Source organism: Battus philenor, unplaced genomic scaffold, assembly GCF_028537555.1.
Source record: "Battus philenor isolate CCGP_79_NKW_IND1 unplaced genomic scaffold, ilBatPhil1.0.hap1 SCAF_50, whole genome shotgun sequence".
In the NCBI taxonomy this organism is placed as follows: domain Eukaryota; kingdom Metazoa; phylum Arthropoda; class Insecta; order Lepidoptera; family Papilionidae; genus Battus; species Battus philenor.
Window position 1 is genome coordinate 13,064 of NW_027181716.1, and position 63,743 is coordinate 76,806.

The 63,743-nt window shown below is 32.3% G+C and overlaps 1 protein-coding gene across 1 annotated transcript; it reads right to left on the minus strand.

Annotated features, from left to right (window-relative positions):
* Nucleotides 1-31,392: 31,392 nt before the first annotated feature.
* Nucleotides 31,393-58,354, minus strand: LOC137930008 (irregular chiasm C-roughest protein-like). The gene is made up of 11 exons (XM_068773147.1): nucleotides 58,291-58,354; nucleotides 48,817-48,938; nucleotides 41,674-41,823; nucleotides 41,032-41,215; nucleotides 39,377-39,571; nucleotides 35,771-35,965; nucleotides 35,632-35,703; nucleotides 35,441-35,561; nucleotides 34,553-34,693; nucleotides 31,938-32,101; nucleotides 31,393-31,616 (listed from the first exon to the last, which is right to left on the minus strand). The coding sequence occupies exons 1-11, from the start codon at nucleotides 58,352-58,354 to the stop codon at nucleotides 31,393-31,395; spliced, it is 1,632 nt and encodes a 543-aa protein (XP_068629248.1).
* Between the last annotated feature and the right edge of the window lie 5,389 nt (nucleotides 58,355-63,743).

A 63,743-nucleotide genomic window follows, 5' to 3' on the forward strand; every position in this document is an offset into this window, starting at 1 on the left:
CGTATGCAGGTGCGTACTAAATATAATATTCCGTGTATTGTACTATACTATACTAAGTTATATTGATCTTTCGGCAATATAATAATCATAGGAAAACAATAATAAGAATGTATGAACTTAAATCCGTTCATATTTAAATTAACATTCGTATTAATTAAATACGATATATTGTAAAAGTTTAAGTTTATTTTTATTTAGTCCTTGTTTTAAAGATAGTGAGAACGTTGGAATAAGGAAATAAAATCGTTTCTCCGTAGATGTTTAAAGTTGAATTGGTAATTATTTACAACACGTTACTAATCGGACTTTATTGTAACCTAAAACTAAATCTTTACTCGGCTGTAAATACACACTACATCGTTTTACACATTTTAGCAAACGATTACAATTATGAATAAAGTATTTTTTATGGCATCTCAGTTAAGTTGTAGTTGTTGTAAGTTTAGTTGTCACGCTGACAATCTGTCGTCACTAGGGGACAATCAGCGGTTGAGTGTAACGTTATATAAATCTATGATTAGAAGCGCGATCACTGTCCCATTCCGATTTTAAATTTAGACGCTTTTTTTAGTCACGTACAATCTTTCCTCTATCGTGTACGGTAGTAATTAACCTATAGGTAGTAATTTTTTTAAAGTTATTTATATATCTAGTTTTATCCTCATTTCTGAATATTTGGATGGTAATATCATTTAATGGTGGTAATTTAATAAATTTTCGTATAACCGGCCGTTGGGGCCGAAAGGTTCTCGAGCGGCTAGATGCGACTTAGTCATGCCACCCACTATCCCACTGATGGGGAAGTCGCTGTATGATGGCAATGCACGATCGGTCATTGCGTCGATTTTTGGAAGAAGTCTTTGCTTTGCAGTGACCGTTTATTAGTTGTTATGTTGTACTCAGCTATTTACAAGAGCTTTACGCTTTTTATAAGTAGAACAAAAATAGAGATAAAAAGAAGTGCTCGAGACAATAAATTTCAGATATCAAAGCTTCGAAAGTTTGACGAGTCGTACACCGAATCCAGATATTTCATTAGGGTCCGGTAGGGTTCCCCTATCGAATACCCCGAGGCCTGTCTGCCGTCGGCTCACTGAGGGCTATGAGTTTGAGATAAGTATAAATACATACAAGTTAATAGGGGATGATATTTTATTTAATGTCAATCGTTTCTTTTACTTCATATCATTTCGTTGTTGTTGATTCTTTTTACACAGTGTGATTTGTTATGGGTGTAAAAGTTTTAAAGAGGTGAATGTAAAGCTTATTAGTCAGCAAGAACTCTGGAATGTGACTTTAATTTTTTTTTATTTAAACGCTATAAACTAATAACTTCTAGAAGTACAAAGTCTGCAGAGGCTGCTGTAAATTAGATATAAATAAATATATTATAAATAATCTTAATATGTAGAAATAATCGTACTCAATAATCCATTTTTGATTTTTGAATAGAGCGTACTAGACAATAATCGGAACGTGAATGAGGTTTACACTCACCAAAGTTTTTTAATCTATAAATAATCAACCTGTAACAGTTGTATAAAACAATAAAAGTTATACCTTTTTTCACACACGTGCAAGTTATACCTTTTGTCACACATTGCAGCCTTATGGTTGTATTGAATTATCTGTCATTTGTTTTGTTATTAAACTACCTGATACTACCATGAACAATTTAATATGAACAAAGAAGAGCATTGTCTCATAAGAATTGCTGTACTTTAAACGAGACAACAAAACCTGTTGAAAATCATAATCTATTTAGTCAGCGCAATAAATAATTGTCTTATATTTTGTGTTTTTATTAAATTTTATTTTAATTGTTTAATTATATTAAGACCTACGATACATTTCTCAAGTATAAATACAATGTAAACGTTAACTTTATAGGAGCCTATTGTCATGATAATAATTGTAGTAATAATTAGCAATTTGTTGTTCTTACTGACAGTGCGAAGGCGTGCAAGGAATTATTTGACATACAACAAAATTATTGCTTTGGTTACAAATGCAAACCAGAATATGAGTTATTTATTTATTTTAATTTGTTTATTTAGAAGTAAGGACTAATGGCGGACTTGAAAATAACGAAAAGAAATAGATATTAAAAGAAATAAACGAAGAATGATTCTGTAGCCAATTCTCATTATTCTTTTAAAAACATATAATTCCAATGAAAACAAAGCCTTCAGTAATGTTTATTTGCTTAAGTAGTCTTTATTGGTAATCATTAATTAATTATTTTAGCCTCCATTTGTTTGTTTAGACTACAAATACGTCTTTGAAAAATACTTATTGGAATCCATTAAGGTTATATCGTCCTTTTTTATCTTGTTTATTTGTCACTGATACTTCTTCGTATTTATTTATAAGGCTACCTAGTAAAAGGTATTTTATAGGAGGTTGTCGAGGTAGTATTACGGCATCTTTATCTACAGTCGAGTTTTCAAACATTGTGTATTATACTCTACAGTATTCAAATAATGGTTTAACATTTGGTTTACATTTCTCTACTTAAACTTATTCTTTAACTTGTTTGTTAGTTATTTTCTTATTACAATGGTTTCTAACTTAATTTTTTTATTATTTTCAACATATTCATTGTCATCATCACTTTAGTCGTATGATGTTCATTGCTGGATTGTCGTTTTATTGATTTCCATTAAGCACGGTACAGAGCGAGCTTTATCTACAATCTTTCGACAATCTTAACAAGTCGTCTATGCAACTTGTGAGTGGACCACTCGGGCTGCGCTACCTAGTAAATTTCGCTCTGGAACCTTATGACATTGTGATTACCATCCGTGTAGAGAAATATTCGCGCTATGTGGTCTACTTAATTTTACACTACCACTTTGTTTTACCAACTCGCCGGACTATCTCGCTTACTTTCGTTTCTCTACTGATCTCACTCCTGATTCGATATTTTACAATACAAACAAACATATCACTCTTTCTTGCTCGCTGAGCACCTACGAGTTATTTATGAGTTCCGAATTGAGAGACAATGTTTTACAGTTCATTATAATACTAAGGTTAAATTAATTGTGCGTGAAGTATTTTTATTAATATCGTACGCTTTTCCCTAGTAGGTTGAACGTCTGAACACAGGGCTCATTTTATTTAGAAATAATACAAAATATAATTATAATATAGAAAAAAGAGGAAACATACATATTAAAATGAATTATTGTATCCGTCTCTGTAGAGTTTGTACTACCAGAATTTATTGGCCTGTCATATTCCAATAGAAGTAAAATAATAAAACATGTTTTAGAGTGATTACTATACATGTTGTACATGTTCATTTATAAAGCTTTAACATTTATAACCAATCAGTAGTAAAACTATTTGACATATTATGTAAATTTAATTTATAATCTGTTATTGTTCGTTTTTGTTTTAACCCATAGATGCCCACTGCAAGGCAAAGGTCTCCCCCAAAGATATCTAAGGGGGGATAATCGCCCAGCTTGTCAGGTGGGTTGGCGATCACAGTGTCGTATTATGGTATGCAGAAGACGCTGCCGCCCATCCCGCTCGCCCTCTTGAAACTTGTTTGTGAGCAGTGATGATCCTATATAATTCAAGCGCAAAGTGCAAATTATATATGAGATTTGTCCCGGGAACAAAATCCGCGACCTACGATCGCAAGTCTCTGTTATACAACTCATATTTTTTTTTAAATCTACGAGCATATTCTTTTTGTCCAATTAATTGTCTTTTGCTTTATCCATCCCCATGCCATCAATATATATATATTAAATAACAAGCTTAGATTTATACAAAGCGTTCATTTACAATGAGTGGTAGAAAAAATATTACATTACTTATCGAGGTGAATCAAGAATACATTCGGAAAATATTTTCGATTTTTGCTCCTTAATCTAAATAAGTAGATAATTGGTTAAGCGTAAATATGCATCGAATACTAAAAGCAACAAAAGGAAACCAACTTACCAATAATATTAGTCAAATTACCATTATTCATACAAATAGATAAAATAGGACTGTTTGTTTTGAAAATATACGGCATATATACCAAAATTATATTTATTTTAAATTTTCGTTTGTCTGTCTGTTTGTTTCGGTTTATATCTGGAATAGTTGGACATATTTTGATGAAACATGTACTGGCAGGTAGCTCATGTAATAAGAAGTGACTAAGGATACTTTAATGTTTTGAAAAATTCTTATACAAAAAAAACTGTAATATTTTTGTTAAAGTCCACGCTCACAAAGTTGCATTCACAGCTAGTTTAACATATAATAAAAATAGTGTCATAATAAAGAGTAAAGATCTAGAATTGTTAATATTAAAATGTTTAATATATAGAACTACTAATCGCCTTCAATAATCCATTACACAGAGCGCACGCTGTTCATCGCTGAAATGCTCCTTGGAGATGAAACTTCTGAGAACTAGCTACTTATTCCACAACTTGCGGCGTGTTGTAGCTGACCTCACATTTATTTTATTTTAATATTATATTATAAACCTATTCATAGTACTATTTACTTAAGTATAAAGATATTTGCCAAGATTATATAAACTCTTGGATAAAACCTTTTTAAAATCTTATTTGTAAAACCTCTTTTTGGAAAGAAATTTAAAAATTTTATATTAAAATATTCATCATATCTATCATGAATTAAGCCGTAGAATGTCCACTATTGTACATAGATATACCCAACAGAACTGGGTGTCCGTCTATCCTAACGAGCTTGTTTGTTCACTCTGCGTGTGTGCACGTCCTGCGCTGTATTTGAGAGTCGGGTTTCTATACTCCAAAACCTTAAGATCCCGGAGTCAAATATTAAGTTTGTTATGTATTAAGTTTAAAAATATTAAGGTACTCTTTTGTATTAAGATAAGTCTAGCCTTTAGTCATTTGTACAATATCGGCACTCTTGGAATTACATCGAAAATAATATTTGGCGGATATATAAACATACATTGGATTTACATTTTTTACACTGTTACAACAGATGAGGTAAATCTTTATTATTATATTAAAAGATTATAATTATGTTTGTAGAGATGGTTTAAAAATACTAAATATTTTTATAAATACCAAGCCTACAGGTATCTCTAAAGATCTAACATAAAGATCTAACACCAACCATAATATATACAAATACATACATACATATATATATATATATTATGGGTGGTGTAATTGTAGATCTCTAATAACAAAACCAAATATAAAATATATGTGATTACTGCACATAATATGAGTAAGAAAGAAGCCTCTACTAAAATATTAATAAAAGTTTCTGTGTTAATGAATATTTAGATTTATGTGCATTTGACTGTACTTATATATAAAAAGTATGATATTTACTGTACACTAGCTAGCACCATGTTGTTCAGTGGTATGTACTTTATGAGTATTGATGATGTTAATACTACAGTATAACTTAGGCAGAGACTATATAACGCACTTTCAATAGCACTATGAGCGAGTGAAATAGATAGAAGAAGTTCATGGACGTTAATAGTTGTAAATGTAAGGATGCGTTTATTCAATCAGTTTTTTTTCCTGGTTTACCCATGTACATGCTGGACAAAGATATCACAGATTGAACACGATTTTATGCAAAGGATAAAAAAATACGGGTTAGATAAAAAATGGTTAAAAAAAAACTATTTACGTAAAAACATATGAAGCGTTCCCACCGTGCAAACGACAGACGAAGACTGCCATTTTCTCCCCATTTTGTAAACGCATCCTTACAGCGTTACTTGCTAATATGATAAATTGTGCAAAAATGTATAAAACATATATTTACATGAAATCTTATTTTAAAATATATACATAAATTTAAATATATGTTGGTAAGTGCGCATTTGTTGCGTGGAGTTGATTATCAAAAATTAATGATTGAGAGTATATGAATAAGGTAAGGTGTCTAGTTAGTGAATATATTCACATCGGCGTCATACAATTGTCGTTTGAAACGTAGCGTTGACCACTACCAAGACATTTTACGCCGTTGGTATAATCCAAGCAGTTTCACCGAAATTGGAAGTTTCCTATAATTACCAAAATGATATGATATATGATAACATATCATTTTGGTCCCACATAAGTATATAAATGTTAATGAATTTATCTAATATACTTTACTTTTCTAAATGTAAGTTACTAGAATATCATAAATATTTACAGTATATCTAAAAATTGACTTGTAGTATGGGAATTCATATTTCATTTATATTTACACAACCTTAATAATGTTTGCAGCAAAAATATAATTAGACGAAAGACTGAAATTATAGACGCTTTACAATAGGCTTTAAAACAGAAATCGCAGTGGGCGGAACATATAGCAATATATTGAAACAAAAGATGAATATTGGAGATGACTACATGGAAAGGACCAAAAGTAAAAATGCACTTTATTGCACGACTACTGCTACATAGCGGAAGTAGCTATATATTAGTACTTTTCTTATTAAATAAATACATTTGAACAAACTGAATATAATATAAAAATAAAGACACGAGTACTCATACAAACTTATATTTAAAATGTAATTGGTTTATGTTATATCATGTAATTGTAAAATTAAAATTGTAGATCGGGAATAAACAGGCTTTATTATTACTGCAAATATCATGCAACCACTTTGTGATATTTATAAAAAGTTTTCTGAAATATTATTACATGTAAAATTCTGTATATTAAACGAAAGACGAAGATTGAAGATTTAAATTTCCAATTTAAATAACAACGATCTAAATAATAATTAATCAATAATATTTCATTAAATATAGAAAGGTTTAAATAAAAAGGACATAATAAAATTACATAAAAAAGCATTAATCATAATATAACAGAATAAAATTATGTAAATTGTCTTTCTAATTCCACCTTATTTGAAGTATAAAATTTCTAATGTTAAGCGATTCTTTTCCCCAATTATTATCTATTGTTTTATTACCTTCTAATTATTTAAACTGTATTAGGTAATTAATTATAAGTTGAATTTAATTTGAACAGTAATGTCATGAATTTTCCCGACAGTTATGTCCAAGGTCCTTCAGGGCTAGAGTTAATAGGTATCTAGTGAGTCAGGGTGCTTCATAGTTGAACACACCGACGCTTTCCATCAGTCTAGCTAGTGAATAAACGCAGACAAGTAAGCGTTAAAAAATAAAGAGTTTTGTGAGGTGGAAAAACGTTTATTTAATTATTAAAACAATTTGTGCGCGGAAAATGAATAATTCGCCTACGCGCGGTTGCGCATCGAACCATGGCTCAAATCCGACTCTCGAGAACTCCAACGGCCGCGGGCGCACGTGCTGCGTCTTGGCTACCTGCCAAGAGCAAGCAAGAGCGCGTATCGTGCACGCCCTGCGAGTGAGCGAGACGAGTGGGCGAGACAAACAGAAGGTTAAGCGTTGTGACGACGTCCGCGGGAACTTTCACATATGGCGGCTTTTTATATAGCAATATTATTACAGTTTTCATAACACTAAACGTGAATATAATATACATAAATAAAGTTCTTGTTTTCAACATTTTCAAAGAGAACTTTTTATTAATATTTGCATTGAAATAGGTAAAAAAATTGTGGCATAGATATAAATTGAAAACTAGTGATAATATCCTAACATTTAAATAAATTTTTGATTAAATCTATCGGTTAATTATTTATTTACATTTTATTGTACACCAAAATAACACACTACATATTAAAATACATCTAAAAGGAAATTTAAAAAAAAGTTTATATCTCATAATTTAATTAATGCAGAGGTGGTACAACAGGCGGTCTTATCGATTGAGGCGGTCTCTACCAGAATAACTTTGAATGCGGATGGGAGACATGAAGGGCAGATTAGGGTGTATATAATAAAGAAAACATAAAAGTAGTATATACACTTCATAGTATAATAATCTTAGTATATATACATCCAAATACATTGTGCATTTACATTTAAATATAGTGTTTTATTATTAATTTTGCTTATTGCTAAGGCTACATTAATTATTATACAATTTAATTGTCAGACAGCATTAAATAAAAATACATACATACTCGTATATTAAGTTTAATTAACTAAGTAATTAGTTACGAATAATATTTTTACTTATGACTTATTTACGTAGTTTGTTCGTCTACTAGTTTCAAGCTGTGATACAGCCACCAGCGACTTTCTTCTTAAACTGCGAAGAATATTTTTTTTAGAAATCTCATACGCTGTGTGAAGTAACAGGGTAAATATAATGCTAAAAAAGTACCTTAGCACCAACAACCTTAATGAATGGTGAGAAATACTCGATGCTTGCGACCATGTATAACCTATACTATAACGTGCATAACATATACCACATATAATATATAAAACTATATTTCATACAACATAAAGTAAAACCCTTATATGTATATACTTTAAAATCAATTGAAACTTGTTTGATAAATCAACATACGTAAATTGAGTACCGCTCTTAGACGTCCACTATAAGTCATAGGCGTACCCCATTTGTCAATGGGGAGATGTACCATAAATGCCACGCTTGGCAGGCGGGACGGCGCTCGAAGTGTAGTATTGTGGCACACAAGACGCTGCTGCCTATACTCAACCATCCTCAACTCAGATGTAAATATTTATTATATATCGTCATACCGTGGTTGCTTAGATAATTCTTATAAGAACTTTTAAAAGTTGTTTTTAAAAAAGTCATGTTAAAAACCATATTGAAAATTATCACAGAAACGTTAAATAAGTAAATTTAATTATTAATTACTTATAATAGCTTACATTCATTAAAATGTAATAATTACATTTTTAAGTGTAAAATTAAATATACTTGATTAAAATGTATTAATATTGAACACATATTTTATATATACAACAAAAATTTGAATGAAATCCCGACGAAGATATCAGTAGACATAAAATAATAACATTGAAAATATGGTACAAAATAAAGTGTTACTTAAATGTAATAAGACAGTAAGTATTATATAAAACCGACTAAATAATCGACAAATAAATTATGTTTAAACATCAGAAATTATAAAAAAGATTAATAATTTTAATTAAAAATGTTTTAAACACAAAAAAAAAATCAAATATAAAATAATATTTAGACGAACACTTCAATCCAAAATTTACGTTCCCATATTTTCTCTAAATGAGCAGTGGTATTCCAGGGATAAAGAACTGAGATTTGCAGTTGTGTGTTGCAAGTTCTATACCCGGGATCCAATCTTATGTATTTCACACTTCGTGCATTAATTTTAAAGGATTGCCACTGCTCACAAATAAGTTCCAAGGGGATGGGCTGTAGCGTCCACACCATAAAACCACATTACGACCAAACTGCCTGCTAAGCGAGGTTATGGTATTACCCTCCATTGATATATTCGGGGGAGGCCTATGCCTTGCAGTGGGCATCTATGGGTTGAAACGACGCCAATGACGACGTAATGAATAGTTTGTTGTATATAGAAGGCAAGCACACATTGTACATATAGATAACAGAATTACTACATAATTTAAGACTAATATAGGATATAGGAGGAAATAAATATTATAATTTGGCAGTAAATTGAAAAATAATATAAATAGATTAACATTTAGAAATAAGCAATCTAGGTAAATAATAAAGAAGTAATAATTAAGTACTATATAGATAAAAAATTAAACAAGGAATTAGCGATAAAGAAAAATATAAAAATATAGAAGAATAAAAGTGAAAAGAAGAAAGAAATGATAACAAATGTAACCAATCTAAAACATCTCTGCCTTTTAGCTGCAAAGGATTACAGGAGGCCCAAACAAAAAAAAGGGAAACTCTCAAGACCTCTATTACGATTTGACCTAATGTGGAGTATGAAAATTTGACTTAATTTTTTAAATATTATAATTTATACTTAAAAGCGTATTATTATTTATATACTCAATTATTTTATAGATATGTCAAATTCTATGAAATACGTATTTTTTTCTAATGACACGAAACATTTAAACAGCTGAATATTTTACATAAACTCTATGAATCTATCTAGATTTTCAGGAGCTTTATTTTGTAATATAAGTCAATGTACAAATGAAAAGTGAAAATGAAAAGTATAAGCAAAAGTGGTAATAAAAAAGAAATATTAAAAAACGTGTACAAACTTACACTATGAATACCTTAAAACAGAAATTGACAATTTACGTTTTGGATATTTACATTTTGCTATTTTAGGCATTCAATATTTTCATACTATTGTTAGCGTAAAAGATATATAATGATACATTACTCCGCAAATTTGTGCTACACAAATATTATAGTACATACAAATTGAACCTAATGTTTAAAGTTGTAACAAAGAAAAATACAAATAAAAAATCTGGTCAAATAGTGATCGAAGTCAACAGTTATATAATACATTTCGTTTTTCATTTAAAAGTATAATAAAAAATTATGGAATCATTTTTTTTTAAATTAGTCCGTTCCTCAACAAAATTTTAAAAATTAATTCCTGTTTTTCCTCACCAAAATAAAGATTTTTGAGGCTGTGAGTAAGCGTTTTACCTGTTGTAGATTCTCGGTATTTAAAAGGCGATTTATCTCCAGGCAACTGACCTAAATTACGAATTATTATGTGAAATTACAATTATTTTAAACATAGTAAAAATATGGTAATTGTACTTACCCATTTTTTTAAAATAATTGTATTGTAGAGAATATAAATCAAAAATTATTGACATAGATAATAGTTTTCTTCGTTCTTCTTGTTTGCATTAAACAATACTTGTGATGTCGTATGATTACATTTTGACAAGTAATTTATTTTAAAAAATCTATAACAAAACAAGACATTTTTAATAAAACATGTGATACTAATATTTTTCATTAATAAATATATATTTATGAAAATAAAACTAAAGTAGATTATCAGACTTATTACATGTAATTAGTTCATGGAATCAGATATAAAATAATCAGAATGTTACTTAGTAATATGAACAACTGATGCTCTGACATTTATTTAAGTAAAACATTATTTAATTTAAACGTAAATTTTTAAATGAAAATTTATCGTCATTTGATAGCATTTAAAGCCGTACTTTTGAGCTGAAATAGACTACTGGGCTTTTTAGAAACCAATGCACCTTGTTGACGAAGGCGAGTGCAGAATACTCTTCTTATGTGGCGTTCAAACAATATTCTCTATTTATTTAACTTACAATTAGCGCGAGTTTTGACAATCACATGTCAGTTAGTAATAATATCGCATAATGAGTAATATAAATAATGAAGAATGAATAACAAAAAAACCATAATAATACAACACATAAGTAAGAAAGATGCAAATGTATTGCTCGTCTTAAGTGGTGGTGGGCGGGGCTCATCGCTTATGTAACCGATGGCCTTTGAGACCGAAAGGCTCTCGAGTGGCGACCACAAGCCGGCGGACGCTTCGTAGGTAGGTTCCCAACAAGCGGGACCTCAAGTTGCCCGAGAAACAACTCATTTATTCTGGTTTTAAAGACTCCCAAGTTATAGTTTCCACTTCTTGGCTATTCGCACTTCAAATTGATTTCAACCGTGTACAGATTACGAGAATCCGTGCGTCTTGTTGTCCGATGGAAGAAAGGATATGAGGGAATCATTTGGTGTAGTTTCGACGCACACTCTCCAAAATGCAGTGTTTGTATAGCATACCGATATACTGGTAACTTTTCGCCGATACTCTAAGCTATAAAGCTTGGAAATGTGGTGATTTGGTACGCAGAGGACACCGCTGCGCACCCTCAGGAAACTTGTATGTGAGCAATAGCAATCGTATAAAAATAATGCATAATGTGTGAATTCTTTAAGATATACCAGGAATCTAACCCGTGACCTATGATCGTCTAACGCCTGGCTGCCACCGCAGGCGGTTTGCGCTAACTTACATTTCACAATAAATAAATCATTTATTATTAGAATGCAATAAAATATAATGAATTATAATAAAATTTTCGTAAAGGGTAATAATGTAAAGGGTACTTTATAATAAATGATAGTAATAAAATTAGTAAATGAATTACGTGAAACAGTTTGTTAGTAACATAAATGTATTAAATAAAAATATATAAACAATTTGAAATATACTCTATCAATAATGGATAGTACCCAATTAATAGACTAATGAATCATATATTAGCATTTAACACATTAAAATTGTTGCAAAAAGAGCAATTTTTAGTAAATAATAATTATTTAAAATGAGGTACATATACTCAATTAATGTATTTACTATTTATTCATTTAAATATCTCTTATATAATGTAAGTAGTGCGGCGAACATAATACCGAAGGCATTTTTACCAGTTAACCGTTTGAGGGGTGCAGAGGTAAATTAATGAAGGTGCAATAAGTAAAACTCATAAAAGAGAAAGAAAAGAAAGATCAAAATGAGAAGGAAAATAATGTCGAAGATATAAAATATCTAATGTTGTATGCACTACTGACTACTACTACCTGCAATGATATGTATATATAATATAAATCATGAATTTAAATATCTTTATATATCATTTAAATAATTATAATGAATTATAACACAATAAATTAATGTTATGAAGTTAGTAAAATAATAACTAAAGTGTAAAACAGTTGCTACTTACATTTGCACTGGAAATGACACTTTCAGGTACGAAAAATTTCGTGCGTGTTTGCATTTCCTCACCTTCGACGTTTTGCTTTCATATAACTCAAGTTACTGTATGCCAAATAACAACGAAAAGCGATATCGATTTCGGTAGCTTTACACAAAATCCTTTGTAAATCACAAAATAGGTATCGATTATAAATAATAGTTTTAAAATTCACTTAGCTCGGATGTTGACGGTTAGCGGCCTTGAAGCAGACTGGCGAGGGACTCCCCCTGTTTTCCGGCTTTATTTCGGGTAGGGCGGAAGCAAACGCTTGCCGCCCAACAGAAGCGTTCAATTCCTTACACAAGCAACAAATTAAAATTAAAAAAATACACCTATATATATACAAACTAAATACAATTGAAACAGTGAAAATATTCGGAAGCATTAATTGTATGTAAAAGTTTGTTGATCTTCATACATATATATATTTATATATTAATAATAATTATTTTTTCTTCTTAAACCTCAACGATATGTTTTTCTATCTCTTTATATAGTAGCGGAAGAGCAACAAACTTTTACATACAATTAATGCTTCCGAATATTTTCACTATTTCAATTGTATTTAGTTTGTATAATGAAAGTAATATCACAGATTATAACAACGATTATTTAAACAAATAGAAAATGGTAAAACCATAATATAGTCTATGGATTTCAACATTCATGATTTGATCTGGTAATGGAGTCCCGAGTAAAGCTCTTACCATGGCTTATCGATCCACTATGAGCTTGCGCACGAGGATCGAGGTGTTATGATAAGCGTCAATTAACATCAGGGGTAGACTTTATTAGATACATTATCAAATAATATCAGTAATTAGTAAATCGTTATGATACTGCTTATTAATAATTTGTTTACAAAATGTTAACGCCTAGACCAGGGATATATGAACCTTTTTTATCATACAGGCCAATTTAAATTTAAAAAAAAATATTTAACAGTCTTATTTATAAGAAAAACCAAACAAGAAAAGGACAGATAATCGAGTTTACTTGAAATTTTTAAAGAGATATTTGAGGCTGTATTTTCGGTTCTAGCTGTTCCATGTTAGCCGGAATTGATGAAGCTAGATTCAAGAATAATTGTTTCGGTTTAGTATGTATAACCATTTTAATATAATAAAATTTATATTATATCTTGATTATAAGAAGTCGACAAAAAAAAAATGAGAAACAATTTCCGCTCTGCATAAACATGTTTAATGTGCCGCAAGCGGCCAGCGGGCCTCGTGTTCCTCTTCCTTAGTCTATATCTCACTAAGTCACACTTATAAGTAACATAAGATCATTTAGACTACACTTGCTTGTGTGCTGCATGTAAATAAACAGATTTTTTGTTACAAAACGGTATTCTTCTCGTCTGAGAACCAGCTCTTAACATCTTTTCACTAGAATTTATATTTATTTATTTAATTTGCTAGGCATACCAAAGCTTTCGATGCCACATTATATTTCTTTAATACATCATCATCATTTAAGCTGACGTCCACTGCTGAACGTCGGTCTTCCCTATGGATTTCGTAAAGGGCCGGATGGTAGCGACCACATTACGTCTTCTGATGACCTTAACATGGTTGCAACCTTATCTTAGTGATAAATCAATCTGAAGATAACTACTTCTTGTTAGTATACGATTTTATATCTTAAAACAATAAAATTAATAAAAAAGTATTACAGAATTTCGGATGAATATACAGAGCTTTCAACCATAGGAAGTTCACTGCTGAACATAAGTATTCTTCATAGACTTAAAGTAGGACCGGTTGGAAGCGGCCTGCATAGAGCGTCTTCCGACGATCTCTGCACGGTCGTCTGTCCGCCTTATGGGATAAAGTCTGATCGATATACGATATACAATAACGATGCCTACAATTTCAAATCCCTCCGGTAAGCATTTTCGGTAATTAATAGTTTATATATGTCGTCGTTTCAGCTTTTCTACGTTCTTAGGTCCTTAACTAAAATTTAAAAAAATGCTCTATTAGTTTTGACTTCAGCAAAACTTTTGGCGATAAATTTTTATTTATTAAATATTATTTAGATTTCATATAGCCGACAGGAAAGAATAAATACCACAACATAAATAAAAATAATAACTACTGCTATTTTTCTTAGTTTTACACAATGAGGAAATTTAAAAAAACTAGATACATGATAAAATGACAAAACAATAAAACATATAAAACCAGAGTTCGTCATAAGATTCTTCCTTTAGCAGGTTTTAGATAGGGTGGACGAAGAAAAGGGTCCAAATCCTACAAATAAATTACACAACAAGCTTTAAAGGATATGTTATAAAGTGAACAAACTAAAATTTTCTTATCTTAAATTCGGTAAGCAAACAAATAGTTTATATATTTGCGCTTTAATGCACAAGGATTGACATTAAAAATATCAATTTTAAATTCTTCCATTTAAAATTTTTCGTTTTATTCAACCTACACGGAGCACGCAATAAAAATGTTTTTTTCCGTTACTTACGGCGACCACGAGGAACAGAGAGCGGCTCATGTTAAACTACTTTTTCCTCGTCTTGATTCCATGGTTCGCACTATCTACTGTGGATTTAAAAAAAAAATTATCCGAGATTTATACTGGGAAAAGTAGCTTGAAAAAATGCATTTTCATTGAACCTCCTCAGTTCCATTACTGGTAGATTTACCTAAAATCCGTTCTTAGTTGACTTGAACCCGATGTAAGTAATTTGCTAATTAACTAAATTTCTAGAAGCTTCTAGAAATATCGCAATGAGTTAGTTTAGGAGTGTTAATCTCATATATATTTGTACATATGTATTTGTATATTATATATATACATGTATATAAGCAAAATTTATAAAATAGATAATACATAAAAAATGTACATAAGAGAGAGAATAACAACAACCTAAGCTAACGATTTCCCCGTAAAAGATGTTTTTCTTTATCGAGAATTCTGAAGTGCTATTGATTACGTCTATTTTTATACCTCCTTCGAAGTAATGATAAGTCGAAGATAATGATTGGTAAAACAACACTGCGTAATTGGAAGGTAGATTTTTATGACACTCTTTGTTTTATGTTTTTGTGAATTTCTTTAAAAAATTCCGTCAAATACGCAACGTTATTACCAATAAATAAGTAAAAAATAAATATTTACATATCCTCTTGATAGCTCGATCTTGAAATGTGTCGAATAAAATTGAAATGCGAAAGACCAATAACATCAGGCAGAACAATCTTAATATGCTTTAATTCGGTTCCAATCAGCCTTGTTTCTCTTGACCACAAAGGTTAATTTTGATCAGCTTGGCCAGACTGAATCTAATCCGAGGCACTGGGACCCCCAGAGAGTACAATTTTAATATGTAGTAATCCGAAATATAACAACGCTTTTTCTAATTATATGACATTATTTATTATTTCTGGAATTATAAATTATAAACGAAGGTATACAATATATATACTCATATATAATCAATCTAAATTGAATATGCTATGATAATTATGTCAACAATTTTAGTCAACGAAGCGATAAGTACGTCGAAGCTGAGCCATGCAGGTTAATAACCCTGAACACCAACTTATATAATCAATATTCATATGAACAGTTCTTCTATCCTATTATATTATATTACCTGGTCGCTTTGTTGCTCATGTTTAAATACAGGTACCAGTGAATCATTACGTTTGTTTTCACTGCATCGACTTATTTTTTTATTTATGCCCCGGCATAAAACCTCTGGTAGAATATATTACTGTACATGTATATAAGACTGTATTGCTTATAGGTTTTGCTGATCTTTCTTTTGTTCCATTCAACAGTTTTTGTGTTTGTATATGTTAGCGTATGTGGTTTTTTAATGGTGCCCGCTATTGGACACCTCTCCTTCCACCCCTATTTTTGTGGGAACAGGGTTTTATATATCTTTGTTATTTTTTTCACATCTGTTTTTTATTTCTATTCTCTTCTTCCATACTTCATATTATCTTTCTCTCCGTTCTTTCACTCTACAGTTCTATCTATCTTTCTCTTCCATTTCGTTCCAATCATCCTTCCGCTAACACTGCAGTTATGTCTAATGCGGTCAGCGTGTTTTCACTCCTTCATGTCGGACATCTTTAAGATTTTATTACCGTGTGTTTCTTCACCACTACATGTCAACGGGATGCGATACATGTATTGTGTTTATTTGTCATCTTTTTGTAAAACAATTCGAGCTAAACAGGAAGCATTAACTTGTAAAAACCATTAACTTAACAGCCTCGTGTTCACATATAACATAGCCTATAGAACAGACTAGCGCTAAGGTTCGGACGTCCACTCACAAGGTGGACATACTGTTTTGTTAAAGTCGCCGGGAGATGCTGGATGCAAGCTATTTCCTATTTGTCCTATTAGAAATCTGAAGGGTAGGTATATCCCGCAGTGGACAGCCTCTTAAAATCCGACTGAAATGATGTTGGTGATTCGGAACTATGCTTCTATCTATAGATTTTATCTGCAATAAAAGGTATCTGTGAATGCAACTGAAGCAAACTATAAATATTTTTCACAAAAAAGTATTACTTTTAATACCAAAAACACTGAGAAAAATATGTATAATTCACCTATACATATGGACAAACAATTTACATATAAAAATTATTTACATTTTGCAATGAAGCATCAATATATAGATTTGAATCTCTGCAAGGTCCCTCTGTGTGGATATCGCGCAGCGCCACGTCAATCCAAATTAAATTCTACCTGTCCCGTTCAAATTAAGCCTTGCATTGAAACAGCGATTGAACGGCTGCTGCTCCGGCGGTATGTTTACAAAGCAGGGGTGCAAGTTCGACCCCAGCGTTGGCCAGAGCGTTTATTAAGTCCGCATCTTTGTGCTCTCCGTGACATTCAGTTTGCCCGCGCGCTGTACAAATTGGATTGTTTAATAGTTGAAACTGCAATTGGTAAGGTCTTCTCGCCATGCCTTAATTACTTTTCACAATTTATACAGAGTTACACAAATAAAATGGAAAAAACGAACAATTGCGATTTGTTTTTGTGCAAATAATTCATTTCTTGCGGCTAGTTCGGTACGGTTTGGTTTTAAGTTAGAAATATGTACATTTGTACACTGTATTTCTAATTGAACTTATTTAATCATTGGAAAGTACGAGTACTTAATCATGTCGCATATAATCCTCTCGTATTAGACTGCGCCTTGCTGCCCTTACTGTGGTTTCGACATCTCGCGGTATACCCAGTGCTGGCTTGCTTTCATTGCTGCCAGTTCGCATGCTTTTCGTGGATGTATCCCACATAGTTATAGCCTCTACCGCTATATTTTCCTTTTCTGTTTACTAGAGATAAGTAGAATGTTAATATATCCAAAGCGAACGAGGTTGTCATTTTTAAATTGAGCATAATCGAGGAACAATTAATCAAAGAAAGCCAAACTAATCATACACAAAACGAAAGTTTTGTACGAAAACAAATAATTAATTTTTTATTTGGTTCACAACTTGGAATATGAATTATACATATTTTACTTTTTAAATAGATTTTGTGTAAACCTTAAAAAATACAAACTCTATAGGTATGCAAGTTTTATAACTATGCAAAGAGCAACAATGTTCGTAAACAAATTAGTAAAGCAATTTTTGCTTGAATATTTTACTCCGCTTAAAGTCATCTGTAGCACACTTCAAGCAAGAGATGAAACTACAAATAGCAAAAGGTACTGACGTCAACAAAACGAAAGTACCATCATTATGTAACCAAATACATGAAAAGTGTCTTACATCAATTTTTAGGTTATGATTTCTAATAATATATACACATATATTTAAAAAGCTCATTACGTTATTTTAATATATACTATAATAATTTGACTGTACTGAAATATATTTCAATATTACTAAACCGAGTAAGATATACAATACATGTGAACATAATCACTTTTTTATTTTTTGCACAAATGTAAAAAAAAATTAAAGCAATTTCGTGGTAAATTTTACCTAATCATTGATTAGAAAACAATACATTTTACCCTCGAAAACTACGTACATATTTGGTTGCACTAATTCCGATAGCTGTACAATTCGACAATAAAGGGCTCAAATTCCACAATTTTCATTTGAAACTCCTGCAAGCATCCGGAGGTATTACATTGGCTTTGCCCGGGCAGTTGCCATGGCGACGCGTCTGGCTGCAGCCTACACGCACTGGTGTGCGTAGCGGATTATATATACATTATAACTTCGTATGTGTGCGTCATGCTTTGTGAAATATCATTAATATTATTGCTTCATTTTCGCTTCTTTATTATACTGCAGATTCGTGTTTTGCGGCGCGTTGTAAAATGAATAGTCAGTTATACATGAATATTTAACTGAGTAAACGCTATATGGGGATCGTTGTTGGCATCTTTGCATTTCTGTGATAAAGACTGTCACTTTTGATACATATTTTTATTGTTATAAAGACATGAGATCTTTTTGCAAGTTAAAGAATATAACACCGTAATAATTACGTATGATATATTTAATGAAGAAAAGGTCGCAAAAATTTTATTTATAATTATTTAATTTTATCTGTGGTTTAATTATTGTTACTGGTACGTTGGTCATTGCAAAGAGTCTACTGACTTTTTAGAAGCATTGCTGTTAATATTGATGGTTGATTAGCAAGCAGTGGTCAGGGGTGTAGTACCCGAAAAACCTGACCGCTGGGTATATAAGGTTTTTGTGTCGAAACCACGGATCGGCAAGCGCAGAGTAAGGCTTTTAAAGCTTTTATGTTTAATTATAATATTCTTTAAGAGTCGCTGATAGATCTATGTATATAAATAAATAAATTATGCGTATTTTGCTATTGATTCATGTAAAAAAATTGGAGAAAAACATAAAAAGAAATAAATTTCCGTATAAAAACTGAAATCGAACACCCGATTTTCGTAAAAGGAACAAAGCGAGCAACGTATATCGTCTGCCACGTAACACCAGCCCGGCACGTGCTTTGTGTACGCGGCTGGACATTTGATTGACGTCGCCTTTTACAATTTATTTTAAAGCCTTTGATCACGTTACAGTGTAATTTTTCGGTAGGCAGTAGGTACGATAGTATTTAAGTTTATCCATCCATTTATTTATTTAAATTTTAATTTTTGTACTTTAAATTCTATTTCAATATTTAAACTTTTATAAAAGTTTGTACACGTGAATCCAGATAGAACAACACAGAGTTATAATAACATAAAAATTACTACCAGTACAATGGGCCGTCTCATCACTTCAGACAATTTCTACAGACAACTAGTGTATGGAAACAAAATAAGGACGAAAACTTGGTAGTCTATGTGTACACTATATCTCAATAATTCGAGTAGCGGTAGTTTAGCGGTAGAGGAATAAAACTAGCGATAATCCAATATATATATGCGTATCTTATATATTATTTATAATACTTCTGTCTATCCTCTGGAAACTTGCTCACAAACATTGGCAATTCTATGTCATTAATGCACAAATTGTGAAATATATAAGATTGTATGCCGGGAATCAAACCCGCGTCCTGCGATCGCAAGTCTCAGTTCTTACCGCACGGCCACCAGTGCTCAAATATCAATAGTATCAGGAATATTAAATACAGTAATGATAATATTACGAGAAAAAATATTTTAAAAATGTGGATTTTTTTTTTCATTTATTAAGATATACCTCCATTTCACGACAAATACAATAGTTTGGTATTTCAAATTTTTAGTAGAGTTACTTTTTTGATTGATATTAATATTTTTATAAGGGTTGCCTGAAGCGACATAAGCCTCCTATATCTTATTTCACAGGGCTCTCTGTTTGGGGGACCCTGATCATGAATAAAGGAATCTAGTTTATAGTGATTTTCAAAAACATGTCGTCTTGTGTTGTATGTGTTTCGCCCACTTTCACTTTAACTTACGGCTTCCACTTTAAAATTCTGAACACTACATTATAAAATTAATTATTGTTTACTGTCTGTTCCAGTTGACTGTACTGCCACAAGTTTATAGCGCGTCGTACTTCAATATAAATAAAAACATGTAATATATTTCACAGTGACAACTATATGGAGGTTGACTAAAAATAGGTGCCAAAACTTTAAAACTTTTTGCTGTCAAATGACCAATACATTCATTTTAAAGCTTTTACACCTATTACGAAACTCAACTCTTCAAAGCTAAAAAATCATACGTGATATAATATTTAGAAATAATTGTATAAAAGATTGTGTTTTCTTTTACCTTTTATGTAGTACTTCAATTTTGTTTATTATTTTGTTTTGTGTTAATTAAGGTTCTTTGACGTAAGTTATAATATAATAATGTAATGTCTTAAAGAGGGTCGACTAAGAACGTCTTGATCAAAGGTTTCAGGAAAAATAATAAGAAATAAAAGCCATTTCAATGCTCGAGTAACATTTATTATGGATTAATATATTTTAGAATACACGTTTTTAAACTTTCTAAATTACGAATACAATCGATCATAAACAGGAATATATTTTTTTTACATTTTTGTGGACTTTTATTTTATCCATTGCGTTACTTAACAATATCTTATCTAGAATTTAAATGTCACTGAATAGTAAATCAATTAACATTAATTAAACTCTGTAATTAGTATATCTCTCACACAGAACAGAATGTTATATGTAATAGTTAACAGTTTTATATAATTTGATAAAAATAATAAATACGAAGGGCGACATTGTCGGTTAGAAGTCAGAGGTCGACAGTTTGAAATTTTTTTAAATTTAAATTCAGAATTTTTTCCGCTAAAAACATGTTACGTTGAAGTTATATTCTGATTATAGATCAGGTTTATCTATTAATATTATTTTTATCTGTTATAATTTCAAAATCTTTAGATAATCAAAGTAACAATTTACGAAATATGTGTCAGAATGTCATCCAATTTGCGTCAACGAAGCTTTAAGGATCGCTGTTGTTTGACACGTAGTAGAGCAGTGTGCCATTTGTTCCACTTGAACCTCGGGAGAGCGAAAAAATAAAAAAAAACGTTATTAGCTGAAATAGAAAAAAAGGTTAAAAGGTGTTAAGTGCTTAGTAACATAAATACGGACAAACTAAAAAGAAAGACGTTTATTTTTTCATATTATACTATTATATTAAAACAAGTAAACTAGTATAATTAACTATTGAGCATGTAAATAAATATTTGATTTATATTCTTTAAAGATATCCTTTTCATTAAAATAATTAACGTTATTTAAATTGCTATTTTAAACGGCGTGAAAATATTTTTGCCGTTTGAGCTATTTTTTTTCTTGCAAAGCTAATTTCTGGGGAGTAACAGAGGAACGTAATGTAGTAAAGACTTACAAATGAACTACAGATCTTTTGTAATTTTTTATATTTTCATACGTTAAAATAACAACATTGAGCAAATAAAGCAAGTCGTTCCCGTAATGCAAAATAATTAAAGCTAAATTCCTTTTCAGACTTCATAATGCTAAAATTCATTATCTCGTCGCATTATAATAAAAAAATATAAATAAATGAAACAAAATACGTTTCATTTATTTATATTCAATAAAAATATGTTACTAGCTGCCGCGACCAACATTTTAAATACTTTTGGCACTACTATCAAAAGTAAAGCGTATTTCAGACTGATTATTTTATTCGTTAATTTAATTATAAGACAAGATTTTGATAGTAAATCGTATAAATTTTATTTGAAATCCTGTATGGTACACGATTATTTTTCCTTGGGACAAGTGCTACAATTCCGTTTACTTCTATAAGAATGGCAATGTTTCGTTTAGATTATTTCACTTGATTTAATTTTAGTTATTTTCTTTCTAAATCAGTATTTGCTTGCTTGACAAAAATAATAAAAAATAAACGTTGACCAGTTTGAGCTGCGCTAGCGCACATAAATATGCGTTTTAACAATATATGGAAATTATTTTTTTATTTACATATAAAGACTGCATTACATATAAATGGCCACCACTGCCTTCCATAGTTGTTATTTTATAAAAAAAAATTCTAGAAAATTTCCATAAAAATATTGGTTAAAAGTTTTATGTCTATGAGTGCTACAATAATGAAAATATGCATATATTTACTATGCATATATATCCCCTTTGCGAGTAGATTTTTTCAAATACATATATAACGGGCCAAAAATAGAGACGAGAATATTGCATAAATTTGCACTTACATTTATTTTACGTTAATATCTATTGTAGTAAAAAACATATGTAGTTCTATAGGTTTATATTATTATTATAATTTATTTCGCTAATGTCTAGTTAGTTTTACCTGTGTAGAGTTTAAAGGGTGCCAGAAGAGTCAGTGACAGATCCAGAGAGATGTGCGGAAGGATAATCGTTGGCATAATTCTCGTTGTACTCTCGTCTTAGTCTGTTATTCACCTCAATGCAGCAAGCATTACGGTTATAAGGGAACTCATTTTCCGATCGTGAGGATTTTGTTGAGCTACTGTAAAATGAAAATTATATACCATAAATATAAAGTTCATGATGAAAAAATATGTAATGTATTTAAAATATTTGGTGCTGATAAATAGAATAAAAAGACTATAATTTTCAGGTCTTATGTCATCCTATATAAGCCGATAGACGCGGACTGCAAGGCATAGTCCTCCCTCAAATTTTGCTACTATGAACGGTCTCTCAAATTTGAACTTCCGTGCGGCTTTAAACAGTGCTGACTTAAGGAAAAATAAAGAAAATTTAAAAGGCTACGTTATAATTATTCAGTTTGAAAATAGAACCAATTTAACAGTTCTTTTGTGACTGTATTTTTAACGTTGTAATAGTTATAATACTATTTTTTTATTGTTTGCAATTATTTACATATATTATGTTTGGAAGATTATTGAGAAAGTTATACGAAAAAAATAATTTTCTTTAGTGGCAGAATTTTTTTTCCATAATTATTTAATTGGTTCAAAGCTAAAAATAAATTATTATTAACTTACTTTAGTTAAATATAAAAAAAAATATATAACAATTACCGGTAAAACACCACAGAATTGTTTTTGCGATCTGGGAAAAAACATCATTGTATTAATTACAACGAAAATATTACACTGAACTTTAAATGCTAAATACTAATAATAAAAAATGACCGCTCATTTGTGGTCTTCATAATTAAACACACAATACACTAAACGGGCCATAGAAAGGGCTGTGTTAGGGATTTATTTACGAGACTGAATCAGGAAGGAGGAGATCCGTAGACGATAGAAATTAGTTAACGAAGTTATAGTGTAACGGTAAGTTAAACTGGTAATGGGTAGACCAAATAGAACATAGAATAAATGGCCACTAAGATTGTAATGTTTTGGAATAAAAACCACGGATCCACCATCAAGGTGGTCATTGTCGGAAGATGTTGAAATGACCTATGACTGAAAAAATGATATTACCGATGAATAACATAGTTTATTAAAATTCAAGTTCCAGTTTAGTGGATACTAGTGCCCAGTTAATATATTTTATTTTTAATGGCTTAGGAAACAATTCGTGTGAAAAATACAAAAGAAAATAAAGAAATAAAAAAAATAACTTTTTTATGCATTCATAAAAAGTCCTTTTTGGTAAAACTTAGTAAAATTCATACTTAGCTGATATCCACTAAGATATCGAAATGTTTCCGGAAAATTTAAAATTTTTAAGTCTTGTGGTTTTAAAGATATCGTGATGGGTCAGTATAAAGGTGAAAATGTCTCTACTACGGAGCCTCGGTGCAGCTTCCGAGCATACTACCTAGTATATGCAGGACGGCCTCTTAATCTGATCTCTCTTATTCGATCTAAATCTAGGAATCTCCAGAAATAACATACCTGTAGTTTGGCCTACCTTGGTAAAAATATTAATCTGTCGTAAAAAGGTATTAAAATGATTGACTTACCATTTTTCTTATGGCAATACACGATAAAGAACGTTATTATGAGAGGCAACGTCGCAATCATAAGCACCCCTGCTTTCATAGGCGCCACGTTAACAGATTCTGGAACAGAAGCTAATCCGATTTCGGTTCTCTACGAATATCTAAACATATATAAGAATGACATATATATAATCGTGATATATTTTAAGTCTTACCATGTACCAACATAGTTACGATATAATTAGTGATTCCTTTGTCGTTTTCCACGTAAAGCTTATAATTTCCTTCATCGACCGGGGTAACATCTTCAACAATTAAAGTATATAAATAACAACCGTCCAGTAACTGTTTTTCGGTTGCTTCATATCGATCTAAAACAATACACCATTCTTAATTGTACACGTAAATTCAAAAAGAATTTTAGGCTGTGTAGACTTTTTTTTATTAATTCTCATTTTGTATCGCTAGTGTTTTATTTACAATATTTTTTTTCACTTTAACTAAACGCAGATAGTTGGGAGAGGGTTGCCGCTATTTGATACGGATGTTTCTTTTCCTAGCTACGAAGCACGACAGCGTTTTATCACTATTTACAATTTTTCTTATACAATTTTCTCTTATGGGTAAATACAGCTAAAAGTTATACATATTTACAATACAATTTGGAAGTTTTACTCAATTATAGATTAGTTGGTACATTATTTTATTTCAAGTCGTTGTCCAAGCGCCACAGACCGTTAAATGCCTTGAGGTTTTTTTTATATGGCCGCCGCTATAAGGGGCTTCTCGCTCCCTATCTTGTGGAAGGACAGTGTCATTGGTTTCGCTTATTAAATTTTTTCACATTTTATTTTATTTCCACACTCTATATCCTTTCATCTTAAGTTCTTCCATTCTTTTCTTTACTTTCCACATATTCGTCTGTCTTACCCTTTCATTCCATTTCCTATTCCGTTCTTCCGTCACCTAATTCAAAAGTTTCACAATTTTTTTTATTTTATAAAATTTTGTTTGAGGTTTAGGACAATGCCGGGCCAACTGATCAAAAGATTCCGCCCTAGATTTTTTCTTGAGGAGGTCCGGTAATTTGAATGGAGGAGCTGTGTAGACTATGAGATAATAACTTACCATATGCCGAAGGCACGTCAAAACGCAATTTGTCTCTAACCCAATACGCAGCTTTCGGTGGTGGTTCAGCACAGATCGTCGTTTTCAACAGAGTCATATTACTTTTCCATCCGTGAACAATTTCTACGTCCTTCGTAGCAGGCGGTCCAGAGACATTCAACGTTATGACCTTTGACCAGTGGCTTCTACGAGCGTACAATAAATTAGTTAGGTCTATCAAAAAAAATAATGTACAATCAAACCAGTTTTTTTTTTCGTAAATTAGTTGTACAAATAATAATAAAAAAAAAGTACATGTTAAAGGATATATAACAACTACAAGAAATATATGTTAAACAACTTATGCAGAGATGGTACAAGAGGCGGACCTTTGGATGGAGATGAGACACATGAAGGAAAGGGCAATTTAGGGCGTATTTAATAAAGAAAAAAACAAATCACATATTTTAAGTATAGTATACATTTTACATTTACATACATGTTAACATACACAAGATGCGTATAAATGTATGCGATATACTTGGTATAGGTTTTACATTAATACGAATAAGTAATCGTTTTTTTTTTTTGAGCAGTTGTAGCCCAGCGATAGAGGTAAAACCCAATGTATACAATATGACACCGTTTTTTAATCTTATAACAGTGGCGCCGTGTACTCGCGCAGTCGACGCGAACACAGTACCAACCGTTTAAACGCGGCACAACACGGCCCCGCCGCGTGCGACGGAGCTGGCTAGCGGACCGCAGTAGGCGCTCGAAACAGCTGGAATATGTCTATGCGCACACCCAGTCCGCGTCGTGCGTCATAAGTTTTACCTAGTTCTCACCTTATATACTTTACTTATAACAAGTTTTCGTTTCATATCTTTTATTTTCATTACTAAATCTACACCTTTTTTAATTATTTACAACTTAGTTTTATAATGACACTAGCTGACCCGGCCACGCGTTGCTGTGGCTAAAGTTTTTGTTATATTACATTATAGTAAACAATCTAATTTGACTCCTTATTTGACTTTCTACTACTATAACCCTTTAGTACAATGAAATTATTTACGAACAAAGACGAAAATGTTGATGTTGGTATACAAATTCACTGGATTGAGATTTGAAGGGGAAGTACGTTGAACACAATTAATTAAAATGTTCTTACACTTGATATTAAGCAGAAATCAATAGGTACAAAATAAAAATTTATCAGATTTATTATTTCTATTTATTTTATAACAAATATAGGTATAATACAGTATAATGCAGTAAATAACATGTGACGCTTAAACTCATAAATGAGGTATGCAAGGCAGACAGTCTTAAACTTTTAAACATTAATATCTATTTTTTTGAATTATAAATACTTTCAATTTCAATTTAATTTAACACCAATCGGTGCACAATGTTTTTGGTTAACCTGTCTTTAGCTAACACAAAAAGATTCGACGGTTTCCCAACACGTGAACACGCAACATATAGTTGCCCATGAGAAAAACATGGATTTTCCAAATCTAAACCACAAATGGACATTGTTTAACCTTGAGATTTATTTATAGACATGGCGAAAGCTAAACGAATTGGAAACTGTAGCCTTTTGAAGGGTATGGTAGAATCTGATGGTATCATCGGAATACGTGGCAGCAGGACCACTTTTCCTTTAAACTTCCCAGCCAAAATGGTTGCTTCAAGAATGTTTCCGGCGATCTTTTTGATGACCAAACGCGTACCGTTACATAATTGAGGTGGATTCAAATTACGGAGTAGAATAATAGGGGAACCAATCTTTAATCGAAGATTATGTGGTGGCATTCCAGGGATATCTAATGAATTTAAAAATTCAATCGGAAAATTTACACTTTCATTTTCATCAACAACAGTATCGATTGATTTAAAAGACATCAGATCGCCTGGTAACAACTGTTGTATCTGGAAGTTAATTTCATCAACATCAACGTTTTTGGCTGCCAAAATCGCCCGTTAACTAAGCCATTCATGATTCAAATAATTATTCTGTATATCCGGGAAAATACTCTGAATCAATTCATTTTTATCCTGAACAACAGTGCAAAAATTGTCTGGTAGTTTAATGCACTGCGTATTTAGTTGCAGTTCTATTTTACCGTTCCCAATATCTAGTAGTTGTTCGGAAAATATTTGTGCTGATGGATCATTTTGCAATCGTACTCGCATATTTATGGTCAATCGAAGTGTTTCAACACTTCGCCATAAGAATGATTGTTTCAAACGTGCATTAATCTCATCCGCGAAAGTAGAGCGAGGTATAACCGGTAAGGTCTGCCGGAAGTCACCAGACAAAAGTAAGATAGCACCACCGAAAAGTTTATTATTGCTGTTTAAATCTTGCATAGTTCTGTTTAATGCTTCAAGTGAATATTTGTGTGCCATTGTGCACTCATCCCAAATTATTATAGAACTCTTCCGCAACACTGCAGCTATTCCACTATTCTTTTTGATGTTACACATTGCATCTGGTTTATTATGAACGTCCAATGGCAGCTTGAATGTTGAATGTGCTGTTCGCCCACTATCCAGTAAAGTAGCCGCAATGCCTGACGATGCTACTGCTAATGCGATTTTTTGTTGCGACCGTATTTTGGCAAGAATCAACGATATTAAAAATGTCTTACCGGTTCCACCGGGTGCATCCAAGAAAAAAAAACCGCCTTGTTCAGCAGCAACAGCCAGCATAATCCGATCATAAATAATTTTTTGTTCTGCTGTCAGTAACGGTTCACTGTTCATGATAATTGTTGCTAAACTTCCATGGTCATATTGATTTTCTCGTTGTAAATCGGTATTGACTAAGTCGGTGGCTGGACGATTAGGTGATGGCATACCATAATGATTAAGTGGTAAATTTGAAATAAGAACACATAAATCCTCGATTAAGACCAATGCTTCATTGTACATCTCTGGTGTATAATCTATGTTTTGGGATTGATTTGTTTGTCTAATTCGGTGCAAGATGTCTTCTGTCATACAATTTTTATATTTTTCCCACAAAGTTTGTGCTTACGAGGGATAACATGTCGTCAAAATAATTGCAAACAACTGACGAATGTTATTCGGTGTTGATGTCAACGCAGCATCAGCAAGCGTTAAGTCCCAATGGTTATCGTCTTCTAGCAATTGCAGTTCACGACATGCATCCTGGTATGTATTGAATACTCGACCATTAACTGTTCGTAAAAATTCAAAAGACGTTGGTCCGGGAACATTCACCAATAACAAACGTAAATAGAAACACTCACGTTGCTTTGGATGTACCGTGTAAAGTCTCCCCAATGTCTTAGCTTTGAATATGCCTGTAATGGAAGGATGTGGTTTTCCTTGTTTCCGTGGCTCCCATTTTTTACTGGATTTGTTCCATGTGAAATAACGTGGAACATCACCATACACCAATGTCTTCGCGAATTGGCCAAAAACATCAGGTTTTTGACACAATGTAAAAAATTCAGTTAGAGTCGTTTTCGGAGCTTCGAACGCTCTTTGGAGAACATTTTCTTCAGTGAAGTATACACGTTGACCGTTTTCAAGATGTATTGCCAGATGTTGGACAGCAGGATCTCTTTCGTGGATGGGAAAGCTGAGAATATGCCAAATAGCTTCATTGCTGCTAATGTATCTGCCCATTTGGTATCGTGCTATTTCGTCATTTTTATTAATGTTTTGTACTTCAAATATGGCCAAATCACTGCCTTTGTTTACATAATTACAAATATACTTAATTGATTTAACAGAACTGCAAAGCTCAACATTGATATGAGCTTTGTAAGTTTTTGAAAGTAGTGGTGAGTATGGTACCACCCACTCATTATCAAACTCAACTTGATTTGGAAAGTTCGGCAGTCGCATTGTAAATGTGTGGCCACCATTCTCAGTACTTCTGCGGCGATACTTTGGATAACCATCAATATCCGTGATCGTGTCATTCGTATGCGGCTTTGGGAAGTTTTTTTTACATTTTCCATTTTCCATGCACGGTGACGTCATGTTGAAAGCACCGCATGGCCCATGGATCATGTGTTTGGTGACAATATCAAATAATTCTTGATCAATTAATGGGTCTGGAATTTCGGCTGAAATTATTTGATCGATTACTTCAGGACGGATTCTATCTTTAAGCCAAACCAAAATGTGGGCATGAGGCAAACATCGCTTTTGCCACTCTATCGTATACAGCCAACAACGTGTGATACCAAAAATTTAATATTTAACAATAAAATCAATTAAGGATTTCAATTTTTGTTTAAACACACGTGCAGTTAAATCATGACGATGAATGGCTTGTTGTCCTGGCAATAGTAAAGTTTGTATCTCTTCCCAATTCGGATTACATGTGAATGTAATAAATAAATCCGGTCGGCCGTAATGACGTACGTAAGTCATCGCATCTTGCATGTATTCCTGCATGTTCCGTGGACTGCCGATGTAGCTTGAAGGTAAAATGAAAGCATTACCGATGTCATTGGGATTTAAATTTCCATCGATGTTTCCAGCAACAGCATCTCGTAAGTGAATATATTCTTCCGATCGTAGTTTTGCCTGATTAAATCGAAGGAATCGCAAGCGTTCGCTTTCGACCTTAGCATACATATCAACAATGTATTGATGGAACAGCTGACGATATCGAAGGATATAATTGTCTTGATGTTGTCTAACCATTATTCGGTGTGCGTAGTAGTTCATTGAGCTAACTTTATTATTTCTGTAATCACCTAAAAAAAATAAAAAATAAAATGCAATACGAAATTAAATCAATACATATAGTAAGAAAGTAAACAGATAATTGTCAAATATACCGGTATTTGGATCATACTGTTTGATATTAAGGTGATATTCATCTTGTCCTTGCCAAAATATCAATGGATATTGCAAAATATCAACGGTGTAGATCCGAAATCGTACTGATAGTGTTGTCTCGCCGTGTAATTTTTATAGATCTTTTGTCAACTGGATCACCAACCATGATAGCAGCAACCTCATCAACAGTTGGAGCGTTGAATCTACCAGCATGTTCACCTAATGGTACTTTGTCGGCTTTTATGACGATTTGATAATTGTCATTTTGCAGTCGTGGCGAAACTCTTTTTATCAATTGAATTACTTGATTGTGATCTTCTAAAAAAATTTCCAATAATATCACAATTGCTCTTTCCTCTGCTTGTTCAATAAAATTATACAGGCACCGAGTCGTCACGCGCTCTTCACAATCGCCCATAAAATAAATTTGAAGAAATTTCGGATTGTTATCAGGCATTGGCATCAGTGATCCGATTTTATGGTACACCTGGCCTTGAATTTTGAATGTAGTTTCAAAATTACGTCCATCGGATGCACGATCGCAAATTTTAGTTGCCCCAAATGACGTCATTTGGAAGCAAGAATTAAATTTGCGTATCTTACGCAAAAATAATTTGGAATCATCTGAATTGCCAGTAAGAAGGGATAATAAAGGCTCCGGCGGAGCGGGTAGAGGTGACAGCACAACTTTTCCTGATGCGCAGCACATGCCGGCTGCTTCATTCCGAAATTTCAATGCATGACAATATTGACATACTTTATCCATTCCACCGATAGCAATTTTTGAATGCGCTGAGTAGTTAATATCTGGTGCATATTCAAAGGCAAGCCGAACGAATGATGCACGTGTTAATGAGCGGCTGATCCGTTGCCTTTGTCGATCTAGTGCTCGTACTGTAGCTATGTTTCGTTCTCGTGCCACTCTAGTTCTCGTAATATTCTGTCGCAGACGTTCGTCACGCTGTTCTCGAGATTCTCGTGCACGACTTTCTGCAGTCCTGATTCTTTGAGCTGCATTTCTTGTTTCGATTTGTTCTGGTAATTGCTGAGCTCTTTCAACACGTTTGCGTCGCGACCCTTTGCTGCTCGCGTTGTTGAGGTTAGATTTTTTCGGTGGCATTTGACTGAAAATAATAATTTAATCGTTTAAATATTAGAAAGAGGAACTGAAAAACATGTTATCATAGCACATTGAAATAATAAGTGCAAAATAATTTTCAATAGAGATTAAATAAAAATAATATAAAAATTTTTGTACAATTATTGAAAAAGTGTGGGGAGTTTTGTGCCATTTTCTCATTGATATATTAATTAACTTTTATAAAACTATGTGATATTACTTACATGTGTAAATTGAAATTATTGTTCCTGTGCTCCTACTGTGGCTATGTCTCGTTCTCCTGCTGCTCTTGTTCTTATGATATTCTCATGAAGACGTTCGTTACACTGTTCTTGAGATTCTTGTGCATGACCTTCTGCTGTACTGATTCTTTGTGCTAGATTTCTTGATTCAATTTGTTCTGCCAACTGATGGGCTCTTTTAATACGTTTGCATCGTGCCTCTCTGGTGCTCGCGTTGTTGAGGTTAGATTTTTTCCGTGGCATTTGACTGAAAATAATAAATTATCGTTTAAATATGAGAAAAAAAAATTGAAAATCATTCTAATTAACTTTTATAATTATGTGATAATACTGACATGTACATATTTAAATTATAGAGTTTAAATAATAATTTCAATAAGAATTGAAATACTAATTTAATCGTTTAAATATAAGAAAAAAAATCTGAAAAACTTGTTATCATAGCACATTGAAATAATAAGTGCTAAATATTTTTTAATAGCGGTTAAATGAAAACAATAAAAAAATATATTTGTACAACTATTGAAAAAGTGTAGGAAATTGTGTATCATTTTTGCATTGACATTTTAATTAAATTTTATAATTATTTGATAATACTTACATCAGTCTAAGTAACACGTGGCCGGCTATGCTAACACCAAAAATTTAAAAAGTGGAAATAATTGAATTATACGGTATTTCGTTCACTACAAAATAAATTTAAATAATTTTATAGCGTCCACAACACGTGGTAATTATGCTGTTAAAATGTAGCTTATATGACACGTTCGTAGATTTACCATAGCAGCGCCATCTATTGATTACTTACTCAACCCAGTCGAAAGGTATCGACATCTGTTAGAATCATTTGGAGTTAACAGATAATTGTGACTGTCAAATAATAACAGACAATAATTAGCAATAAATTAAAATTGCGACTATAATTTGAGATTTAACCTTTAACTATGGACGTCATTTTTTTGTCACACTACCATGGACGCGCGGTCTCTCGGACCGCTATGTTCTGAAGTCCAAATATTACGTAAATATTAATTTTATTTGTACACTATTGTATTTATTGTTTTTTAGGTATATTAAAATTAAATAATTTCGAGGCTTTTAATCAATCTTTCTTTATTTGTAAATAAAATAAAGCATACCAACAATGAAAGGCCCTTTTTGCCATACATTTACTAGAGATCAATTCTAGGACGAAAAACTCGAATGAATTAAACTTTTTAGAAAAAATAACAATCAAAACCAAAAATCTAAGGTTTAACCTAATATAAAAACGAATAAAAGTCTTCTCAAATTAAAATACAAAAATTTTGACATTGGTCCAATTGATTAAAATTATTGGCAGTCCTTGCACAAGGGTTTGGAACACTGTAAACATATGACCTGCCTACAACTTATACAAGTATAATTGGACTTTCTCTTTAGTTTTGTTGGACAAAGACATGTTTTTCGTTTTAATGAATCACTCTCCTGGCTAGGGGGTTCATCTTGGAGCATATCTGCCCCTAAAACTCGCTTCATTGACATTTTCAATTCGTTTGGTATATTTGGTTCTGTTGCTCGTCTTTGCATATGCGGAAGATCATCACTAAAGATCGTGCTATTTTTTTAGTAATGAGGAGTATTTTTATTTTTTTGCTCTGGTGCTCATTGTGTAGTACATGAGCATTTATACCGCACAAGTCAAGAATGCGATATAAAATGAGCATAGGCCATCTTCTCGTTCAATATTCAATGACATTTTGAATAAAAAAACCATAAAACAATCAAATTTAACGAAATCACCGTTTATGTTATTTACGCAGGAAACGTGGACGTGCGGTCCGACAGACCGCGGTTAAAGTATAAAGTAAAATAACTCACCTAATTTGTGTCTGCCGACACAACCTATCATCTCAATATACGTTTCGGCGCTAAAACTAAAGCTACTGAGAGCATTAAACGCGGGGAGCAACGGGAAAGGGGTAAACACAAAAATTACAAACTGCAAGCGGTCTGTGAGACCGCGCGTCCACAGTTAAAGGTTAAACTATCCTATCTCTCAAGTTAGATCGAACTGCACATGGTGTGCGAATTTTATTATAATCGGTTAAGTGGTTTAATGGACTTCCATTGAGGACAAACATTGTGACACGAGATTTATATATATTAAGATTATCACCCAAAATTCGTACAATCTCCTTATTTACGATACCGGTGAACTATCTATTTCGTTTTTGTAAATTTTCATTGTTCACGTTGATTTAATATCCTTATTTAGTTCATATATTTTTATTAAAAAAAATATAATAAAACGAGGTGTACGCGTTTACGTCTTATGTATTTAATTATTCATATTTTTAATTACGAAAAGACAGTTTTCATACCTCACACTATTCTGACTAATTATAAAAATTACAAAAAAAGTTTTCTTCGAAAATCTGCCCAGCCACGTAGCTAATAATTTGCTAGATTTTCACGGGGACTGAAAGTGTTATTTTTTAATCTATCGAATACAGACAGACAGATACATTCATTTTTATACGAATAGATAATTTTTATGGCGAAATTTGTACAAATCTATGGCTAATTTTATACCTGCTGCTGTTTGATATAAATAAAAAATACAATAAATAAAAAGAAGTAACAACTAGAAACATCTGTTAACTACTTGACCCTTCACATTTTTTACAATGTAAGAAAAAAAATGTTAATAACTTACCTTTCCTTTGTTCCAATTAGGTTTTTGACGATACACACGTATGACCCACGATGAGAGTACGTCACGTTGCAGAGTGAGAGATGTGCTTCTGACGCTATTATGTAACCATCTAAGCACATATTGGTATCCATTGTTCTGGGACTGGAAACACACTTTATTAATTAATGGACACATAACGTTTTTATCTATATTATTTCAGCTGTAGGAAATACATCGACCTCAATTCGGTTAATGATATTCCTTTGATTTTGGCGAACTGTGACTTCTGCTTTTTATCCATATTAGTTTAAATTACTTTTCCTTTACCATTTTGCTTCAATTACAAATTAAAAATCATATTAATGGCCTTACTTAATGACATTACAAAGTTATTCTGAGTGCATGCAAATGTAATAAAGTTCCAAAAGATATCTTAGACCTTTATATCTTAGTTTTAAATCTAATCTAATCTGATCTAATCTAAATATAAATATTATTAATTAAATTTCATTTATTTGAACCCATCAAAGAGTAATTGTTAAGTTTCTGACCAGTTTTCTTGTAAGTTCAGTATCTCGTATTATCTGGTGATGACTTACACAGGAGTGACCTTTGTTAAAAATAATTCAGGATTTAAAAGTGCGAGTGAAGTTTAATTTGATTTAATACTTTTTATAGCTACCGCTACAAAATATACATATAAATATAGTTACACAATATTAAAGAAAAAATACAATGGGCGGTCTTAATATACGAGGCAGTTTTTACCAGGCAACATAATATGGAAATAGTACATGTATAAATAACGGTGTTTATTCATTTGAATTTTAAAGGTAGAAGAGATTTATTTGCTTCAAGTAAAATTGGCAGTTGAATAGTGAACTGTTACTTGCAGCGTCTTAAACTTACCAATGATACCACTGATAGGATGGTGTTGGATTCCCGTCCGCTATACATTCAAAAGTTGTTTGCGAGTAGAGATCTACGTCGAGGCGAAGCTCCGGACCAACCCAAATTACACGAGGTGGGTCTAAAACAGCACGAAAACAAAATAAATATGTTTTTGAAAAATAAAAATTAAAACATTAATAAATACTTACATTTAACGTCGATGTCAGTTTTCACCGATTCGGATGTACCCAAATCGTTTTTGGCTTGACATCCGTATATACCTATAAACGATATTAAAGTTTAATTTATAATATAAAAAACATACATTTTTTTTACTTTGTATTCTACCTGAATGCTTTCTCATCACAGGCACTATCAAGAGGTGAGAGCCATTGGACATTATTTCTTGTCCATCTTTCGTCCACCATACACTTGGTGCAGGATTTCCATCGGCCTTACATTCTAATGACAAAATGCTAATACCTTCCTCTAGATTCGCAAGGACTTTTTTTTCAGCCCCAATTATGGAGACTAAAGGGACATCTGAAATAAATTTATTAATGAAAATACTCCTACATAATAATATATGAAAATAAATATTACCACCCGAAATTTATAAATTAGCTAAATAAACTAAAAGCACCTTTTACTGCGGTATCTAAAGTCCGAATTATTTTTTTATTTAACATATGATAACGATACATATCTTATTGATATAAAAATAAGTCTATTAAAATGATAATAAATGCCCTAGACTTGTGAAGTCTTTGAAAAAGTCTCAACGTGTCTTTATACTTACTTAAAATACAACAAAATTACATAATTTAAGCTCACACGTTGAATTTTAAAGAATTAAACTTCACAAACGACTATATAAGTATTTCGCATTGTGATCAACTTTAAAACAATATACCAGTGGCTTAGCTATGGTATATGGGGCCTGGGGCAGATTAGGGCTTGGTGCCCTCCCCCCCCCCTCCCTAAAGAGTCTAAATAATTTTAAAATTCAGAACAGAATGTAGTTTTTTGGTTCAAAATAATAATAAATATACATAAAATAACATTCGATATTAATTAAATTTATTGGGAAAATTTAAAAACGAACATTCCTTGCTTTTTGGCCTGCAAAGTCATTAAACACATTTTCAAAATCAATAGTGTCGACTAGTTCATGTTCTATTGACATTATTGCAAGATTATTTCATCTATTATGTGACATTGTTGATCTTAAGTAGTTTTTAATTAATTTAAGTTTTGAGAAACTTCTTTCGCATGTGGCTACACTTACTCCGAGAGTTAAAAAAATCCTTAGCTGTATTACAATATTAGGCACAAAATCTGACATCTGATGTTTATGTATGAAATTCAAGAGTTCTAGTGGTCCTTCGGTGAAGCTTCCACGAAATTATGAAGTTTCTTTCTTTCAATTAAAAATTCTGCTTTGTCTATGTCATCAGGTTCATCACAAATATCAATATCAAATTGATTATTTAATAACTGAGAGGGCGAAAGAAATCCGAATTTGCCAGCTACTTCGTGCAACTGTTCGAATCTTGTTAATATTTATTGTTTTATCTTTTCCACACATGTACTTATTTCACGCCTTAATTTGTTCTTGTAAATTATATTTTCATTACTAACTTCTCTTCCATGAAATTTTCTTATTTCTAGAAATTCATCTGGGTTGTTCCGTTGAAATTTCTAATTCAGAACATACATTTTCAGCAAAAGTCAAACAAGAATCAGTTATATTTTCTATTGAATCTGTGAGGAAACAATTTAAAGCTTTCAATTTCATAGCACACTCCCTAACACTTAACCCTTTTTTTTGCATATACGATTGTGCGTCATTAATTTCCCTTAAAATTGGTTCCCAAAATCCAAGATAAGCCAAAAAAGTGAAAGATTGAAGAGAAACCAATAAACCCCCTGCAGTAGCCCTTGTATCGGTATTTTCATTTCTACCTGTCAAGATTTCGAGTGATTCTAATATCTTCATAAAGTTGGTTTTTAACAATCTAACGGCATCTTCTCTTGCGCTCCAGCGGGTTTTGGTTAATTTTTTGAACCCTTTATGAACCCATCTTTGTGGTTTATACATTAAGGGAGCGGATCATGTCCTTAAATGTTGAACACATATATATCTTCTTGTACATTTCTTGAACACAGATATGTGTTTTTGTGATTTAGGGCCCTTTTAAAAAACCCTTTATGTGTTTTGCGAATGAAAGGCTTAAACTCTGTGTATATTATAATTTGTAACCGTTTACTTTTTTTATTGATGTTATTTAACAACTTTTTTAGCACAAAAATAGATTCGATATTCTTTTTATGTTATTCACTTTAAAATATGGTTTTCATTTTTATTTTAACATTTCATTATTCATCATCCAAAAAAAAAATCCAAAAAAATTATTTTCAACTTTGGTGCCCCCCTGCTTGTGGTGCCTGGTGCGGCCGCCCCGCTCGCCACCCCCCAGCTACGCCACTGCAATATACGCAAACGATACTAGAATGCAGTCAAATTTCAGTTATGTTCGCGGTACGCCGGGCCAAGATGGAGTCCCAATCAAATACATGTACAGGGCAGCGTTCTCTACACCCTTTAGGACACCCATATCTGTTTCTTCCAAAATAGAGTCCTAAATTTGTAAACATTCTTAAACACCAAACACTGTCCTACGATATTTAATATTTAATAAATATTGAAATAGGTGAATATATCTTTATTAAAGTGTGCTGATCTATTACGATTATTTAAAGTTTTTACCTGTGCATTATCTAACATTAAAGTTCTTTAACATTAAAATGTAGCAGAAATAGCTTCTTCAACATTTTCTATTGTAAAAATGTATATATTGCTCACGAGAAGATTTACCAACTCCAAAAATTTATGTTGTTTTTAACCTATAGGTAAAGCATTGTTAACCAACAGTCAATTTTTAAATTTGTTTAATTTTGCTTTTGAAATGATTTAAAATATAAATAATATGACTAATGATAATATAACTACGAATGATAGTAAAATTTAAAAAGGGTGTCCTGTGGCAGAACTTGAATTTTAACTTCAAATTATGCAAAAACAACGTTTATTAAATATTTATTTTAGTAAAAATTAAAAATAACAATTATGCGTATATTATTTATTTAAAATTATAAATAAATAAATGAAATAAATGCTGAGGATTACGTCGAGAACAGTCTTTAAACCTGGTCTTGGTATATCGTGCCATTCGCTTAAAAAGTGATCTTAGGATACCAGATATTTTCGTATTCCAATTCACTGTCAAAAAGTGTTGTGCAACATTCCTCGGTACAAGTTCATACAATATCTTATAAAGACCTGAATTAGTAAATTGTAAAATTTTATACATCGATAGTTAAATTGATTTTGTATACCGCGGTAATATGTCTTGTCTTTTATTGTTGTACTAATAGAAATTTGATTTCTTACCATGAATACGTACGAGGTCATAACATATACATATTTTGATTCGCCTGCTTTTTACTAAATTTCGGAACGAGAGAAAATAATATTCAATATATATTCTCATCGTCATAACAGCCGGTAGATGCCCACTATAGGCCTCAAAGTTCGCCACAATGATAGGCCTAGCGCTGCCCGCACCCAGCGACTTATTGCGACCTTTAACTATTTGGTTTACCTAGTGGGGTGCCTATTCATGCCGCGCCTATCACCTAGCGGTCGCCAATAGAGGACCTTCCGGTCCAAACGGCAATCGGTTGCATGAAAGATATACATTGTCCAAGTCCCGTGCATTTATTACAACTGAAGTTTTTTTTGGACAAATGAATATTTTTCGAATACAAAATCTGTAAATACAAAATTTAATGAATAAGTTAACTAGATTAAAAAAGTTAATTAAAATATAATGTTGACTATGGTTATTAGATTCAGATTTCGTAAGTAATAAAAATGTACTTTTAACTCACAGGTTACATCTAACAAAGCGTAGGCATTCCGATAATGAGGCACAGGGTATGAGGGATGGTAGGCACGGCAAGCCAGTTGTTTTCCGTAGCCAAATCTCGTAGCCCCAATCTCCAGAATCGAGCGAGTAGTCCACACATCTGGTTTCTCTATTTCCGATGTATTTGTTTGACTAAGCGGTGTCAAGCGTCCCGAATCTAAATGAACCAAGTCCACAATTAAAAGGAACTAAGTAAGAAAAGGACCAATATTTAGCCACTTCCGCACATGCAGTGGCAGTCGTGCAACAAAGTGCACCGTCCGCCAGCTCGCTGATAAATGCGCATGCGGCAAACAACGCGAATTACACAACTACCACCTCAACAAGTGTTTTACCCCTCCACGGGGCATCTTCAGGAATTATGTTACACCGATTAGTGCCAAACACAGAGTTCCATTTCCCATTCCATTTCCATTAAATATTTAAAAGGAACTGTTTACTGAACATCTGATTGCACTATTGTAGTATGCAAAAACATATACAACACGAGCACACGCTGGAATTCCGTGTGAAATTCAAAACATATTTATTCAAGTAGGCATTTTCACACAATTTTGAATCGTTAATAATTTTTAACATTATAAAAATGTCAGTGTAGTCAATCCGTGAGTAATCTAGCACTTGCTTGGAATGCTGACCAGTTGAGAAGAGCGGGACGGAAATCCAGTAGTTGATATTTTTTAAATGAAATTTAACTGTTTTTTTTAATCGTTTGTAGGTGAAGCATCTGACCTTTGTCTCGCTTGGTGTTAAGAGATGAAGTCTACGACAGTATATGCTCGCTTAAAAAAAACTATTCACTTTTGTATTGAAGACTTCTAAGTTATAATTGGCTGGAAGTAATGACGCCGGTTGTTTCACTCCTTGGCTGTTCGCAATATAAAATTGTGGCAGCCAAACGCTTAGTGCGGGTGGAAGGGATTTCAACATTGTACGGACGTCGTGAATCCGTGCGTCTCGCAGTCCGATGGAAGAAAGGAGATGAAACAGAATACTAATCAAGTGGTAACTTTTTACCGATGCCAAGCTTTGAAGTTTAGTTTTAGGTATCCATTATCTTATAAACCCTGCTAATGATTCGACAGAATAAGTTTCACATATTTCGATTAAATAAGAACTGTAAAATGCTATAATAATATTTATTTAATAATATGATTTTAATATTATGTTCCAAATTAAGAAAAGTAAGGTTTAAACTTAAGACATACTTTATTATTTATGCATACTTTCAAACCTATGGTGGATTTGTTAACTTTTTAAAGACAAAATTAAGACGTTACGTGTTTATTTATATTTCTTATATTTACCATCTGCCTGTCCTTCCTTGATATGATTTTAAATAATGGCGCGTAAATAGTATTGTATAAAAATGTTATGCGAAGCAACCATCACCGTGTACCAATTTCTTTATAAATGTCTTTTACAAAATTGTTTAATAAACATTGCGATTTTCTGAAGAGCAATTCTTCGGACTACATCGGTTCATGTGCGAATTACTTCATTTGTGATGTTTCTCGTTTTTCTTTTTCTCTTTGCTCTATTACAATGTATATATAAGAATTTGTTAAGTATTAGGAGAATGTCAATGCAGAAAGCGCATTATTATTAAATATTTACCTAGATACCATTCGACGTGAGCAGGTGGGTTTCCATATCTGACCTCACAGACGACCGTAGCTCTTGCTCCAGCTGACAACATAATTTTCTGGTTTGGTTCAACCAGGGTTCCGTTGAAGAGAATCCCCGGTGACTCTGGTTCAGCTCGTACAACTAGAGCTGCTGGAGGGCTTGAGAGCGCGTCCTAAAATAGATTACTAATTAATCTTTTAAATCTTACACATCAGTTAGATATTTTAGTATAGCATTGTGTATTTTTTTTTGTATTTGAAATAGGTATATGTAATTTTTTTATAATAATATTAATTTGAGAGAGCATGCTCGTAGTAAATCCTTTTTTTAATTAAAACACAAGTTACATATTGTATATTATGTTCATTCTTCGAGTGAAGATAATATATACGTACAAATATGAATGTTTTTTAATATATTTTTACAGAAAGCATTATTAAGGGTTCTTCGTTTTTTAATTCGTTTTAGAATATTCTTATAATATTGTTAATTTTGGAGTCTTTTTAAAATCAATAAGCAGTTTTATTTTAAATGTAATTCGATATTTTAATAAAATTCCTTAATTTCGTTAATTGCACAAGTGTATAATGAGAATAAATATATAAAATATTATAAAATTACCTTTATAACCTGCATGTCGAAGCTGCTGTGAGTTACTTGGCATTGCCAATTGCCATTGTCCATGTGTAGCTTGGCACCACGAATCAGAATAGTGCAGTCGCCATTCATTTTTGTACGAGGGGTCGCCCATTCGTACTTGCCTCGATGCATACCTACAGGCTAAAAATAAAAGTCAAATTGTAATAATTGTTTCATTTTAGAGAAATGAGTGTACTTTATCTAGTTCTTCGAGTAATAAGGGATCCTTCATCCATTATCATCATCGTTACAGCCGTAGCCGTACTCTTTATTGCTGTAAAGCGTGTTAGTTATTTATTGTTATAATAACACCAAAATCTATGAGGCTCATTGAAAATTATTTCCATTGTTTGATGGATGGAATACAGTCCTTTAAACGTTGAGACCAGTTATTAATAACACACACTCTAATATTTAATGGAATCAGGCGTTACCTTGCGGAAGTCCATCCTAAGTAAGAAAAGGACCAGTATTTAGCCACTTATTATTAATGTCATCTGAATCAAGGAAGTCAAATGAATGAAGGAAGTGGCTAAATATTGGTCCTTTTCGTACTTAACACACACTCTTTTTGGGAAAATTCTTTACTGCCCATGGATTGTTTCAGAAATTTCAAATTATTATCCAACTTAGAGACGCCATACTGTCTAAAACTTATAATTCATCAAATTAAGAATGGGAGTGGATGAGAGCGCTCTTGAATCTTCAATGAAAGAGTGTTGTTATAATTCTGTTTTATTGTTGCAGAAAATTGAAAATTAAATTCCATATAAAATAATAAATATTCTTTAATAAATTATTCTTTCACCGCGTGGAATAACAACATGTATCACATACAAACTCTTTACAATAATCGGATCAAGCTACCAAATACGAAGTGGGGTAGCATGAATTGTCTGCGAAGTTTAATCGGAGTTGAACGTTTACTCTCCAGTTTGATATCTCGACTAATTGGCTATTTAGTTAATAACCTGGGGATATGTGATGTTAATAATACCACAGCTAATTAATATATTTACTTCATCAAATTGAGTAGCTGTTGGCTAGCAGATTAGGATTTGTCATTATTGATATGGGTTCAAATTACCGGTGTATACATTTAAACATAAAAGTTGATGTCGATTCTTAATTATAATTGATTTATTCTATTAACTACTAAATATATTACAATTGACTTATGTGGTTATTTATTATTTTTATTTATTTATTAGCAAAAGATAAATATTCTTGTCAGGTAATCATCTATTATTATAACGACAGTCCTTATAATAATTATGCTTGTTGAATTTTATAGTTATTTTTAAAATTGTGTTTCTAATATTTATTAGTAAATAAACAAATATATAAATAAATGTTTAAATATGCCTGCTGAGTTAGCAAAATTATGTATTAAAAATGTTTACTAAAATAATAATATTTTTAAAAATGTTTGTAATAATATTAGAAGCTTTTTACCAAAGTTCTCATTTATAAAATTAATTGATTAGAAAAAGTTACCGAGAATTTTGATAAAAAATAAAAAGATAGCGTACAATATGTCGTGAAACAATTATTTCATTTAGGAAAAATGTTTGCATTAAAAATGTAAAATAAAGACTTAAAATAATAATAATAAAAACAGAGTTATTACACACAATAATTATAGTGACATATCTAGTGGAAGTATACACAAAAACAAAAAAATAATACTAATTATTAATAGACATACAGATATAAATTTTTTCATAGATATCCCGAACGGAATGGTATTCTTATATGTGTATGTTTTGTTTTTGCACATGCAAGCAGACCTATTTAGACAGAACCGCGGAAGTGACGCGGTCTTTCATAGGCCCGTGATGTTCAGTGCGCATGGTCGTGTCAAATTAATTAAATACATACTCATATATGATATTATATGTATATATATATGTATATATATATATATATGTATATATATATATATATATATATATATATTTACACATATGTATTAGGCGTTGAAATCAGTTCCAATCTAAGTTCGTAAGTGATGGAGCATTGAGTTGGTTTGCACAAGTTTTATGTTTTGTAATAAAATGTTTATTTATTATTTTTATAAATATTTTGGACGGTTTTTTATCTAAAAACGTATGTCTAAGCACAATGGCGTTATTACATAAATTGTAAACATTAATGTATTCATGATGAAGCAATTATGCCTGGACGGTTAAAGAATGACTGCTAAAAAGCTACGAACTTTTCAGCTCGAGATTCTTAGGGAAATATGAAAAATTCTTCAAAGAGAATTTTCTCAGTATTCTGTTACATGAAAGCTCTGAAATATAATTAACTGCATTTTAACGACAATGTATTTTTACATCGCTGTTAACGATCAATAACTAGTTTCCGACAAAAATAAAAATTACTTTAGATTGTTACGTCTTAAGATAGGGATCTAATTAAAATGACATTTTACTCAAAAGGTGTAATATTTCATCATATTTCTGTACTTCATCAGAGCTGAAGACTGACTGTCATCTAATCCTGGTTATAGTCAACTGGATTATGATTTAGTTTTAGAGAGTAAGGCTTGCTCTTAACGCTACGAAAATTTGGAGTCCCTAAAGCAATTCGTACGATTGCCAGTGAAAAATTTCCACATAGAAAGGGAGCGAGCTGCCAATGGACACTTAAAATAGGCTATGTAAATTTTTAATAGTTTTATATTAAACTAACATAATGTAATGCTGAAAAATATTATGTAAAATAAAAAAATGTATTTGATTTTTATGACAAGACTAAGCACATGTGTTATTTGTGACCTAAACAGTAAATGCTCAAATTAATAAAAACGGCTTAAATTTTAATAAACAAAATGATTCTTTTATGAATATTGAATTAGTATCGCAAAAGATTAAAAGACATTTTTCAACCATAACCTTCTCTGAAGAGAGTAGTCGTAACATCCCACAATAGCTCGTCTTAACAAAGTGAACGACTTGATAAGGAATGCGTTATGACTGAAAAGGGCGAGTTCATTGCCCAAAGAGACTTGAAATGAATGGATATTAAAAGTTACCTTTTTTCGTTGACTTTCTGTTTCGTCTCGTTATTATCGATAAGTTTTTATTTCACGTTTCCCTAAGCACTGTAACCTTTACTCGGATTAAAAAACTTTCAGTGGGATATAGATTTAAGTAGATTTTTGGCGTAAATTCTCAATATTGCATAGATTTATAATATGATTTCCGGGTGCAATGAGTTGTAAAAAGAAGCCGGGCTTGGTACAAGGAACTGGCGACCTAGTTTCAGAAGGACTGCTTGCAATGAATCGGTGCCCACCATCAGCGTTAAGACTCCTGTCCCTAACTAACCAAATTGACAATGATTCTGCCAATGCTGCTTTGAATGCCCGTTGAAATGAACCGGTGTTCGCTTTTGATAAGCATAAATCTTTCAGCAGGTTGTAGAGATTTCGCTGTTATAATAGTTGGCACAAAAGTAATACACTAATGTGAACGTGACATAATTTTTACAAGTGGGCACAAATATCTGCTTTGACATTTATCAAGTAGATATATAGAGAATTAGTTGTCAATAAACGATGGAATATGTAATATATATTTATAAAGTTAGTTTTGCACCACCTGTTACCTCTCGCTTCTATTTTCACCTCATAAAAATTCACAAAAACCTAATTATTTCTAGTTATTTCGTTGACAACGGCCTAGTTTTAGTACTTGTTGACATTATTTGTGTGATTAAGAAAGGTACTAATAATATAGCCACTTCCGCTATGCAGCAGTAGTCGTGCAATGAAGTGCACCGCCCGCCAGCCCGCTAATAAATGCGCGTGCGGCAAACAATGCGAAACACAACTACCACCGTTAATTCACTCTACACGTGTTTTACCACTCCACGTTGCATCCTCAGGAGTACTGTTACACCGATCAGTGCCAAACACCGAGTCAATTATTTGTGTGACGTTTAAATATATTTGCCTCCTAGAGAACAATAAATTATTGTACATTGTATCGCCCGAACGATATGGCAAATTAATGAATGGAGAAACAATTGAATTTAGTTATGCCGGTGGTAAGAACAAAATTATTTCTAAAATAATTTTTAGTGAATCTAAAATACGAAGAGTTCAAAAAGTATATTCTTTAAGAATATAGAATTTAACTTTACATTAAATCATGCATCAAGAAGAGGATAGAATATTTCCGATAATTGTACAAACAATAGCCCACAGATGAATGGTTCACAGGGAATGTATTACATGTAACCCACGCAGGAATGCTTTATCAGGCAGCGTGTACCACAAGCGGTGTACGCATGAACAGTCCATCGGATGGTATGGACGTTAGTTCATGGTAGAATGACCTATTAAAATTAGCAACCACTTAAAAAATTGCTTTGGGTGAGCATATAATTCGATTATCGCAATGATAATCTTGTTTACTTAGCTATAGGCAGCGTACACACTCGCGCACTAGGATAAAATATAATGCAGGGATGATCGACACGCGGGTCGCTTGCGGCAGGTTAAACATGTTCATGTGACCCCACGAGCATTTCTATAATGAATTTATTTTATCGACTTTGCTTCTTTAATATATTATTCTAAAATTAATTATAATAAAAGGGTTATACGTAATAAATCAAAATAATTAATCGAAAATGACATCCGATCAAAACTGAATGATGTACTATTAGATTACTAGGTACATGTAGCTTCTTCATTAATTTGGGCTGACAAAAATTTCAAGTAAATTTCTTTTTTTTTATATATTTTTAATTTATATTAAAATGTATGTATTTTAATTTAATATTCCTTATTGAACACATTGGGATACATTTTAAATAGTTTCAGAAAAATGTACAAAAAGCGGTCGGCGGTCTTATCACACAAGGCAATCTCTAACAGAACCTACAGGACCGCATCCCTGCACTCGGCCCTCATCCTTGCCGGGCTGCTTCCTCTGGACCTGCGGGCCCAAGAAGCAGCCCGTTTATTTAAAATAAAGCGAGGTTTCTCTCTGCACGTGCTGAGGGACCGGGAACTGGAGTTGCCGGCAAGCTTCTTGAAGCTACCACACCCGTCTGAGCAAATCGGTGTGGAGTTCTCCTGCCTGGAGGCAGGTGAGGAGGTTGCTCAGCTTGCCACCGCGGCTGCCGATCAGGTAATTTATACCGACGGCAGCCGCATAGAGGACAAGGTGGGTGCGGCGTTCTGTGTCATGCAGGGCGCCGCACAGAAGTACAGTAAAAAACTCAAGTTGGGCGGCTTCTGTACCGTGTACCAGGCAGAGCTGCTGGCTTTAGCGGAAGGAACGGGGTACGCGGTCAGCGCAGAAATGCGCCATACTAAGCGACTCGCGATCCGCCCTCCAGACTGTCGCGAGACCTGACACCCCCTAATCCCCTAGCGTTAAGAGCGAAAGAAAATGTCAAGAAAGCGCGCGAGAAAGGGAAGAATGTAAGTATCTTTTGGGTTAAAGCTCACGCAGGGGCGGAGGGTAATGAGAGGGCGGACCAGTTGGCCAAGGACGCGGCCCTGAAGAGTAAATGCAAACCTGTATATGAGGAATGCCCCATCTCAATCGTCAAGCGGCAGCTTAGACTGGAAACGCTCGACGAATGGAATAGGAGGTATGTGGAAGGAGAGACGGCTTCGGTAACGAGGATATTTTTCCCGAATGCTACGCAGTCTTATCGCGCGCTCCGCAAGGTCGGGGTGGACGCGATCTTGGCCCAGCTCTTCACGGGGCACGGGGGGTTCTCTGAGTACCTTCATAGGTTCAAGCTCAAGGAGGACCCCCCGTGCTACTGCGAACCGGGCGTGGACCAGACCGTGGCCCACCTTATGGCCTACTGTCCCGCACATGCACGGATGCGTAGTGCCCTAGAGACTGAAACAACGCTAAAGATAGACATAGAGAGCATCGCCGTTATGATGGGCGACGACAACCTTCGCCCATCATTCCTATCTTTCGCTCGTGGGGTGGCGAGTGATATGGTTGAAAGAAATAAAACTGTATAGAATAAGGTACTTAATAAACTCTGCACAAAATAAATTGTTAACTATTAATAAGAAATAGAAAAAGAAATGTGTAATAAAGAATTAAGAAAGTAAAATAAATGTGTAAATAAAGATAAAATAAATGTAAGATAACATTAGAGAATAAAAATAAATAAAAGTAAATAAAATGTACCTAGCCACCTTAGAGTTAGAAAATGATGAAAGAAAGGCGAGGAAAGAAAGAAGGTATAAAAGAGCAAAACGAAAGATATTGTGAAGGACAAAAGTAAAGAATGAAAGATATTGTGACGCGTGAAAGAGAGTGATGAATAAAGAAAAGACTGAAAAAATAATTGAATAGTAAAGTCCCTGATCCCATAAAGTTAGGGGTACGAGAGGCCCCCAATAGCAGGGGCCATGAAAAAAAAATCTCTTACAGACAACTATAGTATAAAAAAAGGTTGAAAATGTGATACAATTATAAATAAAAACATAAAACTGTTTTGGATCGCACTTGTATGTATGAATATATAATGTTTTGGTTAAGTCCGGCTAATCTCTGTAATTTACACCGATTAGTGCCAAACACAGAGTGAGCTCAGTCCGTCGCCGCTTGTTATTTATATGCCACCTCCACCTCCATAACAGAAAGTAGAAACAGAAGGTAGAAATATTAACATTCGTTATAAGGAGAATGGATTTGAATTTAATTCAAGCTGATAGATAATTGAAGATATAATAGCTTTTCTTACAACACAGAATTTTAGTAATAATGTGATTATACTTTCAATGTAATGCTTTATGGAAAACCATATTTTTGGTGTGATACACGTGTATGTTTTGACAGGGGTATTATCTACTTATGGTTTGCGAAAAATCATTTATGTCCTTGATATTTTTCTGTTTTTATCTGCATAAGGAACTTCCCTTATGTGTTAACGAAAACTTTAAAAAATTTTGCTTTAGACGAACCGCTATTTACGAGGTTTGCATTCAGCAACACATTAGACGACACAAATACATTCATATATATAGATTTTACAATGGTAAAAATATGATAAAAATGGTGATAAAGAATTATTACAAAACTTGTACAGTCACCAACGAAATTTTAAATTAATTTTATATTAAGAAAAGAAGTTTTTTACCTTATTGTTTCTCAGCCATGAGCATGCTCCCCTTTTATTAGATACGCGGCATCTCAGCAGTGCGTTTTCATCCGGATTTACTTCTGTATACGAAGGTACTTCTAAGAACTGCTGTAAAGCAACTGAAAGAAAATTAAAATTTTGAGAAAGATAATTCCATGCTCGTAGAACCTCCTGCAATACAATTTTGTCTTTAAAATGAAAACGAGCAGTTGCGGCGTTTAGTCGTAAAGAAATCAATACTGCGTCAAATTCTAAATGATAACGAAATAAATACTAAGAGCAGTGGAAGTCCTGTGATAGAGCTTTATATTACTAATAATACATTGCGATCACCAACCCGCCTGCTAGGCGTGACAGTTATACTCTATCATATTTTTTTCAAAAAACTTTACGTTCATAATTTAACAACCAGCTAATTATTATTTTCACATTTCTGTATTTTTTAGCTTATATCAACAGGTGTAATATTTTAAGTGTTTCTTTTATTTTAAGTTGTATGTGTTAAATTTTTTCGTACCAAGGTTTGTAATTACAGTACAGTAGATTAACGAAAGTAACTGACATATTCCATCGGATTGGCAGGTTGATGTGTCAGAAGAACAGTTGGTCGCTAGGGCCTTAACGCTTTGTAGTGGAGACAACGGACTGATAAGGTCAGCATGAATAACCACCAGGAGAATAGATCCCTCAAAGATATCTGTAGAAGCAGTTATACCATATTCGCCATGATTTGCGTGTGGGTTGGCAATTGCAGTGTGGTATTATGTTATGCTGCTCATCCTCTGGAAACTTGTTTGCGAGCAGCTGCCATCTTATATAATTCATGCATAAAGTTTAAACTTATAAGACTTTATACCGGGAATCGAACCCACTACTTACAAGTACAATCAGCAAGTCTCAATCCTCTACAGTTGGGCTACCACTGCTGTTAAATAATAAAGTTATTTCAAGTATATATACTTCTTTGTTCTAAAAAAGAATATTTTTACTGTATTTGTAGCAACTATGTTAGTTGAACGAACACTTGACTTTAATAATCTTGGATACTGAAGAAACGATTTCGTCAAAGGACGGGCCATTGTAATGTTCATTTCAGAATTTTATATGTTTATAAAAGTTGTATTGTAAGAAGATATGAAAATCTTTTTAATGCAAGGAAATTTTCAAAAATTATACTTCATTATTTAATACGCGTATGATAATCATAAGAATTTTAAGTAACGTAATAAATAAACAACTAAAGTACGTGGATATTATGGTACTCTTTATGGTACTCTTATTATTTTAATTAACTTACTATTTACAAAACTTATTACCATATCTAGTAATTAAATAAAAAAAATATTACTAACAATAAAATCGAGTAGATATGTTATATATGAAGTACACTGCAAATGTTTGCTAAATTATACATTAGAACTGTCTTGTAAATAGTAACGTCCACCTCCTTGATTTAAAAGCACCAGTGTCGAATCTATATTATCAAAATCTTTAACGGAAATAACACAAAAGAACTTGATAATTTTTTTGTATAGTATTCCATTAGACATTGTTATAAATAGTTCAGTATCTTGATATAAAAGTTTCATAAACTATTTTATTATTACAAAGTTACTTACTTTGTAATAATAAAATTGTAATAATAAATATAGCTTAAAATATATATTTATTTTATTAATAAAATAAAACCGTTGACTAATTAAAATCGTGTTATCTAAATAAAACCATTAGTAGGCTATTTTTTTCCAAACCGCTTTTAGTTATCTGTTATAATTATTTATTTAAATAATTAATAATACGAGTAGATATCTCGTTCTTACAAGTTTTTTTCTTCTTCTTCTTTTCAGCCAATAGACGCTCACTGCAAGGCATAGGCCTCCTTCAAAGAGCGCTACGATTCGCTTTGGCATACCCGTGTCACCTCAAATTGTAAAAAAAAAACATAAATCTCCCCGCAATACCATATTAGTGCATATAATCTTGAAACATTTGTTTTTTTGTTATTCTACCCCTTCTGAACCATGTAATATCAGTTTGTTTATCTTTTTGTGGTTTCAAATAGTTTATTTAGATTTAATATTTATATATATATCACTATAATATTTATATCACACAAAAATGCTTAAACGTTCAAGAAAAATAATTTTTTTTTCGTATTATTTTTCATTATCGAAGTTTTCCAATCCACGCGATGGTTTTGCCCAAGCTGCGTAGCTCCGTAGCATCGTAGCGTCGTAGCTTCATAGTTTCGTAGCTTCGTAAAGCTTTTACACTTACAACCAATCAACCGGTATGTATGTATAAGTCTTTAAACCGCACGATTTTACAAATAGAAAAGACCAGAGTGTTTAAAAATCCATAATTTTGAAAAATCAATAATATCGCAAATATAGTAAGGAGAGATTTATAAATATTTTGTTGACAAGTTTCATGTGATGATAACTACCATATCTTTAATATTTTTACACTTCTACTTCATCTAATGATTTCGTTTCTTGAACAATTATCCAGTTTGATATTTGTCGGCGTGCATTCACTCTTCCGCGACGTACTATCGAGCGGGGAAGGGGAAGGCAGGATATCATAATTAATATTGGAAGCATTACGCTTAAGAGACATGTGTTGTAAAAAAATCAATCGAATAAATTGGATACATTGTTAAAAGAATATTATCTATGTTTTGACTACAAACTTTGAAGTATTCAGGTTTTATGGTACAAGTAGGATAAAAAATCTATAGAAATAAATTTTTTGCCAAATAATTATCGGTTTAAATTAAGAACAAGAAAGTAAGTTGAATTAAAATAAGTCTAAAATATTAAATAATTAAAAATATATGGTCTACCGAAAGAGGTTAATTTATTTTTGTATCATAGTACCTGTTATTTTAGATTCCATTAAAAGTTAAGGAAGGTAGTGTTTTAAGTCAAAAATATTTCTTAAGAACAAAATGCCTGATTATTACTTTTTTAGATATGTCAATAAAGTTGGTATGTATATTACTAGCTCCAAGACATTACTTTTATTGTTTTTAATTTAATACCGTTATATGATATTACCGCTAGAAAATACTGACTACAAAATTATATTTTAAATTAATTTTATATATTTGAATAAATAGTGTAATTGGTTACAAGTGTGAAACTTTGAAAAGGGTTAATATAACATGTAGCTCATTAACTGTCAATGATAAACGTAATGAAAATAATGCACGAAAATTCGGATTATTGCAAAATAAAATTAATTATTATTTACTATCTGCCCCTGCAAACTTTTGACTGGCAGAAGTTACAGGCCTTTCGCATCCTAATAAAAAAAATAATCTACCATATTTCAGAGTATTCATTCTATACTAATTGATTTGAAATACGTGTAAAATTTTTAAAGCTTTTACTGACTGAACTATTTATTGTTCCATTTAAAGATTTTACATTTATAAGCAATCTCCAGGTAAATTAAAATTTTAATTCTCTCCCATGTTCTCATGTTAAATGTTAATGTTCTCCCTAAAAATAGTGAATTATAAAAATCTATATAACAACTTAAAATCGCTATCGAAAAGTTATTTCATCATACATATATATTGTTTTGGGTTCGATTCCAAGGATACAATTCACACTTTGTGCTTTTATTATAATGTACTGCTTCTGGACAAAAACAAGTTTCCAGAGACTGCGATCGTTAAGCCCGCCAAGCGAAGCTATTATGGTATATCCCGCCATAGATATCTTTGGGGGAGTTCTATGGTTTGACGACGTCCGATATATATATTATTACTTCTAAAATAAATTACTGAAGTGGCTTGTCATAAGAGTTTTAATAAAAATTTGGAATCCTTTGTCCGGATTGGTCTACTCAATAACCTTCAACAATTGAAAAAATAATGGTAAATTATGTATAAATATAGATAAATATTAAATTTTCCTTTTACATTTCCAGCGTTACGTTATTAAAATATACTCCGTCAACTGTCGCTAGTCTATAAAAATAATTTAATGAATCAATAGTACTTAATAGAATTGCTATTACTTCTTAAGTATATCAATGAATTTCCTATAATTACCGAAGTCGTCGAATAACGAATCATGTTGCAGCACAAAACCAACCTATGCCACACGTTGGCTAGAATGTGCTTCATCTCTAATTAATCTAATACAGAAATATCCAAGTTAAACATTTTTTTGAGGTTCTGGTGGTGCTTGCAAGTTTTCAAGCGGTTCAAGCTTGTCAAAAAATAAAAAAATGGCTAGAGAAATTATAAACAACGTATTGAAAATAAAATAAGATTTTTTTATCAAATTTTTAATTAATACTTTTAAAAATTAATTATTGCTTACTATGTATCCCTGCCAGACTTTGTAACCAGAAGCTATTGGCCTATCGTATTCTAATAGAAATGTATTATATTTTAAAGTGATTGCTTTATACAGGTTAATTGGAAATAGGTGAACAAGCTGTAAAAATTTTGATGATGAATTTTTATAGTTATTTATTTACCATTTTGGAGCTTTCACACCTACAACCAATCATGCTTACCTATGCACTGCCGGGATATTGCCGGAAAGATAAGACTTAAACATTTTTTGTAATGTTGCTTTCGTTGAGTAGTCTGATTTTAAGAAATTCCACCGGCAAGTCGAGTTGAGGAAGCATTCATTTAAAATAAATATTTTTTACAAATGAAATCTCTAATAGGTACTTGGCTTAGCAAAAAAAAATTCAAAAATGTTTTTTTTCCACGTTAAAATTACCAAGAATGATTTCTATGAAATTAAACGCACAAAACGTAGCATGGGCCAAGCGAAGCGGACAGCCGGTGTGAGTATAATGTGCTCTTTTGGAACGATCTTGTTTATATTTATTTTATTATCAATTATTGGTAGCCTGTTAATATTATTAAAAGAACCTTTGAAGTAATTATTTGCATGCAAATATGTTTAAATTTGTGTACTGTTAAACTTATGAAAATGTATAATATGTTGTCCTGTTGACGTGCCTAAATGAAATTAATAAATAAAAAATTATATTCCCGAGAAACCATATAACAATTATCTAATCATTACTAAGAAATTTTTTTTATTTCTTTTATTCTGTTTGCCGCAGGTGCCTACGCCGTAATCAAATTCTATTAATTATGTTCGATATAATTCCTCTATTATAATGGATTAATATCACCACTTGAGCGTGGGAAGAAAATAACGTATTATTTCATATTATTCTTTACGGTAAATTGAGTTATGTAGTCATAAATCTCGATAGATTCAAATACGTTGTACGAAGAGCGTCGAATTAAAATAAAAAAACAGGACGTTTTCAAGTGACACTTGAATAGGTGCAAAAACTTGAATTTTTTTTCCGTTATCACGTGTTACTAAGGTTTAAAAATAATAACTCTGCCTTTCAGATAGTAATTTATTACTACATATAATTGTTACCATATAATACGACAAATTTATATATTTTAATATTAAAATAATATTAAGAAAATCACTCAATTAGGCGCATTAAGAAAATCACTCAATTAGGCGCATGGGGTCTTAAATGACCCCAAAAAAACATTGGGAAAGGAGTATCAAAAAGGAATAAAACTTAATGGATTTCTATAGTAATTAATAAAGTTCTTTAATATACTTAACTTTAAGAAACAAATACTTACTATGACATTAAAAATATAAAAAAAAAAACAAAACAATAAACCTCTCTTTAAACTAATTTTTTTGGCATAGCCGAGATCAACTTAAGAAATAAAGTTTATTCAGCCTCATCAGCGGAATCTTCTGTTCTGCATCCGACGCAGTAAATGCTTGAGTGTTGCTGACAAATAAATTTACGACACTTGAAACATTTAGTCGGCACTTTTTGTCGTCCTTTCTAGGACATGATGAACAGCGCCCGCGCTTAGCTGTCGATTGATAAACCGCCTTGTTCACATTATAAACTTCATGGAGCCGTTTTTTTTGTTGTCGCTGGTACAGCACGTAGTTGTATGCGACGTTTTTGGTGATCTTCCACAAGTGCCGCAGCTATTTTCTTCGAGAAAATCCGTCTTGTATATGTCAAAGTCTTCTCAGTATTTGCTTTGTGTATGACAAATGGGTTGATGCCAGGTATGTTTATACTCCAGGTAAATGTAAAATAATATTTTGTGCTCGGGTCCTTACTGCGTTCGATGGTGGTACTTTACACCATTTCACTTTCAGGCCATTTCTCTGAGTATGTCGAGATAAAAAATAATTATCTTCCGTTGATACAGGGATGTCTTGGATATGTTCAGACTCCTCAATTTCGCTTTGTGAATTATGAGCACTATCAATGACAGCATCGTTTAAAGTTTCGTCTTGCGTATCCGAAGCAGCAACATCTTGCTCTTCATCAAGCACTTCATCCAGCCATTGCAATACTTGTTTGTCGTTAGGCATTTCAATTCAAAAAAAAAAGAAAAAGCTTAGAAAAAACTCAAAAATACATAAATAAATCATACCGTATCAAAATAGACACATACAAAGATAAATAGTAAACAATATACTAATATAAACACAAAAAAAAATCACAAAAGCATAAACTTACCTTTGCCAAAAAATGGAACGTAACTGGGCGCATGGGGTCAGCTCTCTAAAGGACAGCGATATGTGCGCAGGAGTTAATGTTCTGGATGCGACTAATTTGCGTACCCCCCGGTCAGTGAGGAAGCTAGAAAGAGCGTTAGCACGCTCTGAAGACTGTAAGCCTTTATTTTTTGAATTTCAAGAGGCCCTGACCCCATGCGCCTAATTAAGGGTTAAAAGAATATTATCAGAAATTTAAGAAAAAATAGATTTTTTAATTTAAGAATATCAAAAAATTACATGATTTTTTAAAGTAATTAGGTGTTTTGACAAGTTTTGTACTGCAAGGATTTGAAGGCTTGTTAATTGAAATAGAAAAAAAATTGTAGCTTTTTTCAAAATGATTATTTTATTTACTGGTAAAATGTATAATAAAAAATATTAATTTTGTGATCTAGCTCGGATCGATAAAAAATCAGTGTTATAGCTGTTTAACGATAATATAAATTAGCAGCAAGTCTTCATCAACAACTGTCAAACGCACGAAGTTCAAAGCGTATCGTCAAAACTCAATGTATCGATAGCCAATTCGAAATCACTGGAAGCATTCAAGAACCACCACTGTTTAGACCGAATCGAAGATTTTCTAGTAGTCCAGAAATGCTAGATACTATGGCAAGTGCACTCCTCGGTCTTCCGTATAAAGTTATACTGAAGCATGTTGATGTAGTCTCTAGTACAGTACAGCCTAGCCGTACACTACACTAGTAGCCTTTTTGAAAACTTGGTTGTTTGGGATGCAGGAAATGGAAGTCCACTGTTGTTGTTTAAAATTCCAAAAGGACCAGTTCCATCAAGTATTTTCGCATGACATGAATGAGGTCGTTCATTCACCTTGTGGATGGGCGTCCAAGACGTGATAGACCAATGCGTAATTTTCGCCATAATTCAATAATACCAATAACCAAAGTTTTTTCCTATAGTTTGCTAATTTTAATGTTAGAGCTTTGATATTACAGGCCATGCAAACTTTATTACAGAAACTAATGGTTTGGTAAATAAGAAGACGCTTTGAAAAGTTCTTCTAAACAAATAAAAATTCCGTTTAGAGTAAATAGCAACTCAAAATAATGATCATTGTACTCTTAAGGAGTGGTAGGTGCGTCAAATTATTTCATCTCACGAAGCAGTGCTGTGCTTTGTTTGCGATTCGTGCCCCAATTTGTAAAAACGACGCGTCCTATTTTCTGAAAGGATATGGTAATAATCAAAAGTAATTTAAATTATTTAATTTGCCTAATCAAAAGGTATTGGTAACATATAGAAGTAAATATAAACAAAGTCAGGTAATTGTAAATGAAAATAAACAAAACATTACATATGTAAAACATAAGAAATAAGAATCCAGACACTTAAAAAAATAAATGAAGGATAGAAAGAAATTGTAAATGACAGGACTGAAAATAAATCAAAAAACAATAGGTATTTACGTCAGAGGAAACGAAATAAAAAACCAAAAGTTATTTACAATATTAATCATCATATCATATCAGCTTATGTGCAACGCCTACTGTGATGCATAGACGTCTCTCAAAGTTTTCTACGATGACCGGTCTTACGTTGCCCGTAGTGGATAAATATATATCTAAATTTAAACAAAAAAAAATGTGGACAATCTAAAAAATAACTATACATAATCGCAAAGTTAGTTTGAGTTAAAAAATATTTTTAGCTGGGAAATCTACCCGACGGGTTGCAAGCAACGAAGGGATTTATACTTGGTATGGCTCTACGGGATCGAAACCAAAAAGAATAAATTCCTAGTCCTCTATATTTAATTATAAATAAAAAATCTTCCGTAAATGATTAACTACAAAAAACATGAATTCTTTTTATATTTATAAGATTTTCATCTTTGAAATCTATCCGTCGGATGGCTCAAAGCAAGTAAATGCTGCACGCAGCGCGCGTTTTCAATTTAAATTGTATCTAAAAAAGAGATTTCTGTCTTCAGACACTTATTAATATGCAATGTAGCCTTAATTGAAAGGCGCCGTGGTTAGGGAAATTTCTGAGCTGTCAAAACGTATCATGTCTTGAGATATCCAGCGAAAACTGACTTCTTTCGTTTACAATTAATAACTATTTTATAATTACATGTTTTATTAAGATTTTTTTAATTAGATACGTACTGTAAAGGCAAATAGAAAAGCTATACATTGTCTTATTCCTATATTAAAAAGGCACGATAATATATAAAATTTATGACTGCAATTTAATAAAAAAATTTGTGATACGGCAATAAAATATTGCGAAAAGTAATAAAATATCAAAATGCAAATTATTATTAATTAGTCAAGATATAAAAAGAGTTAAAAAGAATTTAATGCGTTATTAACAAATATGTATTTATTTGTCCATAAGTTCTCAAAGCCTGTCCCGGAATAAATATTTTGTAAAATCTTTTAGTTCTTATCATGACTAGGGCCATCTGTCTTAATTGAACTTGATAACTTTATCATATACGAACTTAATAAAGACAATGTATTGTTTCAGCTGTATTCTGAACTTAGATAAATATAAAAAGCTTGCGTACTAGTTACAATAGTAAATTGTTGCGTAATTGTTTAAGTAAAATATTTTTTTTTTTATATTTTATATTCGATTTAAAATATTTTCATGATTAAATAATTATTCTAATTACTTACCAATTTCCACAGCGGTTATATACATAAGTAAAAAACGAATTAATAGTGTGTATTTTCCCATTATTGATTTTTAATTGAATAATTAATTTAAAATGATTATGTTCACAATGAAAATTGAATAATAATATTAATTATTTAGCATTTAAACTAAAAACGACGAATCAGAAGTTAATCAGTTAGTGTTTAGTGCTTTTATATATCGCGCCTGTCCCGCGAACCCTCCGGCATCAGAGGCGAGGGGATGACGACTGCCGTGAGAGCTTCCCATTCGCAGCGCCCCATATAACTTAAACTCCGAGGCTCGTTTAGAAAATAATAATCCAGTACAGATTAAAGTATATCTCTTCAGCGAAATAATGTTTGTGATTAATAGCAATATTCACTATTGCTTTATTTTAGTTTTTCCTGTTAAACTATAACATATTTAAAATACTATAGACGCTACATAAATTGCAAGGTCGACTAATGTAAAATTTTGACCATTTTATTAGAGAGAAATTTATCATATGTTTTAATATATTTATACTCAATATAAAACTAATATGTAACACTAAAAATACGACATAAATATTTATCACACTAACTAAATAAAACATGAATATCAACAGGTTTTGGTGTCTAGTTTAAAATATAGCAATATCTGGTAAACAATGCTCTCCATAATAAATAGTTTATGGTGTATGTAAATCAATAAAAATACAAGACTGTGTATATAATTACACGTGTGTCTGAAAAACATGAACTGTTTTGTACTACTGATGAAGGGTGATTAGTTATAGGTGTTAAAAGCTTTCAAATGGTGATTGTATAGATCATTTGATGTCAATTAACCTATGTACATTTTTTTACTAAAACAGGTTTAGGAAATAGTAAATAGCACAATGATAATCTAGTAAAATAAAACGTATTTAAAATTCAGATTAATAAATAGTACATAAAATTAATTATTATTTACTATCTATCGCTGTAAGCTTTGTAATGCCAGAAGTTATTGAGCCGTCGCTTTCCCATAGAAAAGAATAGGAGGGATTTATCTACAAAAAAATGTAATTATAAACAAGTGTAAAAACTTTAAATCTTTTTTCTGATTAAGGAGCTATACATTCATTCATTTGTAATACTTTTACGCCTGGAACCAATCACCCTGTATACTAATATTTAGTTAAAACCAACAATTGATGGTATATAAGCGGTTTTGCCATTGAAAAATGCCGTTCAGCCGTCGGCATTTACAACACCAATGACCTTTTTTGATATAAACTTTGCTGAAATTTCACCTGCCGCTTTTAAGATAATAGCAATTAACTAAATAAAAGTTCGGCTCTTTTGGAGGAACTTGATTCGGCGCGTTAAACTAGTATTATCGAGCCTAGTTACTGTATGGAGCGTCTGCCTAAGATATCTAAGAGTTTGACGGCCTTTCAATGCGATAAAACTGTAGTACTGTCCTGTACTCTCCGTACCGATGCCTCCCGGATAACCTTCGGGCTTAGCCACCCTGAAAGAGGTTTTAGAGCAAGCACTTACTGCACTCCGTCCCGTCGAACTCGCGGAATTTGTAAATGCCTCTTGGGCGGGAATGTACCTTTACCAAGTGTGAGGTAACTGAATTTGTGAAGTTTTTAAGACCCTCGGTTCTAAACGTTACAATATTTTAAAACGATCTTGAGTTTTGTATTTTTATATAACAATAATGTGTTCAAAAAGTAAAGTTAACTTGTTTATTACATGTAAATTCTTTGTTTATTCTTCCAAATCAATTTCATCCGTATCAAAGTAATCCCCTTCCGATAAAACGCACTTTTGCCAACGCTTATTCCAGTATTCGAAATATTCAGAATAACCTTTTTCAGGAATAGCCTTCAAGACCTTTTTTGATACAGTTTTTATCGAATAACTGTGATGTTTTTGTCTTGGCCTTTCTATTGTTAAATTTGGAAAATTCTACAGGATGCTCAGCTCAGCTCATTTGCTGTCAATGTATGGCAAACTTTATCTAAAATCAATGATCTCCTAAATAATAAATACCTTAATGATAATATAGTCGTCGTTTCAGCCCAAAGACGCTCACTGCAAGGCGTAGGCCTCCCCCAAAGATATCTATGAGGGGATATTGCATAATCGCCTCATTCGGCGCCCGGGTTGGCGATCGCAGTGTGGTATTATCCAATAACATCCCCTGATAACTTTTTGTGGTCAGTAGCAATGTTATATAATTAATGCACAAAGTGTGAGTTAGATAGGATAGAGACAAGATACTGGAATCGAACTCGCGACCTGCGACCACAAGCCTCAGTCCTCTACAGCTGGGCTACCACTGCTCAGTGATAATAACATAGTTAACAAATACAAAGCGTTTTCAAAATTCAGATTAGGGTCCACGTATTAATATTAATTATTGTTTATATGTCCCTTCCTAAAGTTTGAAGTTATTGGTCTGTTGGATCCAATTAAATAAATATCGCTTTATACAGGTTGATTGGAAATTGTTGCAAACCATTGATTGATTTTTGCTGTAATTTGCGTACATTGTCTTTAATCTATTGACGTGTAATTTATCATCCTTTGTGTGTATGGGTTTGCATTTGGTTTTTTTTCCACTAGTTTTGTTTACCATAATTTCTATTGTATACTTAATAGTATACAAATAGTGCTTTTTTGTATTTTTTTTATTTTTCTTCACGATTGGATTACGTTATGTAATCTGTTTTAAAATAATATGTCATCATGACACTGGTAATTATAACGACATTATAATAGTCTTTTACTTTAAGCTTTTTGACGGTTTTCTGATAAAACTATAACGAATTCTTTGGTTCGCGAACTTAAAATAATAACTTTTTTCTTTTCTTATTATATATATGTATATATTTATATATTTATATATATCTTGTAAGACTGTTAAACATTCTGTATAAGTTGAGTAACTTTTTTCTATATACCCTATATAATCCTCTTGTTAGTCCACACAGTCTAAAAAATGCTAAAGGCGGAAGCTTATGATTACCGTTTGTTATGTAAGGCACCTATTATTGTATAACTAATTTTAGAGTTTCTTTCGCATTGCCTATTTTTTAATTTTAGGAGGAAAAATAAAACAATTGAAGTCTTTATTGTCTTTATAATTTATACAATTTATTAAATTATTGCAGTATGGCAGTGTATTCAATATTGAATATCACATAATTATATTAAGGTTATATAAAGAAGGCATTTTTTTGTACTTTTAATATTATAATGTAATGATTTCTATATACTAATTTGTTATTACATCTATAGTTAAAATATAAGTGTAGATATTAATAAACCTCACTACATATGACTGTGATAATAAATTAATATAATTATTATTTCATAACCTAGTAACTTAGAGTAAGTTATATATGCGCTACCTTGGAAAAACCAAAACTTTTTTTAGCTACGCGGCGCAGTTGTATTACTTTGTCTCGAAAACCGCGATGCAGCGCTTTTGCGCTGCAAGTTTCATTGTGTGTTGCTCCTTGGGAGCGTAGCGGTGTGATGGTAATAAATTTATTTTCATACATTATATATAAACCAGAAGTACACGCTGCAGAAAGGCACATTATACCGTGGACTATTTTTGGTTGATATAGGTTCCATACATTTTAGCTTTAATATTTCCGCAGTTGGACACAGTCACACATTTCAGGTTGGGAGTGGCCTGGATCCAGCGCCTTCCGACCACCTTGATACCGCCTGCTCACCTTGTGGTTGGACATCCTACGCTGCATTTGCCGATCTGCGCTCTATACTCCAGAACAAGGCCACAGCGGCTACTTGTTCTGCATGCTATGTGGGCTATTGGTAAATACCTCCTACTATAATTTAAAAGAATTTTAAGAGACAATAAAGCTTCGGAATGAATTGATCTATTATTGTATCTAGGATATTGTTAAGGTGAATATAAAAAGAACTTTCTAAGTTTGTTATGAGCTTTTTAAAGATCAGTTTGCGTTTGGAACCCTCGTAGCTTTAAGTTGAAAGATGCCATCATAGGGCAATTCAAACGTTAAAATTCTTACGCCGCCTACATAACATACATAATTTTTATATTAAAGCGCAAGGGTTAAACTCGTGTCGAGTCCATTTTAGAATAGCCAATTTCAAATCAAATTGACTCTATTTGGGACGTGGGCCCCACATTGGGAAACACTGGGTTATAGTTAATGATTTTTTATTTATTTAATGGAATCAGGCGTTACCTTACGGTAGTCCATCCTAAGTAAGAAAAGGACCAACATTTAGCCACTTCCGCACATGCAGTGGTAGCAGTGGTAGGTCCCACTCTGTGTTTGGCACTAATCAGTGTAACGTAACTCCTGAAGATACCCCGTAGAGGGGTGGAACACGTGTTGAGTGGTTTAGCGGTGGCGGTTGTGTAATCCGCGTTGTTTGCCGGATACGCATTTATCAGCGGGCTGGCGGGCGGTGCACTTTGTTGCACGACTACCACTGCATGTGCGGAAGTGGCTAAATATTGGTCCTTTTCTTATATAGTTAATGATTCTAAATGGAAAAAGCAATCCGTTGATTCGGTAACCATTAGTAGTATGTTGCGGCTCCGAGTCGACGCTTCTCCGGGGGCTGTCTAGCTTCTCTACCTTAAAAGAAGCCTTAGGCTAGGCGCCTTCTGCGATCTGCCACCTGATACTCTCGGTATGTAGCGGCAGTCATTATCATTTTAGATGTGGACGGTCCACAGCTGAGTAAAGACCTCCCTCATAGAATGACGATAGTAAGCAGCTAGTATCCAGCATTTTCCGGTAACTTTAACGAGGTCGTCTGACTACCTGATCAGAAGACTTTATACGCTACGCTTACCGGTCTGTAGTCTACTCCAGAACCTTAAGGTCCCTGTGGATAGTAAAATAGATAAATAAATGTTAGAGATACATAAGGATACAGGAACATAGCACCTGGGACTATCAACCTAATATCAGTTATATTATTTTCGACATTAGAAATTGTCATCTTATATCCCGGATATATTTTATTAATCAATATACAACTGTTCAAAACACAAAGGAGATGATTGCCTTAGTTACATGATAATCAATAAAATTGATCGTATTTTTTTGCAATTACATACAAACGCCAATATTGAGCCGCATACAATATCAAGATAATAACCGTACTCATACCGCCACGTGGCCCAATTAGAACGAATATTTTTAGACGTTTCAAGGTTCAATAAAATCAATAAAACAACGTGCTGCAATCTTTAACTACTTATAAACTAGTAACCAGTTTATTATTTTTTAATTCGGTAATTTTCTAGAAGACTAGTGAATTATTTGACCATCAATAATATACAATGAGCAAAAAAATTTTTTGTGTATCTAAAACTCGAGTGGTTAACAAATCTTTCCTTAGAAAGTCATTGCCGGTATACACTTTTTCAATAGGATCCCAAATAATGTTCAGAAAGGTTCTATGGCTGGATCAAATTCTGAACAAAACTTTATTCAAAGTCATTATTAGTCAAAGAACGTTTGTGTACCAAGGGTGATTCTTCTTTTCAGCCGATGGACGTCCAATGTAAGGCATTGGCCTCGTGACAGAAATCGCCACGATGACCAGTCTTCTTAGTCTTCAGCGACCACTTGCGACATAAACTATGCCGTTGGTCTACCTAGTGGAGGTTAGTACT

Excerpts from the sequence above, each read along its gene's own strand:
- LOC137930008 (XM_068773147.1), bottom strand. The coding sequence starts at position 58,354 with ATGGGGCGCTGCGAATGGGAAGCTCTCACGGCAGTCGTCATCCCCTCG. Across the intron at positions 41,824-48,816 it reads CATGGCTGAGAAACAATAAG|CCTGTAGGTATGCATCGAGG; the intron begins GTAAAAAACTTC and ends TTTTATTTTTAG. Across the intron at positions 35,704-35,770 it reads TGTGATGAGAAAGCATTCAG|GTATATACGGATGTCAAGCC; the intron begins GTAGAATACAAA and ends TATCGTTTATAG.